Source organism: Quercus robur, chromosome 5 (genome assembly GCF_932294415.1).
Source record: "Quercus robur chromosome 5, dhQueRobu3.1, whole genome shotgun sequence".
NCBI classification, from domain to species: domain Eukaryota; kingdom Viridiplantae; phylum Streptophyta; class Magnoliopsida; order Fagales; family Fagaceae; genus Quercus; species Quercus robur.
The window spans coordinates 24,628,994-24,701,082 of NC_065538.1; the positions used below are offsets into that span (position 1 = coordinate 24,628,994).

At 34.9% G+C, this 72,089-nt stretch overlaps 1 protein-coding gene and 1 non-coding gene across 2 annotated transcripts; one reads left to right on the forward strand and one right to left on the reverse strand.

Annotated features, from left to right (window-relative positions):
- The first annotated feature begins 17,967 nt into the window (after positions 1 to 17,967).
- TRNAD-GUC (transfer RNA aspartic acid (anticodon GUC)) lies at positions 17,968 to 18,039 on the forward strand. The gene has a single exon. It is a non-coding gene; the product is annotated as a tRNA-Asp (tRNA).
- A 1,676-nt stretch (positions 18,040 to 19,715) lies between these two features.
- LOC126725586 (probable 2-oxoglutarate-dependent dioxygenase AOP1) lies at positions 19,716 to 22,610 on the reverse strand. Its single transcript, XM_050430388.1, has 3 exons — positions 22,180 to 22,610; positions 21,152 to 21,473; positions 19,716 to 20,184 (listed from the first exon to the last, which is right to left on the reverse strand). Exons 1-3 carry the CDS (start codon positions 22,551 to 22,553, stop codon positions 19,936 to 19,938), a joined length of 945 nt encoding a protein of 314 aa, XP_050286345.1. The 5' UTR covers positions 22,554 to 22,610; the 3' UTR covers positions 19,716 to 19,935.
- Positions 22,611 to 72,089: the final 49,479 nt, after the last annotated feature.

The window sequence follows — 72,089 nt, forward strand, 5'->3', positions numbered from 1 at the left end:
CACACACACACACACACACACACACACACACTTAGAACATATTATTAGGAACACACACTCACACAGCACACACACACACGACGGGAACACTTAGAACATATTATTAGGAACATACTCACACAGCACACACACACACGACAGGAACACTTAGAACATATTATTAGGAACACACACTCACACAGCACACACTCACACAGCACACACACACACGACGGGAACACTTAGAACATATTATTAGGAACACACTCACACAGCACACACACACACGACAGGAACACTTAGAACATATTATTAGGAACACACACTCACACAGTACACACACTATGTTTATAGGGAACCAACCCAAACCTTTATTACTCAATTTCAAGTACAAAAGAAACCCTTACGAAGCCTTGAGAAATACACAAAATTCTCTTTGTAAGGCAAATACACACTCTGTTGCTAACACCCCCAACAACATAAGGGTTAAATATACAAAAATAACTGCCATGAACCTTGGACAATCTACCACTTAAGTCTGACTTAGGACACCATCAACTGTTGTTGTCTTGGCTCATTTTCCATGTTTTCAGTCCCTATACAGCATGCCAGAACATCAAGAACTACTTGTAATTGCCACTGCACATCAGCACATGTCACAGCCTATGTCTTAGCATATTATGGGGCTTCTACCCATCACCCAACAGCCCATATAACATGTCCATCAACGTTTTGGGAGGCTTGGCTCATGCTTAAGCCATCCCTCATCAGTCACACAACCCACACAGCCTGCCCACATGCAGCACACACATAAGGTAACTACCCATCAGCCCACTAGCATATATCCATAAACTAGGCTAGCACCCACCAGCCCATGCCTTGCATATAGCATCTGATTGCACATTATCAACTCACACACAAGCAACTAGCCACCAAACCACCAATGCCATGCACCACCACATAGGGTCGACACCACCTGCTACCGCCCATGATGAAACCAACTTTGCCCACCATGGCCCTCCTATGCCCAGGCTTTAGGGAATCATATGGAGTAAGGTGCCTCCACATGTTGCCCCTATATACTGCTCATTGATCCAATTCGAGTTGGGGAATCGGACATGTCCCCTTTAAAGAGCACTTAAGAGCACTTAGAATCTGGCATGAGGAGACTTTGGTGTGATAAGGAGACATAAAGCCATATGACTGGCCCAATGCTACCCAAGCACCATTCTTCCTCATGCCATCATCCTCAACCACTAAAGCTCATTTTTTAATGGGTCACCTGAAATGGGTTGGGTTGTAATGGGAGGATGAGTTTTTTAATGAGTCAGATTTTGTATTTTGATTTTTTTAATATTAAATTTGATGCCACGTCACTTAGAAATTTGTCATGTCATAATTCTGTTAGCCACGTAGGCATTAGACTAATGGTTATTAACAGAAGAATCAATTGTGCTCATTTTTTAAACTTGAGGAACTAATAGCACTCACTTCAAACTTGAGGAACTAATAGCGCTCAGTGGGCAAACTTTAAAGACCAATAGTGTGGTTTCACCTATATTTTAAGTAGAATCAAGGTGGGGAATACTATGGATAAATGTTAGTCTCCCCACTTCTTTATGTGACGTTGGTTTAAACCATTAGGAGTAGTGATGGGATAGAATTAATTAGCGCCTATGTGTTAGAATATTGGTCTCTCTTTATTGTTTATGTGTATGTGTTTGTTTCTAAATATATATATATATATACACACTTATTTATTTATCATATTTCTAAATTTTGGAGAGGATACAAAATTTATCTAGTTTTCTTTGAGCATTTTAAAAGAAAATGTCCAAAGTAATAATAATATTTCTCTATTTTTAATAAAACAAAACATAATAGTTGATTCTTGTGTACTTAAAGATAATATCAATTATGATAAAAGGATAATTATATTTGAAAGATTTTTTTTTTTTTAGTTAAAAATCTTTTTTAGAGGGCTAACTACTAGGTTTTTGAGGGTCACTATTTCATATACTCATTTTAGAGGGCCATTAGATTAGGTGAGATATTTTTGGAGGGGCCAAGTCAAAATTTTGAATGGTGAAAAAAAAAACTTCACAAATAACATATATTATACAAAATATTCAAAATTTTCTAATAGTTTATAATAAGAATCTTGTTTAGTTTTTTTTATTATTTTAAATTATGCTTGCGGAAGGATAATTTACTAAGAGTCAAAGAAAGTATAAATTAAGATGAAGTATAATGGTTATCTTAATTCGTTAATAAAAAACAAATATGTGATATTTACAATTTGAGCATTTTTCTTTTCACCTCAAAATATATCTTATGTAAAGGTAAAAAGATTTAGATTTTAAACTAATTTGTAGGTAAAATGTAATAGGTTGAAAATGGTCTCAAATTCCTATTTGGACTTAATTATTTACTTGGCTTTTCTTTGTGTATTTGGGAATGCTATTGCATAGGTAGCGGTATTAGAACCCAAGGTTGATCCTTGTATGGTTTAAGAGAAAGTTTTGTACTAGTTTGCAATTGGTCGATATAGGCGTGCATGAATTTGTCTATGTAAATAATTACCATCTTACTTGAAAAAGAATGGCTTTGATTAAGGCGGAATTGTTGTGACTATGAAGGAAAATTGTTCAATGAAATTTGAGATAAGGTAGAGATTTTTTAGATATTGTCTCAAATTCATATTTGGATTTGGTTACCTCTTTGGCTTTTCTTCGTATAGGAAAGTTGTCTTGGTTTCCTTTTTGTGGTTGTATTTATCACGATCGATCAAACTGCACTTCTCGACCTATCGAGTTTTGTGCAGATTGAAAATTCAACTAATTTTCTCAATCGTTTGATCTAGGGTTTTGATGGAATTTAAGTAAATATAAATACAAACCCTAGAGCACGTTTTTGGATACACAAGAGGGTAGTATTATGTACACAGATTTGGAGTTTTTCCAAACCCTTTTAAATCTATAACTAGAGACTATGTGAAAACATTAGATCCAGTTAAAAAAAAGTTTTTGTAGTTAGTAAACCATAGTTCCTGATCAAATCTTTGAGTAGACATCTCAGAGTCACGAACAAGGGAGTTCATGTGCAACACTCCATAATAAAAGAGTTCGAGGATTAAGATCTACATGTGGTCACACTAGTAAGTATTACATGAGGTAGTAGTATATTTAGTGTTAAGTCTATTGTACAAACTTCAATTCTATTAATGGATTTGTTGCCTTGATGATTGTTTAAGTTAAATCATTCCCAGATTTTTAACAGAGAAACGAGTAGTTTCGTTGGTTTTCCTAGGTAATCATTTATGTTGTCTATGTGATCTATTCTAGGGTGATATGTTAATCGATTTCTTCAAGAGTGTAATTGATTAATTAGTTATTTGGTTAAAAGTTGATTAATTTTGTGACAATCGTGGCCTAAAACTCTAACATTGACCAAGGTTTTGCTCATATTTATAGAAGAATAGTTTGATAGTTTTTTAAAGGTTGAAAATATACCCATAAGTGAGAGTTATGCAAGAGAGGTTAAGTCTTGTAAGCCTTATTGAGTATAGTGGAATTGATCTGTGTGTGTGTGTAAAGGTAGGTTGTTTGTTGAACCACGTAAATTCTTGTCTTTTATATATTTGTATTTGTTGAATTATTTTTGTCTTTATTATTATTGATTTTAATTAAATATTGGGAGAGTTGTTGCCAACAAGTATTATTAAACCTTCCATTATTGCACAACAAATAGTAAAAGAGCTTCCGCTGTTATACATCATGTTTAACTATAATTATAAAATGAGTAATACAAATGCGGGAGACACAAAATGATCTTTATTTTATTTTGCACATCAATTGTATTTGTTAGGTTCTAAATGTTTAGTTTGTTGGCAAACCGTATATATAAACTTCTCTAGGTATAGATCATAGTGTCTATAGGTCATATTAGACATTGCTCAAAGTGCTGCAAGTCAGAATTCAAGAACATAAAACTAGTAGGTTCAAGAATTCAAAATTAGACAGGTTCGATAGATTGAGAAGAAGTTTCGACCGATCGAGACGCGATTTTGCAGATTTTAAATAAAGTCCAATAGCTCATTAAACGTTTAGGGTTTTAGTTCAGATTTACTTCATATATAAAGAAAACCCTAAAACACGTTTTTCAAGTCTTGGAGAGCTACTCTTTTGAGATTTGTGAGGTTTTGTGCCTTCTACTCTTTCAAGCATCTACTAGAGATCATTCTTATACCATAAGTACCAGTGGAACAAAGTTTTAGCCTAAGTTTCAGATATCAAGTGTACTGTAAAGCAAAACATGAACTAGAAGTTCATGTTGGAGTAGATTTATATCAAAGAAGTCTGAGGTTTTCAGAGCTAGGTTTGATAATCATAGTTAAGTTTACTACGAATTAAATATTCTTGACTGTAAACTTCTATTTGATAGTGGATTGTTCTTCTTGGGATTGGTTCCCCCAGGTTTTTTACCTTCAAACTAGTTTGTTTCATTGGTTTTTAAGAGTCATCATATCTTGTGTTATTTAGATTTTCCTCTGCATGATATGTTTGATATATGTTTAACTGAAGGCTTGCATAATTGACTTAATTAATAACTTGGCCATAATATCAGGTTAAATATTGTTTGTTTAGGGGTCTAAAAACTAATAGTATATGTATTGGTCAATTATATTTTTATTTTAGGTTCCAGTAGCTTATTAGGTCATTAGTATTTTAATTTCTTGAAGTAAAACTATTTTTGTAGTAAGATAGTTGGGGTTTCCTATACCAATTAGAATTTAATCAATATATAATATATAAAACCGAAACCTCTGAAAATCCCATAGTTTTCCATGTCAGCATTATTTTAAAAAAATAAATAAAAATTTTTATTTTCTTTCTTCTAAAACCCGATAATACAAAAGCCTCATACTCATTAAATGCATACCTCCTTTCTTTCTCCTCAGTTTTTTGTGCTTCCGGCCGGTATAAGAAATGCTCTTCAAACCCAATCGCAAGCGCCTTCAATTTCTTCTTAGTCGCTATGTTATTTTCTCCTCTCCTTTTCATCGGTGTCAACAACTCTTTGTAACGGTGTCTTCATCGTTTCTTTCTTTTAGCTTCTCTTTCTATCTTTTGCTTTCTCATTTTTACCCTACTCTTTTATTTCATTGCCTAGCTGTACCCCATGTTTCAAAAAGTAAGTGAAAGTATACGGTCTACCCACTAAAAAGTTGTGGACAAATCAGTTTATCAAGAAAGAAAAAAAGGTTGTGGACAAATCAATGAATTTATGTGGTCTGTCAACCTTTCAGGTGGCAAATATTAAGTTACTAATTATAAGTTTTGATTTAATTTTTTTTTCATTCTCAAATTAGTAGTTAATATATATTTATATTGAGTTTTAACACTTGGCTGGAGCTGAACATATTAATTTGGGATGGACTTCTCATCAAAAATAAATTCGGGATGGACTTAATTACAATTTTTAATATCTTTAATAGATTATATAAAATATTTATTAATTTAATAATAAAATAGTGGTAAATCCAAAATGGTACACCGGTATTAACCGGTACTGAAACTTACCGTTTTTTTACCAAACCGAAACAGCTTTTGGTACGAAATTGACTTTCTTGGTTTTACAACCATTGATCTTTGCATGTCCCTTTTTATTTTTTTAATCTGGGTTTTCTAATTCTTTTGCTTTATAAATATATAACAATTAACTATTGTGTTTTACAACCATTGATCTTTATACGTCTCTTTTTATTTTTTTTAATCTGGATTTTCTAATTCTTTTGCTTTATAAAAATATAACGATTAACCATAGATCTTGTACCTATGATTGTTTATGATTATTTTTTGTTCATTGTTTAAAGTTTAGACCCATTAAAAATTTTTGTTAATGGTTTTCCATGGATTTTTTTTTCCCTTTTTCTTTTGTTTTTGTAGGGTTGCTAGGAGCACAAACTAACAGGTGAGAAAAAAATTTTATTTTATTTTATACAACTATGAATCACCAAACCCTATACCTATGATTGTTTATGATTCCATTTTTTTCATTATTTAAAGTTTAGATCCATTAAAACTTATTGCTTTTTATAGGAACATGTATTTCTCTTTTGAATAGTCATATATATATATATATATATATATTTGAATTGTTTCAATAACTTCTAGGCTCTAAATCTTCTAATTCTTTAATTGTGTGTGTGTGCGTGTGGCATTTGAGAAGTTGTAGCATCTGAATTTTGCTTTAGTTTTTGCAATATTTGAACATGTTTGGTAGATTTCAACAATCAATTTTTCTTTTTATATTTCTCTATTATGTAGTCATATATATTTTATTTTATTTCAATAATCTATAAGAAGTGCATCTTATGATTCTTTGGTCTTTCAAAGGTTTTAACATCTAGATTTTTTTAGTTATTTTTTTTGTAATATCTAAAATTATTTGACAAATTTCAATAATTATAGTCATGAATTATTCTTTTGAGGATAACACATTTTTCTCTTATATTTTCCTATTGTGTAGTCACATATATACTTTTTTTTTTTTTTTGTCTATAATTTGTAAGCTTTGAATCTTTTGGTTTTTTTTTTTTTTTTTTTTTTTTTTTAATTTATACCTTTTGGAATTTTTGAAAATCTATATTTTTTTAGATTCTTTTTTTTGCAATATCTAAAACTATCCGGTGGATTTCAATAGTTATAGTCATGAATTATTCTTTTAAATTGAACCATTCTTTCTCTTATATTTCTTTATCATGTAATCATATATATTTTGTTTTGTTTAAATAATTTCTAAGATGTCATTTCAGAAGTTTTAATATTTGAAATTTTGAGTTATTTTTTGTAAGCCATTACAAGTTCAAGGAATAACTTTTTTCATCAAATTGTAACACAAATTAAAGTCAGATGAGTTTACCACACAAACAGATAGGTTCCCGTGCGTAGCACGGGTTTGCGACTAGTATTCTTATATAAGCAAACTATGTATACTCATCAGAGGGGGAGATGATTTTGATGAATGAAAGTTCCTTTTGGTTTTATGGTCTAGTACCAAGTCCAGCAAACCCTAGGTGTCAATTTCTTGTGGTTTTTTCTTGCTTGGTGCTGACCCCCAAGTAAGCTTAGGTGCCAACTCTTGGTTTCTATAAGTTCTTTTCTTGTCCTTAATTTTATTGATGAATTTTTTTGTTAAAACATCTATTCGAAATATCTAATAATTTGAATCACAAAAGAATGGCGCCACTAAACTAAAAGAGTTTGTGATTATATGGTTAGCATGAATTCAACATGTATATATGATTTATTGAGCTGACACTTGAAAGATACACATTGTCAGCATCAAAGAAAATTGGATCTCTTTCTGATCTTTGGGTTCCCTTAATGAAGCAGATAAAATTTGCTCCCTGATATATCCACTAGATTTGATAATAAGGATAGATGCTTGATTTAATTGAACTTCAATTAGCTTATCGGCCCCATTATGGATATGATTGAAGTACTTTGAAATGAATGTATATGGTTTCCAACCCTTGTTTTTTTCTTGGTAGTTTGGCCTAGAATAATCGTGTGGGCTTGACAATAATTACTAGCATGGACTGGGGAAAATATGACAGCCAAAGCCCAAGTTTCTGGCTGTTACCTGGTGACTTGTGCAAAGCTGAGACTTTCATGCTAATGTGATAAAGTTTGGTGTCGTGTTCCAATATCTGCCAAAGTTTTCAGTTCCAAATCTTGCTTGAATTGACAGATTACGTGATTATTATTACCTAATAATGCGATGATAAATGATTATTATTGGCTAATAATGCAATGATTATTATTATATGATGATGATTTTCTTCTTTAGGTAGCATTATGTTGCGTTGTGTTTGTCAAATATCAGAATCAAGCTACCTTTATTTCAGGGAATATCAGAATCAATCTCAATCAAATCATATAAAGGCCGGGTTGAAGTTTGATTTTATGAATAAGATGTTCCACACGAACTAATTTGAATACCATCAACATATCATTATGATTATAATATAAGGTTCAACTTGCACATTTCACGATCACTTTGACACCAATCTAAATTGCATTTTAAAGTATTTTAAAGATTAATGGGTTGAATTGAGAACCATCTTTTGTCTGATCCAGCTTTCGCAAGTCCATTGAGATCATCTAACTATGCTGTTGCTCTTTTCACTTAAGAGAATCAAATGGCCCATATAGTGTACTAAGCACTCAATGCCTAAAATATCAATACAGTGGACTTGGATTCCTGAGGTCAGTGTCTTTTCAAATGATTGATGCACCTTTTTCACATAAAATCAGCTACATACTCTCCCATGAGTTTGACTGATATACCACTTCACCAAAAAGGCTCATCTAAATTCCTACACATTTCAAATGAAGAAAATTTTAGTCCAAAGCATAATGTTTGCTGTTTAAGTGACATTCATTTAAGAAATAACTTTGTTTACTTACCAAAGAAAAGACATTCCTTTGGTTTTTCGGTTTTTACTCTTTTAATATTTCCTCTCACCCTTTTGAATTTAGGCTGTATTTTCACATAATCGTTTACATATGTTTAGGCTGTATTTCCTCTCACCCTTTGTTTACTTACCAAAGAAAAGACATTCCTCATGGAGGGTTAAATGTTGAAATAGCAATTGTTTACATATAAAACAATAACATAGAGGCTTAAGTGTTATACTCTCAAAATCTCAAGAAGTTTCGTGTTTTACAGGGGCACCACATGGAGGGTTTTGAGTATTTTTCCAACTATTTTTATGCCTCAATTGTTTGATTTCTTCATCTTTGAACTTTGGGTAAATTATTCTTTTGGTCCTTTAAATTTGGGATAAGTTTTATTTGGTACTTGAATTTTTAAAGTGTCAAAATTGGTACATGAAATTTTAAAAAGGGAACAATTTCGTGTCCATTCGTCTATAGGGTAACTTTGATTTTTGTCTATTAAATATGAGCTTAGTTCAGTTTGGTCCCTTAAAAATGAGACGCTTTAGCATTCCGTTCATCACATAAATACAAAAACAGATAAACTAATAAGAACCAAATTGCTCAATTTTTGAAATATCAAAACCAAATCCAAACATTTTTAAATGATCAAAAATTGAATTACATCAAATTTCAAAGAAGAAAAGTATAATCTACTCTTAAACATTCATGCAATCTATGCTTGAAACATCATTTATACTTTTTAATTAAAGAGAATGGAGCATTTCCAAATATCTATGCTTGTCTCATATTATGAAAGCATACCTTAAATTTCAATATTATTTTTATCTTGGGCATAATATCTATGCTAAATCTTTGTATTAGATGGCCTTTCACATCATCTATCTGACTAAAACCAAATTCTTGGATTTATTAAATCATTAGCGGGCCATTAATGATAACCACAAATTACTCATCCTCCATCGGATCATCGGTGTTAAACATAAAGAGAGTTAGAGGTCTAGCCTACCATATAGACATTTTGGTTTGTCCTTCATGGACATTCCCTTTTCTTTGACAGATCTCACGCACAGAAAAACTAGTGGATTGACATGATATTTGATAAGATAGGATGTGGCAAGTTGAGGATAATTAACGAAAAAGTTGGTGATACTTCCTACTGATGTAACCCTTCTTAACCAAGTAAACAGTATTCCATTTCTCATTTTATAAACTTTCACTAATAAAATCTTAATAACCAGTTTTGTATATGTATTTAAACATATATTTTTAGTTTTTAAATAATATTATATGTATTTATATATATATATATATATATTTTTTTTTTTTTACCCACATGTATTTCTAAAAAAACTAAAAACTGTTATTTAAATACACGTATCAAACGGGTCCTAGATTTCTAAAGTGACTAAAATTAAAACTTCATGTGTTTAAACATATATTTTTAGTTTTTAAATAACATTACATGTATTTTTATATATTTTTTTTTACTCACATGTATTTCTAAAAAAACTAAAAACTGTTATTTAAATACACGTATCAAATAGGTCCTAGATCTCTGAAGTGACTAAAATTAAAACTTTATCACTTGAATTCATGACTTTTCTTTAATGATTTTCTTTGGTATTAGTCTAAATATGCCCACTCTTCAAATCAATTTGCTCCTCTATCTTAAATTCCAAAGTAAAGGTTCAAAATGTTCAGCAAGTCTATGACACATCAATGTCCAGGAGTCCTAAAGCTGTCACCGACATGGACTTGGGTGAGCAAAAAAACCTAAGGTGCAAGTTTGGATAAAAAAAAAAGTATGTTTGATAAGGTGTCGATATCAAAATAAAAGATTATATAAAAAATGAAAATGAAAGGCATGATTAATGGACACGGTTGGCTTGGATACAAGTCATACAGAAAAGGAATGGAAATACTGCAGATTACATTTTTTTAAGGGAAAAATTACAATTTTTAAGCATACTAGCTATCTTTCATACGCTCTTTCTTCTCCAATGTTGATGAAATCATATGGCCTTTTTGTTAGCATATTTAGTGCATTTTGTTTTTTAATTGATGTAATAAGACATTATTATATTTTGGGGTATATACATGTGTGTGTGTGAATGGAAGTATTTTAAGAAGAAAAAGTGAAGAGATAAAGAATAATTATAACATAATTGGACCTAAAATCATAGGTTAAAGTTTTTTGGTTAAGTCATGTCCCTATATAGCATATAAAGGTCTTAATTAGAGAGCTTCTACAAAAAGTGTCAAGAGTCTTATAATTCAATTGATACTTTATGACATTTTTAATAAAAACATAATGGGTTCAAGTTTCTCTTCCTTCAATTATTGAATTATCAAGGGAAAAAGAAAGTCTCCACAAAAGTAATCTCCTAGATATTATATTAGAAACAGCCAAACATAATTTGTGTCTATAATATTTTACTAATATACAAGTTTAGAAATTTAAAAATATATAAAGAGATAATGTAATGTAATTAATAGATTTAAAAATATTATAAAAGCAACATGGATTTCAACTCCACAAACATTCTTATTTTTGAGAACTAAACACACATTATCTTAACAAAGTACATCACAAACTTCAATTGAAAGCGATGATATCTATGCGTATAATGTATTACTTATTAGCTATTTATGAAAAGGGAAATGCTAATGAATGCCCTGGGGCATTGGTTAATAATTCATTTAAAGAAAGTTTTTATGGGAAAAGAAAAAAAAAAAACAATTAATGTTTTAATAGCTTTTTTCATTTCTTATAAAAGTAGTGTCAAAACTTTCCTAAAATGGATTGTTAACCAATGCCCTAAGGGCACTCGTTAGCATGACTCGAATGAAAAAGGGGGAAAAAAAAGGAGTTGACATGACAGTTAATGAAAGAATGGAATCTCCACTAGTGATGGTATCAAAAAAGAAAAGAAAATTAAGAACGAAAAAGTAGAGTGGAAGGAGATTCATTTTGGGTTAAGTTGTGTTTCAATATAGCATATTAAGGTCTCAATTAGAGAGCCTTTACAAAAAGTGTCAAAAGTCTTATAATTCAACCGATAGTTTAAACATCATGGGCTCAAATCTCTTTTCCTTCAATTATTGAATTATTAAGGAAAAAAAAGTCTCCACAAAAAGTAATCTCCCGGATATTATATTATGAGGTGAGGAAAATCCACATGAGGTAGGTCGGGTTGAAAATGTTTTATTAATCCTAATAATATGTATTCAACTTTAATGAGATAAAGATGAAATGTATAAGGCAACTGTGGGAGTACTAAGAGAAAAATAGAGACAAGTGTTTTGAATATAATAATAAAATATTTCTGTGTGTGAATATCATAACTGGAATCTATAGAAAAAACTATATTATATGTATAAATAAGTTAAACAAATGTTAAATAAAATATCTACATATACATTCGAAGTAAGGTGGGGTAAGATAGGATGGGCCGCCTCTTCGTGGCAGAGAAAATCTGCATAAGGCAAAGTTAGGCATAGTGGTTGATGTAGGGCAGGTCGTTTTGCCATCCCTAATTGAGTTGCATAAGACGCTAATTTTTTTTACAGAAACTAGGATAGAGGGAAAGTTACGTGAGTTAAATGAAAAAGAATAGAGGAAATTGACATCGGTCAACCGTTCTTGCCATTATGGTCAAGATACACAAAGACCAAGCGGCTATGTCATTCGTGTTAACCTTAATTACTCACAACATTCGTAAACTATTATAACATTATTAGATTATGATAACAATGGTATTTCCAAAATCAAATCTAATAGTACAATAGTGGAGTGAAAGTATTAGTTTGTTCCTTTAATTTTATTTAAAAAAAAAAAAACCTTTTTGTTATCATATTAGTTTTTGAAAGCCCTGACTTCTCCATGTTTATGTCTTAATTCTCAAACCATATAGAGTATTAAATTTTTGCTTTTTTTTTTTTCTCAATAAATTCGATAGGTACAATTAATAGGGAATAAGATATTTAAATTCTGGATGTTTCTGCTAGACATAAGAGGCGTTTTTTGAGCTATAAAACTTTTGACCTAAATTGTTGCTTATTAGTTTAAACAAGAAATAACCTCTCATATTCGAACCCCACTCCCCCTCCCCATAACAAAGAAAATTGAAAACCCAATTTATCATTATTACTTTATTATGTTAAAGCAACTCAACACTAATTAGGTTTGGTATTCTCTAAGAAAATATTTTTTTAATAAATTCTAGTAATTAGATTACATTCAGTTTTGTCTACAATCTACTTATGATCTCTCTCTCTCTCTCTCTCTCTCTCTCTCCACACACACAAATATATATATATATATATATATTTAATGCAACCAAGAAAGGTTTATGACATAAAATTGTTGTTGCAAATTCATTTTTGGGACAGTATTTAACGATTTGTGATGGAGTGAAATTAATTTTGATGCTTTTGTAAGAGTCTAGGAAATGTATTGTAAAGTCCATATTTTTAGGTTGACAACTATGAACAAATTGTAACCTTTAGAACTTAGTTTTGTCTGGTTTTTTAGTCTAGAAACATTCTGAAACAAGAAAAATGAAGTTAAGCACAATTGAAGGCTCAAAGAAATCAAAAAAGCATCTGTAGATAAGTGTTACTTATCTCAACCGATCGAGATATAGGCTAGATTTCAAATGTTAGGTTCTAAAGACTTAGATTTTTATGTATTTAGAACTCTAATGTGTATTGTTGGCAAATCATGATCAAAACAATATGTTTAGTCGTGTTTAGACTTGCTCAAAGTTGGTTCATTTATGTAAAGTTGGAATAAGCTGATGCAGGAACCATTTAAGCTTCTCGACCTGGTTTGATCGATCGAAGCTTAGGCTTGATCAATCGAAAATCGGGTCAGAGGCGTTTTTTCTGTAGAATTCCAACTCATCCCTAGTTTGTTTAAAACGTATAGGGTTTTCTAATTTGTCCTAAGTATAAAAGGCAAACCCTAGCCACGTTTTAGTGTTGCTCATATTGCTGTTTGTGTAAATCTCTTGTGAGATCTAGAGGAACTTTCCTTTACATAAACTTAGGGTTTTCAAGGAGCAAATATTATCTATACCTTGATGATCAATTCAGTTGCTGTCATTGAAGTTTAAAGAAACACAAGCAGGTGTGCTTGTATTTGGTGGTGAATCCAAGAAAGAAGGAGTCCGTGGATTCGGAACTTACACGTGGTCGTATCAGTAAGTTCTACTGGTGGGTAGCAATAGGAAGTCGAGCGTGGGGGCTTGTAAGTCTTATTGTATGAACTTCAATTTTTTCAAGATAGTGGATTTAGGTTTATCTTGAGGATAGCTAGGTTAAATCCTCCCCAGGTTTTTACCGGTTTGGTTTTCTGGGTGATCATATTTTTGTGTTATTTATCTTTCCGTTGCTATGCATAATATGATTATTGTGATTGTGATAACCTAGATTTGTTAAATTGGACTAAGTAACAACTTGGCTAATTACCTAGGTTAATCCAATTGTGTTTTTAAGGGGTCTAAAAACTATCATCAAATCTTGCTTTTATCTCAGTTGTTTGATCTAGGGTTTTGATGGAACTTAAGGGTATATAAATACAAACCCTAGAGCACGATTTTATAGATTCAAAAGGAGTGTTATGTACACAAATATGGAGATTTTCTATACCCTTTTGGAGCTATAGTTGGAGACCTTGTGTAAACAATAAATCTAGTCATAAAGTAAAGCTGTTGCATTTAGTCAACCACAGTTGCTGATTTAAATTTTTGAGTGGAGATCTCAAAGTTACAAACTGGAGAGTTTGTGTTGCTGATCCAAATCTTTGAGTGGAGATCTCAGAGTCATAAACAGGTGAGTTTATATGCAACAGTTTCATATTAGAAGAGTCCGTGAATTCGGAATTATATGTGGTTACGTGAGTAAGTACTACATAAGGTAGTAGTAGATTTAGGGTTAAGTCTATTGTATATACTTTTATTCTATTAGTGAAATGTTGCCTTGAGGATTGTTTAGGTTAAATCCCCATAGGTTTTTTACTTTGAAACTATAGTTTCCAAAGTTTTCCTGGGTCATCATTCTTGGTATTAATTTGATTTGTGAATGTTTAATGTTTGTTTAATTCAAATCTACTGCATAATTGATATAATTAATTATTTGGTTAATATTTAATAAAATCTGAGACAACCGGGGGTTTAAAACACTAACATATGTAGTGTATACAACAATAGTTCTTAAGGATGATGAAGGAAACTTTGCTAGGGCTGAACCAATAAACTTTCAACTAGGTTTCCTGGGTGGGCTAAAGCCCAAGAAGCTCATATGGCCGGATCAAAATCTAAGAGATTGGGTGTAAATATGTTATCTCTTTGAAGTAGATTCTCAGGTAATTGTTGAAGCTGTTTCGAGTTTGAAAGTTTTGTGATAATTCATTAGTTATAATAAGGGTATAAGATTTGAATCTTGAAAGTTTCAATTGAAAATACCAAAACGTGTTAATTGAAATGTTGAACTACAAAGAGTTAAGACCGTGCACTTATTTTAGAAATTGGCAAACCTTTCTTAGATATCAAAGCCCCCTTGGGCTTATTTGTTTTCTGATTGTTTGTTTATATTCCTAAAACAGCTAATGCAACGGCAGAGACACATAAGCCAAGCTGCATGGTTTCCTTAGTTAGATCTCTTGTGAGTTTTCATCATGAAGAAGATGAAGAGTCACGACCCAACAGGAACAGGCTATATAATAGAATGCTGCGAAATAGTGTCACTTCAAATTGGCGATGGCAGCAATACAAGGTGACTTTTGAAAAGTTTTATATTTCGATTGACACTTGACTTATATTTATAATGGAGATGTGCATACTTCATATAGATTTTCCCTCTCCAATTATCCAAAATTATGGAAAAAAAAACCCACTTGACATGGCTCAATTTGTCCTTCATTGCCAGATACCATATTTTTATTTTGATCTAACATTAATTGTGAGATGTCCTAAAATGATTTGAAAAATATAATTTATGAGATTTAACATAAATCGGGGGCTCTTGCCACTCTCTCTCTCTCTCTCTCATATATATAAAGAAAAACAAACGAGAGAGCATGGCATATTTATAATGTTGTCTATTTTCTCAATTTCTAATTTGTCATGCATTGGAGAGGAGGAATATTCATAAATTAGCACATATAGATTATTATTATTTTTGTTTTATTTTGTTTTTTAGAATAGCACATCTAGTTTGTTGATATTGTCGTGTTTGATCTCTCATACCATGCTATACTATAATTTATATATATATATATATATATATGTAAGAATATTTCTTAATTAAGATTATATTGAGCATTTACTTATATCTTTCTCAGGCATTTGGCTAAAATTGAGTTTATTATTATTATTTAATTTGTGTTGTTTTTAGATCTAAATTAGGATAATGAAAGATCTGTTATGTACGGGCAGTGTCAGGCTGTCAGCTAACAGGGACAAAGTAAAGTTCTATACTAATATAATGTATTGGCTAGTTGTAATCAATTATGACTAGCTTTCCTTTTGGCGGTTTGCGTTGTTGTCTCATATTAATCTGATGCTATTACAAGGGAATATGCCAAATTCACGACCAGTGATGTGATTGCCCATTAGCCTCACACCCCAAGTAAAAAAAAAAAAAAAAGGGAAGGAAATTAAAAGGACAGAAAAACTTAAAAAAACACTTACTTGCTCATATGCGATTCACACGTGCGATGCAACTTTTTTTTTTTTTTTTTTTAAGTGGTTTTATTTTGTAGAAAAAAAAAATTGTGTTTTTATTATATATATATATATATATATGAAATTTTTATTTTGAGAATTTAATTTATAAATGGATAAAATAATTTGAAAATTAACAGGAGAGTGATCTTATTTTTTAGGCTATATTTTAGTGGGAGTTAGAGTTGCATTTTTATCGGATTATTTTTTAGTTTTATTTCTACTTAAACATAGAGGTGTAGGGGCATTTTTGAACCAAAAAAAATGAAAGTTTTAAATATGTGAAGCTCCTTAAATAGTAGTAGTATAGAAAATTTGTTTCAAAGTACTCCAAATTTTCTCCCTCAAAAAAAAAAAAAAAAAGTTACTTCAAATTTTTTATTTAGATTGAATTTATAAATTTTCGTCAATTTCTTTTACCTATAATGTGTAAATCCATTTAAATAGCAGAAAACTCTAAATGCTATTTTTTAGCACACCAAATAGTAAAAAACTATCTCCATCCAGTGTACCGTTTTTGAAAATATTTGCAAAAGTTTTACACTTTGCTACAATAATATGCTACCAGTAGCAAAACACAATAGACATAAAAATTAAAACAGAAAATCATTTTTTAAATAAATCCACAATCTTGCTTCTAAATAAAATAATCATTTTCCCTCCTCTCACTAATAAAGAAATAATCAAAAAAGAATATTTAAATAATTTTTTTGAATAAACGGGTAATATAATAAGTTATAGGATGTATGGTATATTATTAAATGATATTGTAAAATAGATAAAGTAATCTTCTGGTGTGTTAAAGTAACATTTTTTTTAGCACACCCAAATACTATCTGTGGGGCTAGAGAATTTGTGGTCCCGGCCCACTTTCCATTAGGGCCCAAGGCCCGCGTCGAGGAGAATAGTTGCCGAGAACAAGTAGCGAAAGTCTAAATGGCCTAGAGATGCAACCGAGGATGACCCTGTCCTCGGCATCCCGAGGACTAAAAGGGAATGACGACACGTCATCAAAGGCAGCCTCCAAAGCGCTCCGGGAAGAAAAGGCGAGTGGAATGGGACTCGCACGGGGGTACAGTGTAGGAATGGTTCAAGGAAAAGACATCATTTCCGGATTGAATGCGTCAACAAACGTCCTAGCCACATTGATAGGAAAAGACTCCTGAATAGTGTGGCTTCGATTATTGCAACTAACAGAAAGTGGGGGGAGGCAGCTGATGGGACAGGTACTCGAGTAGTTACTTGCCTAATCAACAGATGGAAGGTCAGAATCAACTGAGAAGGGCTATATAATGTAAGGGCTTATGCGCCAAAAGAGGAGGCTGAAACCATGGTACCCAAAAAAGTGAAAGGAATAATAAGAATATTAAGCTCAATGGACAAGGTCCATGGACAAACTTAGTTCACCTTTGTGCGACCACCATGAATACCACGACTAACCACTGTCCGATGACCAAGGCCTAGCTTTTCAGCTCACTCTCTACAAATTTTATTGTTTGGGCTTTTAACGTACGAACCCAATACTAGTTTGAGATCGTTACTAATTGAGTCCTTACACTATCACTATTCACTAAGCCATTTGATTTTTTTTTTAAAAATAATTTTGTTGGATGTTCGGAGCTAATCTTTTAGTTTTTACTGAATAATCAACGACATTGTTCTTAGGAAAAAAAAAAAAAAAAAAAACCCAATGACATTGAAAACCAAGCTTCAAGAAGTAGACTTGTAAGATATTACAGCCGTGGCAAACGTTGAACTTACAAAGATTATAAATTGCAAGCGTTTATCAACAAGTCGTTGTAGTATAGTGGTGAGTATTCCCGCCTGTCACGCGGGTGACCCGGGTTCGATCCCCGGCAACGGCGTTATTCATTTTTCTTTTTTCTTTTTTGTCTTGACTTCGAATTCGCCCAAATTACTGATAACACCCTATCCATTTCAAAAGTTTAATTATTTATAACCATAAATACAGAACTCAAAAGTCAAAAATTGCAATACGATTTGTAAACCAACAAGTATGGGGGCTATGATTAACAAATTAATATACAAATCCAAGAAGTCCATCGGGGGCTATTATTAACAAATACTAGTGTATAATTCATGCATATGCACAGTATAATTAAAAACAACACAATTATATATATATGAATTCAAATTATATATTGTTTAAGTAATAGATATATACATTAGTTTTTTACTCTTCTTTTCTTCTTTATTTTATTTTATTTTTTGGATATACATATGGGTTTTTTATTATTATTTATTTATATTAGTCTCTTTGTTTTTTACATAACATTAACTCACCTAGAAATTAAAAAAATATATAGATAGGACATGCGGCGTAAAATTAGACTACAATTACAATCCAATTTGAAATCTAATTGGATTTTCTCTCATTTTTATCTATTAATATATGAGAAATGCAAACGAATACTCTTAGAACATTGACTAATAATCCATTTAAAGAAAGTTTTTATAGGAAAAGAAAAAAAAAGTAATTAATGTTTTGACAGTTTTTTTTTTTTTTTTCATTTTTCATAAAAGTGGTGTCAAAATTTTCCTAAAATGGATTGTTAACCAATGCTCTAAGAACATTCCTTAGCATGACCCTTAAAATATATATATATATATATATAGATAGATAGATATATAAATTGCTGAGCCATGCTGGTTTTGACATTACAACAGCAGCAAATTAAGCTCTAAATTGATCAAGGTGAAGTCATTGAAAGCCTATGCTGGTTTTGAAGAGCCAAGTGACCCCTTGTGGGGGAGGACCTACAGTACTGTTGCTTAAAGTCAATATGGCCGTCCAAGCTGATCAGTTAGACTTTTATCATTTTTGTAGGTGATGTACGTAGCCTTTGCTATCCTTGCCAATCCTATTACTATACCTTGGCTGATGCACAGAAAAAGTTGAGCATTCCAGTGTTTCCATAATTCTTTCTATGCATGACTGACTAGAAGTTGTTAGGTCTATATGTATTAGTGTTGACAAATCATGTTAAATTATGAGTTTTCTTGTGTTTTAGAGTTGTAATTCAAAAATAAAGACAAAGACCCAAAATCAGCTCAAGAAAAAGAAGTTTCTGTTAGCTCAATATCAATCTTGATAGCAACCTTGATTTATCAAGCTACTTCAATCAAGAATTGCACGACCAAATTTGGAAAGGTCCATTAAGTCATCAATTTTAGCCTTAATTTGTGCGTTACTTGAAAGATTATTAAGGATACATTAGCTCTTTTCTAAGGATCCAAACCCTAATTCTCTTAATTTTACCCTATCGAATTTATCAAAGTAAATTTAAAGATCAATTGGTGAAATTTCTTGGTCTAGCCATATCAAATTTGACAAAATCTTTCATTCACTCAAATTCAAGGTACCTGAGATTAATAGGCTGTCTGTAATCTTTATTAATGAGCCCCAACTAATTTTTTTTTTCTTTCGTTTTGCACTATATTTATGTCTCCTATTATGACCAAATTACAAAATAAGAAATTCTGCAGGGAGCAAAAAATACAAAATAAGACTTTTGTTCAATGATAACAAACCCAAGCTTTGCTTAAATATATATTCTTTTATTCGGACCATTAAAAGTTAAAAAGAAAAACTTTATTTATTACAATTTACTAAGAAAAAGCTGTAGTACTCATTACCACACTCACACAGAAAGCGATTTATTTAAAATTAAAAGGCAAAAGGTTCAGATTTTAAACAATAAAAGTTGCTACTAGTGCACAATACACACAAGGCATATTTCTCATATTCCACAATAATTCCTCAAAGCAGACTTGGCTTTCTGACCAGCCTCAGTGTAGTAGTAGCCGAGGAACTGAACATGATCAAAGGGCTTAAAGAGCAAAGGGTGTTCCTCATCAACTAGCTCCTTCGGGGCTTCAATGATGTAACCTGCTTTGGGGATTGAGAACAATCCAGTTGAATACCTTGCCTCATCTCCGGTCATCATGACTCGATGATTTGGAGAGTGCAGCCTGCCGTTTGTCCATGCCTGCAAAATCAGCCACAATTTATTTATTTACATATATTATTAATTGCTTTGTTTATTGTTTTGTTCTTTTTGATAATTTGATGGTTGAGGTGGAGAGATTTGAACATTAAATATTTCTATTGAAAATACTAATTGGTGTTAATTCAGTTATAAGACTTTTGGTTACATAATTAATTGATAATTTAATTGTTCTCAATGATTTTAATTTCATTCTTGGTTGCATGCATTTTATGTTAGAAGAAAAAGAGTATTAGAGAAAGGCAAGGTCCATAACATTTCAACTTCACTTATCAAAAAAAAAAAATTTCAATTTACAAAATAGATTCTTAAAAAAAAAAAAAAGAGATAAAACAAAAACTTTGAATTAAAAATAGATTTATGAATCCCATAAAAAAAAGATTTATTAAATCAAATTTGGTGAAAGTACCATATTTTTAGATACAAAATTAGAATATTCTATTCTATACTCCAGCACTTATGATATTTTATATCATGGGAGAGTTTGGATACACGTTTCCGTTTAAAGTTTGCTTTTTTTTTTTTTTTTTTTTTTTTTTTTTTTTTTTTTATAGTGTGTGAACAGTAACATCATATGGGTTCATTGTGTAGGAGACAAAATGTACTGTTCACGCACTGTTTACGGGTCCCACAGCACTATTCACATATTAAAAAATTATTTTGCTACAATATTTTCAGTTTTCAGTTTCAGCAAAAATAAGTTGTATCCAAACGGACTCCATATATCTAGGTTTTTATTTATTTATTTTTAAAATATTGTGATAGTTGGCGCGCACCACCGAGGCTCAGACTTGCAATTTCCCAAAAAGCTAGGAAAGGTAATTATCTGTGCCTGATCAAAATGGCATACAAAAAAATATTGGACTGTAAAATGCATCCTTTGTAATATAACATTTTCATAGGACTTTATTTTTTATATATTCTACTAATGAAGAAATAGCAACTTTACCAGTAGAGAATCACCGATCATGACAGTGAAAGAGTCTGGAGAGGGTTTGACGTTGATCCATTCACCATCTTTGGTCTCTACCTCCAACCCCTCAACTTGATTTTGATACAATATGGTCACGATGTTTTTATCTGTGTGAGCGGTCAGTCCAATCTTGGTCTCACTGGTTTGAGGCCCTTTATATTTCATGACCCGAAGAAGGTAATTGGTTGACCACATGTGTTCCTCTAGGTATTTCTCAAGGTCCAAGCCTTCCAAAATCATCCTCCTGACTATTTGATCTAATTTTGATAGTCTCTCAGAGAATGATTGTATGGTATTGCTGCCCAAAAAGGAAAAAAAGACAGATAAATGAAATAGTTATTTAGTGTGGGTTTGGATCTGGCTGAAAGTTGCATTTTACGTTTACCTTCTTTTTTTTTTTTTTTTTTTTTTTGCACCGTTTCTGCTTTAGGGGACAAGAGTACTGTTCACACACTGTTAAACACTGTTCATACACTGTTTAGCACTATTTAGTACTGTTTACAGATTAAAAAATATTAAAAATGGGTCTCACGATACTATTCACACATTTAAATATAATTTTACTACAGTGTTTTCAGTTTTCAGTTTTCAGTTTCAGTAAAAATAAGTTGAATCCAAACGAATCCAAACGAATCCTTAGTCATAGGTGCAAGTTTCAACTAAGTGTGGGTTTGGATTACTTATTTATTAATTTTCAAAAATGAATTAAAAGTATAGTTGTATCTAAATAAACAATAAACTAAATCAAACAAACATAAACTAATATTCTCTAGCATTTAATATTTTATGAAGAAACTAATGGAAAATATGATTATATATTAGTCTGTTAATAATTAATAGTCGACTTCAAAATTTTGGGACAAAGAGTGGTTGTTGTTATTATTATTATTATTATTTTGTTATAATAAATAAATTAAGGTTATAATTGATTATATTCCATGGCAGCTAAAATATAATACATATTTCCACAATTTTATTTATCACTAGAGGAAAGGAAGTTATACCTAAAACTTGGGTTTCCTTCAGGCCAGAAGATATTTGACAAGCTCTCAACTTTCTCAGAGATGTTTGAATCATCAATGCCCATGCTCTCATATAGTGGCACCATAGGGTATTGCCCAACATAGCCATGATAGGGTTTTTTAGAAATGTTACGCAGCTTTGTTTGTAAAGGGAGGTCAAACAGCTCTTCTGTTGCACACAAAAGAGCCTTTCGAAGGTCTAGGGGGACTTTACTGAAGAAAGCCTCGAAGCAACCATACTCTTGGAGTGCTTCCAGGACTTGGGTTCTCACCAAGTCCCACTCGGGAGTGTGTACTTTTTGATCAAGGTTGGAGAAATCTATGACAGGAAGTCTGAGAGTGGATTCGGACCCCATTTTCTTCTACTCTTTGGTGGATATAGAAGATGCTACTATGTGTTGTAGTTTGCTTGAGCTTTTGGGTGCATTTTGGCCTATTTATACAGTTCGACGGATGACAGTAAATTGTAAAATAAGACAGGAGGTGAAGGAAGAAAAAATGCTATACAGTTTGCATTTGGGGTCAAACATATTCCGTAGGTTGGTGGGTGGGATTAGATTCCTCCTGAATGAGTGGACCAAAAATTATCACTTATTAGAAAAAAAAAAATTTAATGGAAAGAAAATGATTTATTTATTTATATATAAGGAAGTAATGTCTTAATTTGTGGGAAACTTTGTGTGAAGATAGTTTTTCATGTTTTTCAATATTTTGGTAGTAACAGAATAAATGAGTCAAAGGAAAACAATTTTGGGTTAACAGAAAAAGTTTGACTTATTTTTAGAAATTGTACTCTGCTATTTTTTTTTTAGAAAAACAATTCTATCTCACAGCAAGTTAAATAAAAAAAGTTAGGATATTAATTTTCAACTCATTTTAAGTTATTACAAAAAATGGTAAAATTAAATAATTTTATGAAAAATACTCTTAGAAAGTGACTCATTTTTTAGAAAATATTTTTGCTAAAACAAACAGAGTGTTAAGTTTCTAGACCATTTCACTTGCAAACTATGAGATATTCGAAAAATCCCATGTATTGATAATGTGCTGAATTGAATTAATTAATAATTGCAATTTATAAAAAAAAATTAGAAAATGATTTAATTTCCATATAGTTTTCTAATATATAGATATCTAGCATAAAATATTTTTATATCCTAAAGAAAAGAAATCAAGATTATATATTCATGTAATACCCATGAAATATACATTTGAATATGTATATACGGTAAAAAATAACAGAACCTAAAAGTTAAAATAGGTTAAAGTTCTGGTTTTGAAATTGACTAGGTAGTAATAAGAGTAGTTACACCTTATTTTTGAGAAACTGTTCATAGCTAAGTATAAAGAATGGTTGAAAATTTTATTTTTTATTATAAAAGAAAAACACCAAGCATTAAGCAATAGTAATCTCAATAAAAAAAAAAAAAATTCAAGATTAAATTTCCATAAACCTAAAAATGCTATAAAGATAAATAGCTAATTAGTAAAGTTTGAAAAAAAAAATAAGGTTTAGTTGTTGTGTAATTTTTTTTCAGAAGAGTTGTTTTGTAATTGTATGGTTTTGAAACTCAGACCATGCAAAGAACCATAATAAGAAGATGTTCAAGATTTTTTAGGTTAGATTAGGGTTAAATCGAGGTTGAAGCGTAATGAAATTTAATTAATTTAATAATCATTTAAAATGTAAATAAATATATTAAATTAGTAAAAATAGAAACAATTGACTAAAAAATATATCCAAACTCAATTACATAACTTTGAAATGAATTTTCATAAAGTCAATAAAAAATAATAAAGTATAAACAAGAATTAAAAAAAAAATTGTGTTTGGTAATTTTTCAAATAAAAGCATTTTAATTTGAAATAAAATTATAAATTCCACGTTTACATGTAAAGATGTAAAAGCATAATTCTTGAACACAAATAAATTTAGCAAATAATAATTTATTGAGGGAAAAGTGATGCAATAAAATGGAAAACCGTGTGAAAGTTACTTAAGGCTCTGTTTGGATATCGCTTATTGCTGAAAACTAAATATATTACAACAAAATAATTTTTAAATACGTGAATAGTGCCATGGGACCCATTTTTAATGTTTATTTTGCTGAAAAAGGAGGTTTATGGGTTTCGTGAATAGTGCACGGGACCCACTAAAGAAAAAAATGTGCCGCTAGGAAGCACAAAACGAGCTTTCCAAACGCATATTAAGAGTCTGTCTGGATACCGTTTATTATTGAAAATTGGAAACTGAAACACTGTAACAAAATAATTTTTAAATGTGTGAATAGTGTCGTGAAACCCAGTTTTAAAATTGTTTTTGTTAAAAAAAATACTTGCTGGTCCTGTGAATAGTATACGGGACCCACTAAAAACAAAAACGCTGAATCTGAGAAAGGCAAGACATGCTTCCCAAACCTAACCAAAAAACGCAACTTAGGAAAACACAAACGCAATAAGCCTTACACAAACGCACCTTAAGTATAATACATCTTCAACTAAAGACACTTCAGCTGGTGTAGTGAGTGTAGTGCATTCAGCCGTGTCATCCATCAAGGTATCCAAAAGCCGACCATGTGCAGCTTGAGTAGTTACTAGTTATGAGGGACTGCAACATGTCTCCTTGAGTTGCTTGAATATAAGTGAAATGTCGGCCGGGGGTACAATGCTACTTGCCAGGTCAACTCGCTCTGTTCTTTGCTGGTTTTGTGGCCTACGCAGGAAGGTGAAGCTGTAAGAGATAAGTACAGATAGGAAAGGTGTTGAATATTTAAACAAACAAATTATAAAGTGGTGTATGTTAATTGTGGAGGCAGTCACGTAATTAAATTTTAAAACATTAATGAGATGGCAAGGAGTGTCTTTCTCACCTTAAGATCTTTTTTTTTTTTTTTTTTTTTTGAGAAAAATCCCCTTAAGGGTAGAGATCTTATTATTGCATCCTCAATAAATCAAGTTGGTACACTTTAAAAATGTCGGGTGGAATGGAACAGACTCCATCCAGACCAGAAAAGGATAACTAGCAGCTCGCCTAGCAAGCTTATGTGCCACACAGTTTCCTTCTCTATTAATATGCTTAACTAAAATGTGAGAAAAATAAGAAAATAAACGTTTGATATCCAACAATACATGACCCAAAGTTGAGTGATCCATGTGACCTCCATTAATAGAGGTAATAGTGTTTGTAGAATCTCCTTCCACAATCACCCTGTCAAAACCGAGTTCCTTAGCAAAAACCAAAGCCCAACGAGCCGCTAACACTTCCACCTTATTTTTAAGTGAAATTAGTGGTTAACTTGTGTACGATAATTTGACAAAAATGATATATGTTAGAGATATATTAGCCCATTAGCATAGGCCCAAGTCTAATTCTACTTTGTGTGCAAGTCAAGTCTCTTATTTGTACTAGAAGTCTATTAGTCTAGGGTTTAGTTTACTATATATACACATGTTATGATTTATTGTAATACAGGATTTGTACTACACTATAATATATTATATATTATTGATGTAGCCCTTTAGGGTTTCCTCCATGGATGTAGACCGTTAGGTTGAACCACGTAACCCTGGTGTGTTATTGTAATCTATACTTTATACTTTCGCTTCTGCAAGCTTATGTGCCACACAATTTCCTTCTCTATTAATATGCTTAACTGAAATGTGAGAAAAACAAGAAAATAAACGTTTGATATCCAACAATACATGACCCAAAGCCGAGTGATCCATGTGACCTCCATTAATAGAGGTTGTTTGCAGAATCTCCTTCCACAATCACCCTGTCAAAACCAAGTTCCTTAGCAAAAACCAAAGCCCGGCGAGCCGCTAACACTTCCACCTTATTTTTAAGTGAAAAGCACGTGGATGAGATCACATTATGGTTTCTTGTAATGTATTTTATTTTTATTAGAAAGAATGCGGAAAATGAATTGGTTAATTTATTATTATTATTTTTAGAATCTTAATTTATTTCATTATGATTTGAAAGCAAATTGAAAAACGTCCAAAGATGCTACATATGGTTTTTTTTTTTTTCCTTTTTGAAACTCTAGCATATGGTATTTCGAATACTTTGGTATAATAATATACTCCAATTCCCTTAAAAATTTAAAAAGAAATTTGTATAGGGTGTGTATGGCTTGGTTGGATTAGAGGGTTTTTTCAAGCCAACTTTTCTTGTTGGGTAGAGAAAGTTCCAATCTAACCCATCACATGTGTAGAAACTAACTCACCCCCCATCCATATGGGTCTTTGGACTAATTAATCAAGCATTTTTTTTTTATAAAAATAAATTATTATAATTCACATAAAATAGCTATCCAAAATTTCAAATTCGTCTAAAATAATTCTCAAATACCCAAATTATTCAAACTAAAAATGAAAAAAAAAGGTTAATAAAATAAAATTATATATATGGTAGGTCAAGTTAGGTTAGATGGGCTAAAAAAACTTTAACTTGAACTTTACCCAACTTGAGACTTAAAATAAAATTTCAATAGAAATCAACACATCAGCCCACAAAAACCGATCCAAGGCATTTGGTTGAGTTGAATCAGTACGTCAAGTTGGTAGGTTGGGTGTGCAAATGCATACTTTTATTTTCTTATGGCCTTCTTTTGTATGGAGTAATTCACTTGCACAAAAAGAAAAATGTTTATGAAAAACTAATATAAAAGAGAAATGTCAATTATTCAACTTTTTTCACAATATATTTTTACAATTTATTAAGGTAACAAGTTATAATTAGAAGTTTAGAATTGCATAGCTTTGATTCCACATTTATCATGCACAAACCACCAAAAAAAAAAAAAAAACTATCTTGAAAATCTATTAACAATTATGAAAAATGCCATGTTATAAACTTTTTGAATATAAAAATTGTCCTTCCAAGATTTCCCGGATACTGCTTAGGCCAAAAGAGGTTGCAAATTTAGATGGCTAGCTCTTTCATAAAAATCATCTAAATTTATTCTCATGTAATTCTTTCTGAGAGTTAAATAAAAAAAAAAAATTGTAATTATTTCTGAACTGACAAACTAGTCCCTCTCTTGTTTCCATCTAATTAGTAAGAACCAAAGTCAAGATTGTTCTTAACTACAAATCCATTTGTTTAATGCAAATTGGCACGGAAACAAGAAAGGAAAGAGTAATAGGGAAATAGATAATCTTCTCTGATCGATTGATTGGCCTGGTTTTAGATTTATGCGTGCGTAGAACAGGACCACCAAGTCCCCGTAATCACATGATAACGAAATAATATGTAACCTTTTATCAGAAAGAAAAAAAAAAAAATGATTACCTAGCATAGATAGGTACCAAAAACCTTATTTTAAAAGCCGTACTAATTATAACTAATTTTTATAGGGATAACTTTTTTTTTAAAACTATTTTATAATTATAATTGTCACTATGAAAGTACGAATGATATTGCTATTTCAAGTGTCGTGCAATAATTACAATAAAATTATTTGGTTTCCTCTCTCTCTCTCAAAATGATATAAAGGACCACAGAGTTTATTAATGCAAAAAATGAGTTACATCATTCTGTAGGCCCTTTGTTAGAAAGTTGGGGCTTTCCTCAATCCATTCACTGACAGTATCGAATTTCAATCATCCTGACTTTCTAACCAACAAATTGTTCATTTGATTGAACTCTGATATATGACTATTTATCCACCATTAAAAACAAGCCGACTGTAGACATCCATTTAGAAACCTTTAAAAAAGTCATTTTTGAGCAAATATGACCACCATAAAAATTAAGACAATTGTAGACATCCATTAAGCAACCTTGAAAAAAATAATTTTTGGAGCAAATATGATTAGAGGATAAAATAGTAATTTCATATGGCTATGAAGTTTTATTTTTTACTTAGAATAGGAATTCACATTATAATGAGTCATTATCAAATTTAAAGATAAAGTGGTCCTTCTATTAAGTAAAAATAATTTTAAAATAATCATAAATGTCTGTTAAAATTTGATTGTAAAACAAATTTTATTTTTTAAAATTTAAAAATCACATTTATTAGGATTTTAGAGGATGGATTACTTAAGGCACATTTGATACTCTAAATGACGAGTACATTAGGAATAGTAATTATTTGAGCATCCGTAGCAGATGTTGCAAAAATTATGCCATTTTACCACATCAAAGACCTACTTTATTATTTTACCACATCATTTTACAACATCCCATTTATCAGATGTTTTATCATTCAATTCTATACATTAAAATAATATTTACTACACATTAAAATAATATATTATCACATTCTTATTATCATCCACAACAGCCACATCATCAAAGTCCAATAAAATAATAATTTTTGGTTTACCACATCTGTCCATACCATTGCAAATTTGCAATGGTACAAACACAAATGGTATAATTTTACAACATTTGCAATATCTGATGGGGAGCTGATTTTCCTGTTTGGTGTGGGATATGTGCCAAATATTTAGCATTTGACACATATTCCACATCTACTGTGGGTGCTCTTAAGGAATGATAGATGTTATAATGGAATAATTATTCAAATTCAAAGGTTGGTTGTTACATATAGAATGTTTGTAAAAAATGATACATATGGAAGTATATTTTGGAAATATATTAATTGAAATATTGTCATATGTATTAATAAATAATTATTACAGTAATTTTAGAAGAGAATAGCTGCTAATCAATTTAAGGAATAGTTCTTTCCAGGGAATAATTTGTTCTTGTAATAAAGATGCTAGCAAGAATAACCGAATAGTTATTACACAAGAATAAATAACTATCTAATTACAAAATCTATTATAGTCTACCAAAACTTGCTCTTAGTGAATGGGCTAAGTTGATGATTCAATTAAATTATGCTAATATTAATTTTCATGTAAACAATAAAAGCATTTAATGGCAAATTAAATAATATGTCACTAATTGCACAAAGCCAAACATAATGGAGATAGTGATATGGTAACACAGGAAAAACTGATGGAAAAATTATTTTAAAAGAAAAACCACATTGGGGAAACCTTCTTCAATTAAACAAATTAACTATGATAAGAGAAAAATTAAAATCTCAGGAATTTTTTTTTCTAGACTTTACCAGCTAATAGGCAAATTACAAAGAAACCCTTTTACTGTACCAAAATATCTAGGGGGTGTTTGGATCCTTTTTTTCATCACTCAATTTCCGTCACTCATTACTCATCACTCAAAATACCCTACCCGTTTGGCACCATCACTCACTTGTCATCACTCAATATTTTTCACACTGTTTGTGGGCCCCATATTTGTCACTCGGTGCAGCTGTTTTTTTTTTTTTTTTTTTTTCCCAGTATCATTGAACCTAGTGAAAGAAGAAGAAGAAAAAAAAGAAAAAAAGAAACCCAGATCAGATCACAGAACCCAGTGAAAGAAGAAGAAAAAAAAAAAAAAACCCAGATCAGAAGGAAGAAGAAGAAGCCACCTAGTGTGAAAGGAAAAAGAAAAAAAAGAAGATGAAGGCATGCACTGAACCCAATGAAGAAAGAAAGAAAAAAGATGGTCAAAGGTTGCGACTAAAGTCTAACAGTGGGTCTTTCCATGTAGTGTTATTTATGGAAATGCCATTGGGTTATGAGTTATGAAAATTGAAAACAACTAAAATGTGTTTTTAGTTTTCATAACTCATAACTCAAAAATTAGAGAATTGAGTGATGGAGACAGAGTTATGGAAACAGAGTTATGGTGGTGCCAAACGGACTTCTAGCTATGGGTCCCACCATTTTTGAGTTATGAGTTATGGAAATAGAGATACGAGTTATGGAAATTGATAAACCAAACACCCCCCTAGACTCTTCAGGCACATGAATTGCTTCCACACACCCATGATCTAGACCAAAACCTCCCATCAATTGTAAGAACCTCTTGAATTTTTTTTTTCACAAGTAGTCTGTGGTTGGTGTTATGGCTTTAGATTCTTCACCAGATGATCTTCAGATTTACTTCAATATCTTTGGTATGGTGAAATTGAGAGAATATTGGTTACAAAACTCTATCCACACAAACAATAATTTCTCTCTTGTAAAAGAAACATTTTTAATTAGGGTCACCTTATAATGTCTTCTTCTTTTTTTATTTATTTTATTTTATTTTTATTTTTTTTAATCCTAACAAGTAGGGCTCAAATTGGGGTTGAAATAGACAAGTTGTTGAGCCTTTTGGATTGCTAATTTGCGCAAGCTCAATATATCGAGAGGAATTGAGGTTGCTATTGAGGTAGCTTGGTCGATCGTGGATGAAATTGAGCTTGGAGTCAAGGTTATAGAAACTTCACTTTTAGCTGGTCAAGGCTAGATCGATTGAAAGGAATCGAGATTGAAGTCTAGGTTACATAAATTTCATCTTGAGTAGTCTTTTGATTCTTCAACTTGATCTCTAATTACAACTCTAAGATATAGCAAAACTCTGACCACTGTTTGTCAACACTAAAAGATATAGACTAACAGCATTATATTAATTTTATAGGAAATTAATGAATGTAAATGAAGACAATTGAAGGAAATCACATAAGATTGGAACTCGCATTAATTTATTCATTGTAAATTAACGAATGTCCTTTTTTTCAAGTAAAGATAATTTTAAAAGAATTCACTTTATAATCATGTGAAAGAATGGTTTCTTTCTATTGGTTGAAGATTGATTTTAAAGTAATCGTGAGTGTCAATTGAAAATTGAGTTGTAGTTGATCAACAGTTCATTCCGGCCCACGAACACCTGTGAAAAAGGATAAACAAGGTAGAGATCCGACGGAGTTATGGGGTTATACAGAGTGTTTGTTTGTTTGTTTGTTTTTTTTTTTTTTTTTTTTTTTTTTTTTTTTAAATTTTTTTTTAATTTTTTATACTTTAATGGTCAACTTATATATATTATTGTTTATTTTTTTGAGGAAAAATATCTTTTATTGTTGTTGTTAAGACTTCAATAATGCTCCAAGCACATGACTGTTGTAAACTAATTACTCAGCAAGTCCAAGGTTGAATCCGTAGGAAATGGTGTGGAATAGTAATCCAAAAGATAAAATTAAATTGAAACAATAAAATTTAACTAAAGAGAAATTGTGATTTGGTTGGTAAAGAAAAATTAAATAGAGGAAAAGACAGTATACAGTCTTAAAATACTAAGATTTAGGGATCCACATACAACACATTTAAATATAGTTTTAAAAATTTTATTTTATAACTATTAAAAGTCATATGAAGAATAATCATAGTTAAATGATTTAGCAATAAGATCACATAAATTAATTTTTAAAACTAAAATTTATGAATTTAATTGATTTTAGGTAAGATAAAATTAGTAAACTAATTCATAGGGAATTAATTCTAAGTGTTTAATATGATCGAAGTCTACGTTAAATAAAAGAATTATATAAAAAATTTGTAGAAAGATAAATAAATGAAAAACATAATAAATTATGCATTAAAAGTATGAACAAAAATATTAAGAACTAAGCAATAGAAGCTTTGGACTTCACCTCTTACCTTAGCACGCCTTTTAGCAAACCATTACACAGAAAAAAAAAAAAAAAAGTCAAAATTGAAAAATAATTCAGTCAAACCTTTTTTTTTTTTTTCTGAGGTTTCTGCCCCCTTGATGCTGACATAAATCATAATGAACCCCTAAATGAACTAAGAAACCCCAATACTCATAAAATTTTATAGTGGAAAAAATATCTAATTTTAGAGCTCTGTTTTACCTCATTTCCAGTCCTTTAAACATCGGAATTGGAAGATCATTTTGAAATTCCAATTTGTTTCCCTTTGAATCATATTTTCAACGCAATAATTATAATGAATTTATTTGTTGGGTGATGATCAATTTAACCTCAGAGGATTTTTCTTGTCAGGGTTTTTCCTATATAACCATATTGTTTGTGCTTTCTATTTTTTCCGCTGCTCACTCTTTGCGATATGGTTGTATGCACACTTTATTGAATTGGAACTCAAGCTTACAATTCGTTAATTAATCAAGTTAGTTATTTAAGTAAAATCGACTTGAGTTTAAACATTTGTTCTTCAGGTTTCATGTACCTACAAGACAGGCTTGAGGCAAGATTGAAGGGTAGGGGAAACTTCTTTCATGGGCTGGTAGATGTACATTCATCAAGTCTATGGCCCTAATTATTCCAACCTAGCCCATGGCTAGCCTTGACATTCCATCTATAACCTATGATACTTTTTATGTTTTGTCTATAAGATTTTGGTGGAATCCAAAACACTCAAGTGTTAAATATATAGTAAGGAAGGCATGGGACAACAAGTGTCAATCTAAATGTAAACGAGGGATTGAATTCAAAAAATTCAAAGAGATCAATGTTGTGATTAAAATAATGTAAATTCAAGTACAAATTATTGAAAAAACTTTAAAGGAATAGCTTATGATGTCTTTTAAATTGCACAACAAACGGATCATGAATCGGGCTTGAAACAAGCAAGTTATTGACTTTTTCACGTTTTAGATTTTTGCTGATATTGTAATCTCGATCAGTCGATCTAGGTGTTGAGCTTGCAATCAAAAATCTCGGTCAGTCGAGCCAGTGTCGAACTGACAGAAACTTGTTTTCTTGCTCTAAACTTTATTATTTCTTGATCTGAACTTGGGTATTTGTCTTGGACCATAAAATACACATTTAACACACTCAGTACTCATCAAAAACACTATAAATGGATTACATTTGGTCACGGTTTGCCAACCTAAAATTATGGACTCTACAATACTGATATATTTTACCAATCAACACTAATCATCCCAATAAATTGTGAAAAGAGTTGTGCTCCTAGTACGGCTTAAAATTTTATTTTTTCATATAAAATTTGTAAAAGGTAGATACAAATTACCAGAAATAGTTATTTCCGGTAGGCCACATTAGATTTGTGAAACTTTGAATTAGAGTTGCGAGATTTTGAGGTCCTTCCAGAGTTGATGTATTGTCAATGCCCACGCTTTGAAAGAGAGGTCTATCAGGTTGTTCCCCTATATAACCAAGTAAAATTGATCGGAACTGGTTTTAGCTTTGACATCGACAGGCAGATCCAACAACTCTTTTGCAGCACTGAACACTGCATCGTGAAGTTCAAGTGTGTTAAGTTCTAAATATTTAGTCATAAATGTTTAGGAACTAAATTTGTTGTATGTTGGCAAACTGAAAATAAAAACATGTCTAGTATGGGATCTTAGTGTCTTTGAAGTGTTTTAGACATTGCTGAAGTTAATACAAGTTAAGATTCAAGAACATTCAAGTTGCTGAAAGAAGAATTGAAAATCTATCAAGCTCAACCGATCGAAGAGAAGCCTCGACCTATCGAATTGTGGTTTGTAGAATTTTACCAAGTCTTTACCCACATTATATATTCCCTAATTATCCACATATTGTAAGGAGTGCTTTTTAGAGAGAAAATCCTAGAATACACACTTGAAAGTTAGAGATTGTTATACCCACAATCATAAACACATTTCCTTGAGGTTTTCCTCTACTCCTACCTCTCCATCTCTAAATTCTTGAGATGTTGATAGCCCAAACACTTACCACACCTAATCTGAGTGTCAAGTGAGGTTTTGGTGCTGTTAGGAAGCATTGGAAGAAGCCAATCATTGGCGGATGCAATTGGGCGTATTACGGGATCCGGGAAAGCTAAAGAAGACAAGGTTCCGAGAAGCCAATTGGTAGTAGGAGCTTGGAGAGCTTAAGTACATTGGGTAGACTAGGCTTGGAGGGTCTTTTGTTATTCATGTACTCCAACTTTGTTCTCTAGTGGATCGATTACTACTTAGAGGGCGGCGGAGAGGTTTTTTGTCGAGTTCTTCGGTTTCTTCTTCGATAACACATCTCAGTGTTATCTTGTGTTTGCATCTCTCTTCCCTACTCTTAAACTTTACTTTATATCGTTAATAATGGATGCTGTAAAGTTGTGATTTACAACTATTTTGTGTTGGCTTTAATTCCGTACCAAATTTGATTGTAATTATGTTCAATCTTTTGTACCTTATATTTTATGTGGGATTTTATTGTAAGAGTTGTGTGTGAGAGAGAGTGTGAAGACTCAAGGAAATTGAAGACCAAAGAAATTTTCACGGGTAGCTCGTGAGAAGCCTTCCTGCAAAGTGAAGTATGTGCTCAGCACATGACTAGAATGCGAAGAGTCATGACAGATGGTGACAGCTAGTTTTCGCAAGTGTCTCACAGGTAAGGCCTTCTCGCGAGATACCCACGAAACATTCTGTTTTGCCAATTTATCATATCTGATACACCCTGTCTCTACCCAAACTATATATACTCACATTACCCACATATGTTGAAGAGTGTTTTCAGAGAGAAAACCCTAACCATAACCTTTGAGAATTAGAGATTGTTATACCCATAATCCTTTAGACAATCCATTGTGGTTTTCCTCAACTTCTACCACTCCATTTCCAAATCCTTGAGAGGTTGATAGTTCAAACACTTACCACACCCATCTTGAGTGTAAAGTGAGATTTTGGTGCTGCTGCGAAGCATTGGAAGAAGCTATTTGTTTGGTGGATGCAATCGGGCTGAATTGCGCGATCCGGAGAGCTAGAGAAGACAAGGTTCGGCGAAGTCTAGGGACGGAACCAGGATTCATACCTGGAGGGGGCCAAAGCTTAAAACCAAAAAAAAATTTATGAAAATAAAAACTAACTTCTATTTCATATTCAACAAAATACTACATACAAAATAAGTATTTCTTAAACATTTCATATTATAAAACACATCAACAAAGTATAACATACAAAATAAGTGTTTCTTATTTTGTGTGCGATTTTTGTTTAGTCCATATTTATTTTTTTTTATTTTGTTTTTGTAGTTAAAGGGGCATGGATTTTATTTATTTATTTATTTTCTTGTAGGTCAATATCTAAATATTTTACAGGAGGAGAGACAAATATATATATATAAAAGGGCAAATCTTAATTTTTTTATACTAGGCTTTTTTTTTTTTTTTTTTTTTTTTTTTTTTTTTTTTTTTAATGTGAGGAGAAGGGGGGGGGGGGGGGGGGGGAGGGGGCAATGGCCCCCCTCTGCCCTAGTGTAGATCCGTCCTTGGCGAAGTCAGTTGGTAGCAAGAGCTTGGAGGGCTCGAGTACATGGGGTAAACTAGGTTTGAAGGGTCTTTTGTTATTCGTGTACTCCAACTTATTCTCTAGTGGATCGATTTACCGCTTGGAGGGCGACGGAAAGGTTTTTCACCGAGTTCTTTAGTTTCCTCTTTGATAACACATCGGCTTGTTATCTTGTGTTTGCATTCTTCTTCCCTACTCTTTTAGCTTTCATTTTATTGCTGTGATTTGTTAAATATGGCTTAGAGTAGTTATATTGTTTATCCACTCGCATTTACTCTATTCCGCACTTAGTTTAAGTTAGAGTAAAATCAATCGAGTCGTAATTTTAACTTGGGGGTCTAAACAACTCTTTTGTTTTCAAAAAATTTGAGCTTTCAGATGCATATGGCTTAGGGTAGTGTTATCGGTTGTTTGCACTCATTTACTCTTATTCTGCACTTAGTCTAAGTTAGAGTAAAAGCAATCTAACCGTAATTTTAATTTGGGGATCTAAATAAGCTCTTGTATTTTAATACATATTTGAGCTTTCAATTGGTATCAGAGTGGGTACACTTATCAGATTTCATTATCCTAGTGTGATCCGAGGCCCCTTTTCTTGCTATGGATATAGCTATGGCAAAGGCTAACATGAAGTGTAGTTCATGTGTCTATGATAATGACTCTATGAGCATCTTTGGAGATTGCCCTAGCAATGAGCTTCTAGAGTTATTCAAGTCTAAGAAACATGCTAGAATTTTTGTACACATGCTGAAATGTTTAGAGCATAGGAATAATGAGCTTCATAATAGCTTGTGTGAGTCTAACTCCTTAATTGCAAAATATAAGAGAAGGAATAGACATTTGTGTGATAAAATTGATGGTTTGAAAAGAAAGCTTTACTCATATCCATACATGATGTAAATGAAGATGAGTCTAGCTTTATTGGTCAAGAATGTTTGTCTCGTGCTTGCCTTTTTGTACAAACCACATTGAAAGAGTTTAATTCATGTTATGAAAGTTCAAATATGTGTATAAACACCCTTGAACGTTTAGACCCCCAATTTACAACGTAACCAATTCAAGCATTATGTCAAACAACTAGTGTGCGGAAAATGAACATAAACTATAATATAGAATTGGAAAAACTATCTAAGCCAAATTAAAATCACAACTCACAGCAGATAATAAAAGGCAAAGATAAAAGGGAAGGAAGATGCAAACACAAAGACAACACGCGATGTGTTATCGAAGAGGAAACCGAAGCCCTCGGCATAAAATCTCTCCACCGCCCTCCAAGCGGTAAACAATCCACTAGAAAATGTAGTTGGGATACATGGACAGCAATAGACCCTCCAAGCCTAATCTACCCAGTGCACCTAAGCCCTCCAAGCTTCTTGCTCCAACGAGGTTGTGCCGAACCTTTTTCTTTTCTAGCTTCCCGGATTCCGCTACTAGACCGTAGCATCAACCAATGTAGATTGGTTCCTTCCTCACTGCTTCCTAGAACACCAAACAGCCCTCTCACAGTGATGAATATGGTGAGAACAAGGTTTTGGTAAAATGCCTCTCAAGGGTTTGACAATGGAGAGGAAGAGAGTTGAGGAATTTGAAGAGACTCTAATGTATAGATTGTAAGTGAATCAATCTTGTTTTTCTTTAGGGTTTCTCTCTCAAAATTCTCTCTGGAAGCTCTCTTTCATTTGTGGGTATAAGGGGTATTTATACTGGAGTGAGAGAGGAATGTGAAACGTCAGGTTTTACAAAACAGGGGTGGCTCGTGGCTTGGCCTCGCGACTTGACTAAGTCGTGAGACCCAGTCGCGAGATAACCGTATGGCCAGTTGTCCTGTTTTGTCATGTAGTGCTCCAGCTAGCATGACTGTTCACCTTCTGGCACGCTTGGCACGTGTACTGCATCTGGCGGCTTGCAGCCGCGAGCCACCCGCGAGAGCAAGCCGCGTGTCTCTGTTTTCTTGCACACTCTTGAGCAATCAACACTCCATCTCACTCACTACCCTTACAGCAAACCCACCTAAATACAGGGTTACTAAATGTTGAAATACAAGCAAATTTGGCACGGAGTAAAACCAATAAAATGGTTGATTAAATTCAACCTTACATTTGTGGTATCTTGACAGTGGGTGTTCAAGGCACATGATCGGAGATAAATCACTCTTCAAAAGTCTTAAGGAGAAGGGGGACGGTTATGTGACGTTTGGAGATGGTAGTCACTCACAAGTCCTAGGAAAGGGAATTGTTGATATTTTGAGACTTCCTTTGTTGACCGATGTGTTGTATATCAAAGGGCTAAAAGTGAACTTGCTATGTATCACCTAAATATGTGACTGAGATTTTTGAAAGCTCGAAATACAAGAGCTGTTTAGACCTTCAAATTAAAATTACGGCTCGATTGATTTTACTTTAACTTAAACTAAGTGCGGAATAGAGTAAATGTGAGCGAACAAATAATGTAACTACTTTAAGCCATATTCATCAAATATAAACAATAAAATGAAAGTTAAAAGAGTAGGGAAGAAGAATGCAAACACAAGATAACATGCCGATGTGTTACTGAAGAGGAAACCGAAGAACTTGGCAAAAAACCTTTTTGCCACCCTCCAAGCGGTAAATCGATCCACTAGAGAATGAGTTGGAGTACACGACTAACAAAAGGCCTCCAAGCTTAGTCTACCCCATGTACTTGAGCCCTCCAAGCTCTTGCTATCAACTGACTTGACGAAGCCTTGTCTTCTCTAGCTCTCCAGATTATGCAATTTAGCCAAATTATATCCACCAAAAAAATGGCTTCTTCCAATGCTTCTAGTGGCACCAAAACCTCACTTTACACTTAGGATGGGTGTGATAAGTTTTTGGGCTATCAACCTCTCAAGGATTTGGATATGGAGAGGTAGGAGTTGAGGAAAACCACAATGTATTGTGTAGAGGATTGTAGGTATGACAATCTCTCACTTTTGAGGGTAATGGCTAGGGTTTTCTCTCTGAAACTCTTCTCAATATGTGGGTAATGTGGGTATACATAGTGTGGGTAGAGACCTAGTGTATTAGATATGACAAAACGGTAAAACATAATGTTTTGCGGGTATCTCATGGGAGCCCTCCAAGCTCCTGCTACCAACTAACTTGATGAAGCCTTGTCTTCTCTAGCTCTCCAGATTACGCAATTTAGCCTGATTGCATCCACCAAACAAATGGCTTTTTCCAATGCTTCCTAGCGGCACCAAAACCTCACTTTACACTTAGGATGGGTGTGGTAAGTGTTTAGGCTATCAACCTCTCAAGGATTTGAATATGGAGAGGTAGGAGTTGAGGAAAACTAAAATGGATTGTGTAAAGGATTGTGGGTATAACAATCTCTCACTTTTAAGGGTAATGGCTAGGGTTTTCTCTCTGAAAAGCACTCTTCTCAATATGTGGGTAATGTGGGTATATATAGTGTGGGTAGAGACCTAGTGTATCATATATGACAAAATGGTAAAACAGATTCGCGAGTATCTCATGGGAAGGCGTTACCCGTGAAACAGTTGCAAAAACCAGCAATCACCATCTGTCTTGACTTTTCACATTCCAGTCATGTGCACATGGCTTCACTTTGTGGAAAGTCTTCTCGTGAGCTACCTGCGAAAACTCCTTTGATCTTTAATTTGTCTTGAGTCTTCGCACTCTCTCTCACACACAACCCATACAAAGAAATCCCATATATAATACAGGGTACATAAGATTAAACAGAATTACAATCAAATTTGGCACGGAATTAAAGCCAACACAAATTAGTTGTAAATCACAACTTTACAATCTCTCCCTTTGACTATTCCATGACAAAACCCCTAAAATAAACTCTAGACTTAAACGTAAGTTTGGGAACACTGGTAAAAGTCACTCACACCTAATCTAGAAGCTATGAAGCACTTGCACGTATACACTTGTAACCTGAAACACTCACACACAAACAAAACTTTCATTAAGCTTATGACAAGTTGAATACATGGTACATATATGAGCAATTAAAGTGCGATCAAGGTAATAAACAATATATAAACAAATAAGCATATCTTGATCAAACAAGAGTAGTCATAAATGAATGACTACAAGGAACATTTAGCTAGTAAATGATCATCCAAACACACAATGCAATTAAAAGCAACATAAAAATAAATTGCATGTCCAACACACAACTAATGCGAAATACAAGAGAAGTATTTGCATTAAGGACTTAAGATCCAATAAGGGCACAAGTGTTTAGTACTAAAGATAATGCAACAAAATCTAAAAGTACTTAAAGACACTACAAAGCAAGGATACAAAAACAAAGTACTGAATATAAACTGAAAGATTTACTAGAGTACTTTAAAAGCTTTAAAAGAAAGCAATGTAAATATCCAAGATTTATAAAAACTATAAAGGTAAAATAACAAATTGTAAACTTGACTAGCCAGAAAAATAATAAGCTATAGACTAGACTAGCCAAACAATGGTTAGACTATCCAAAAGTATGTGTTAGCTTTCTCCTTTTGAGCTCACAAAAACTCCCCCTTTCAATATGCACACTTCATTTCTAGTGATGCTTCCCCCCTTACTATATGCTATCGTTCAAACTATACAGTGAGTTGCTCTCCCCCTTTTTGGCATGAATAGCTAAAGGCTCTCTTCTAGCTTGTGTTGAGTCTCATCTAACTGTGTCTTAATGGTTGTTAGACGCATTTGAACCTGGTTGTTGGTGGAGTAGATAACATTAGCAAGTCCTGAAATATGCTTATGCAAACCCTCAACCAAGATAGTCAACCTGTCGGCATGAGAGCTAGATTGTCCTGGCTGAGTGCTAGTAGACTACGGCTCAGGAGTGTGAGGAGATGTAGTCTCGGTATGCCCAGGGGTAGTGTGAGCAGCTAAGCAATGACCGGAAGGAGTGGCATGTGGGAAAGATTCACTCTTTGGTGTTTTGGACGGATTTCGCTTTTCCCATTCAGTAGAAGAGTGACCTTTGCTCATTTGAAGAGACACCAAGGATATTGGGCGTTGAGGAATTAGGATAGTTCCATCTTTTGGCGAATGAACACCATTAAGAACCATGATTTTTGAATGTTCAAATAGTATATAAAACACCTATGAATGTTTAGACCCTCAATTTACAAATTACTTACACAAGCATATAATCAAACAATGTATGTGCAGAATATGATAATAAGCTAAAACATAATTGGTAAAATAATCTAAATCATAATTAATCACAACCACAACAGTAATTAAAAGACAAAGATTAAGGGAAAAGAGACGCAAACACAAAGACAACACAACGATGTGTTATTGAAGAGGAAATCGAAGTCCTCGGCGTAAAACCTCTCTGCCGCCTTCCAAGCAGTCAATAATCCATTAGAGAATAAAGTTGGGATACATGAATAGCAGAAGACCCTCCAAGCCTAATCTACTTAGTGCACCTAAGCCCTCTAAGCTTCTTGCTCTAACAGGGTTATGCCGAACCTTGTCTTCTCTAGCTTACCGAATCCTGCAATAGCCCATTGCATCAACCAAAATGAATTGGTCCCTTTTGAACTGCTTCCCAAGCACCAATATACTTTCTCACAGATATGAGTATGGTGAGATAAGGATTTGGCTAATGTACCTCTCAAGAATGTATTAATGGAGAGGGTGAGAGTAGAGGAATTTGGAGAATCAAAGGATGAAGATTGTGGATGAGTCAATTTTGTTTTTCTTCGGGGTTTCTCTCTCAAAATTCTCTTTAGAAGCTCTATACATTTTGTGGGTATAAGGGTATTTATAGTAGGGTGTGTATGGAATGTGAAAAGTTAGTTACAACTAAATAGGATGTTCTGGTGACTCGAGCTCCCGACTAGAATGAGTCGCGAGTTTGAATCATGATCTAACTGCCTTGCCAGATTGGAGGTTTTGTCCTGTCGTCCAACAGCTGGCGTGACCCTTTAGCTCCCCTTGCATGCTTCACACTTGTGCCATTCTAGCGATTTGCCAGTCGTGAGCCAATCAGGAGGCTCTTCTTGATTGCACATTCTTGAGCTTTTCTTCACACTCTCTCACACACTATCCTTACATGATTCCCACCTAAATACAAGGCTTAATGCTGAATTGCAAGCAAATTTGGCACGAAATAAAGCCAACAAAATGATTGAATAAATTCAACCTTACAATCTCCTCCTTTGGCTATTCTGTGACAAAACTCTAAAACAAACTCTAGACTTAACATGTGAGTTGGGAATAGTTGAACAAAACTCACTCATACCTAATTCTAGAATCTGTGAAGCTCTTGAACTATAGCACAAGTATTTCCTGAAAACAACAACTCAATACGATCATTGTAAGCAGAAACCTTGAAATGCATAAGGAGCAAGCACAATGCGATCAAGTAAAAAGGAATGAAGCAATAAAACATGGCTTAACCAAAAATGAACAATCATTATAAATAGTGACCACAATGATCATTCACACAAGGAATGAACATCCGGACATGCAAGCTAATAAGTTTAATGCAAAGTATTATTTGCATATTCAACACTCAACTGATACAACAACACAAGGTGATTGCATCAAGGATATAAAATCCAACAAGGGCACAAGAGTGATGTACTTAAAGAAATGCATAACATTAACAACAAAAACTAAGCTACAAAGCATGGGAACAAAATACAAAGTACTTTATATTAATTGAAAAAAAATTAACAAAAACACTAAACACATCCATGATTTTAAACCAAAGTATTTAACACAGTGCAGTGCAAACCCATATTAAACTTATCCAAACATAGCAACAAAAACCATAGACAACATAAAGTAAAATGCTTAAGGTTTTGCTCCCCCTTAAAATGGTGCTTAGTGCTCCCCCTCAAGAGCTACTTCTCCCCCTTTTTGACTGGAATGGCCAAAGGGCTACTGCTGGGTAGTAAAGCTATCAAATTTTGCTGAAAGAAGATTCATCTACTCTTGGATAGCAGCCAGCCTGTCAGATTGCTCATTCTGGATGTCTCGAAGTCCGTCAGTCCTCTCAAGGATGGTTTGAAATGCATCAGGAGGTATTGCAGAAGATAGTGAAGCTCTGCTCCTTTTGCCACGGCCTCTTGAGCTTGAGGGTTATCCTTTAGCTTCTATCTCAGTGTCCATTGGTTCTCCTTGTTCTTGATTACCCTCCTCTTCATCACTTGGAAGACGAACTTTGATTAGTGCAATAGTTAGAGCATTGATAGCTAGAGGGGTAGTCATGAGGCTGATGTCTTGAGTAATTTCCACACCTTTTGCTCGAAAGAGCCTCATGAGTAGACTGGGAAGAACCAGCTTTGGCCTTGAAGATGTTCTTGTTTCATCAGCAATAATGCATAAAGCATGAGCACTAATATCAATGTAAGTGTTCTCTCGAAGCTCCATTAGAAAAATGGCTCTTGCATTATTGATGGTGGTCATCTTCTTTGAAAGTTCAAAAACGTGTACAAAACACCTTTGAACGTTTAGACCCCCAAATTACAACTTAACCAATACAAGCAATATGTCAAACAACTAGTGTGCGGAAACTTAACACATGCTATAATACGAAATTGGTTAAAGACTATCTAAGCCATAACAAAATAAAACCACAGCAGATAATAAAAAGGCAAAGATAGAGAGGAAGGAAGATGCAAACACAAAGACAACACGCGATGTGTTATCGAAGAGGAAACCGAAGTCCTCGGCGAAAAACCTCTCCGCCGCCCTCCAAGCGATAAACAATCCACTAGAAAATACAGTTGGGATACAAGGACAACAATAGACCCTCCAAGCCTAATCTACCCAGTGCACCTAAGCCCTCCAAGCTTCTTGCTCCAACGAGGTTGCGCCGAACCTTTTTCTTTTCTAGCTTCCCGGATTCCGCTACTAGACCGTAGCATCAACCAATGAAGATTGGTTCCTTCCTAACTGCTTCCCAGAAATCCAAACAACTGTCTCATAGTGATGATGATGGTGAGAACCAGGTTTGGTATAATGCCTCTCAAGGATTTGACAATGGAGAGGAAGAGAGTAGAGGAATTTGAAGAGACTCTAAGGTATAGATTGTGGGTGAAACAATCTTGTTTTTCTTTAGGGTTTCTCTCTCAAAATTCCCTCTGGAAGCCCTCTTTCAATCGTGGGTAAAATGGGTATTTATACTGGAGTGGGAGAGGAATGTGAAACGTCAGGTTTTACAAAACAGGGGTGGCTCGCGGCTTGACCTCGCGGCTTGACTAAGTCGCGAGATCCAGTCGCGAGTTAACCGTATGACCAGTTGTCCTGTTTTGTCCTGTAGTGCTCCAGCTAGCATGACTGTTCATCTTCCAGCATGCTTGGCACGTGTGCTGCTTCTGGCGGCTTGCAGCCGCGAGTCACCCGCGAGTCTCTGTTTTCTTGCAGACTCTTGAGCAATCTTCACTCTATCTCACTCACTACCCTTACAACAAACCCACCTAAATACAGGGTTACTAAATGCTGAATTACAAGCAAATTTGGCACGGAATAAAGCCAATTAGATGGTTGAATAAATTCAACCTTACATTCTTTACTAGGTACAAGTTAAACATCATGATCAAGGTAATGCATCTCAGATCAGGGGGAAAAGCAGTTGTGTTGAGGCATCTTCCCTCTCTAACTCCACCAATATGAGATTGGACTATCTCTATGGAGAGCATTCGGTCCTTGTAGTGAGTGAAATCATGGTCTAACTCCTCAAAACCAAGAACTTCATTAATGTCCTCTAAGTCAATGTTGAATTCATGGCCTCGTATCTAACAGTTGATTTCATCCTCTCTTAAGACTGCATTGGCATAGAATTCTCTGATCAATGGATCACATACCCTAGGCAGATCAGGAAGGAGATTGTCCCAACCTCTGTCTAGAAAACAATTGGGAATGAAGGTGTCCTTCAAATAAACCAAATCCACAAATCTCTTATGGATGATAGGAGCTTTCTCATAAAATTGATTGTATCACTCAAAATGTTTGGTAGACCTAAATTAGGTATTATCCATTTTCTTCCTTTTGTTAGCCTTTTTTGTAGTAGTCTTCTTCTTTGGAGTCATCTGTAAAGACATAGCAGCAAAGACCACAAAGCAGAGCACAACATATGGTAACCCCACAAATTAGTAGCACTAAGAAGGACAAAAAGTTAGACTAGAGATTTTGTCTATAGCCCAGTTCAGAAACAACTGGACATGAGAGAACACACAGTAACAAACCACAATAAAGTTTTGTCATAAAAATCTATTCCCAAGTATTAGTGAACAACCTAGGGCAACATGCAAAACACATAACCAGTGATGCAAATAACACTCAGTGTATTCCAAATACACCCCACAAACTATGTATTCCACAAAAACCCTAAAAAACACAAGGAAATGTCTACGAGACATTTTACCATGGGTATGATACGCACAACACAACTTAGATCAAGTATCATACTAAAAAATGAGAAGCAATCATGAAAGCATGTATATCAAGCATCATATTATCAATATCAACCAAACCCATTCAATAAACTCAACAATATACACCCAACCCATATTTGAACATCTCATTTTTCAAATCTCCACAAAAACTCAAAAATCAAGAAACCAAGGCTATAAACATGAAATATTTTGAGAAAAATGGAAAACCCATACCTTTTCTTGAAGTTTGTAGAAGAAATGATGAAGAAAAATGGTGGATTTTTTAGAGAAACACAGTGAGTTTGTGAGAGAGATGAACGTACAAAATAATGAATAGTCAAAATGTACGAGGGAAAATTGAAAAGTTTTTAAAATTGTCCTTAAAGCACAAAACACGCGATTTTCGCGACTGAAATAAGTTGCGAACAAGTTGCCAGACCAAGTCACCAGACTCCCCTTGAGACAAAATTTGAAAAATTTGTCTAAGTGTTTTTCGCGATTGGAAGGTTCGCCTGCGAGGAAGTCGCGAAGGGAGCCGCGAAACTTTCTAAGTACACCTCACAATTGGAGCTTCCACTTGTGAACAAGTCGCCAAACTAAGTTGCGAGAAATCAAAAAGCCTAGATTTTTGAAAAATTTTCTAAGTCTTTTTCATGACTGGGACATTGACTCGCTAGAGAGTCGCAAAAACCTTTTGTGTAAGCTCACGACTGGGGACTCGTGATTGGCAGGGTTGCATAGTTTTTGAAATTTTTGAAATTTTTTGTTAGGTTCTAAAGAATTACTTAGGACTTTATGTATTTAGAACTCTATTGTGTATTGTTGGCAAACCATGATCAAAACAAGATGTTTAGTTGTGTTTAGACTTGCTCAAAGTTGGTTCATTTATGTAAAATTGGAATAAGTTGATGTAGGAACCATTTAAGCTTCTCGGCCTGGTTCGATCGATCGAAGCTTAGGCTCGATCAATCGAAAATTGGGTCAGAGGCGTTTTTCTGCAGAATTCCAATTCAGCCCTAGTTTTGTTTAAAAACGTTTAGGGTTTTCTAATTTGCCCTAGGTATAAAAGGTAAACCCTAGCCACGTTTTAGCGTTGCTCATATTGCTGTTTGTGTAAATCTCTTGTAAGATCTATAAGGAGCTTTTCTTTACACAAGTTTAGGATTATCAAGAAGGAGATTTCTTCAAGAACTTGATGATTGTTCAGTTGCTGCCATAAGAACTTAAAGAAACACAAGCAGGTGTGCTTGTACTTGCTGGAGAATCCAAGAAAGAAGGAGTTTGTGGTTTCGGAGCTTGCACGTGGTCGTGTCAGTAAGTTTCTACTAGTAGGTAGCAATAGGATGTTAGTGGTCTAAGTCCTGTTGAACAACTTCGATTCTTTCATAGTGGATTCAGGTTTACCTTGAGGATAGATAGGTTAAATCCTCCCCAGGTTGTTACCGGTTTGGTTTCTTGGGTGATCATATCATTGTATTATTTATCTTTCCGTTGCTTTGCATGATATGATTGTATTGATTGTGACAACCTAGATTTGTTAATTTGGACTAAGTAACAACTTGGCTAATTACCTAGGTTAATCCAATTATGTTTTTAAGGGATCTAAAAACTATCATTTTTCAAAACAAAAATACTTTTCAAAAACAATTAAAACACTCAAAAATCATTTTGTGTTTGATCAACATATAATTGAGCATGTGCAACATATTTAATCAAGTATAATCACACAAATAAATAAGGCATTCATTGAACATAGACATGTGTGATGTGTGTGGGTATCAAAAATGAGATAGTCTTTAGTCTAATGTGAAACTTCAATGATCAATTCAACTAAGACATACACAATTAGCACGAGAAAAAGTGACCAATTTCAATTATAGAAATATGCATATATGACCTCCCACATAAACTTGATAACATAACTTTGAAGCTTTTCATTTGGCTCCATATACATCATATCATTTGATCTTTTCGAATCAATACATCTCTTTTTAAGATCGATGCTTGAAATTTTTGATATTTCAATTTGATGAGCAAGCCTATGGCTTTTTGGGCATCATACATTTTCATAAAGGTCACTTTCCCTTTTTCCTAGTTAAATACTAGTATGTGCGATGGCTTTTGCAGCTCATTATCTCTTTTCATTTTGAGATTTACATTTGTTGAGCTCTTTAAGCAAAAAATAAAAGAATGGGAAGATATATAGGCATGAGTCTATGCAAGTTTCAAGATCAACAAAACCATTGACTAATCATTCATGACAAGTTTGAAGATCTATTTACAACAGTCACATAGATGTCAAGGGTTTTCCCACGATGGTATGAGTGCATAAAGAACAAGCTATGCTCTTAAATGCACAAAACCATTAGTACAAAGGTACAAGGCAAAAAATGCTTGTGACAATACACTATAATGCCGATCAAACTTTTTAGATTTTATACTTTTTATGTGTTTTTGGATTTTTGACATAAAAGCAAGAAAATATTGATTAAAAAAAAATGTAAAAACATTCAAAGCAAATAGCACAAAAAAAATTTCAACACTTGTTGGAGAGATAACACAAGTCACACAAACAATAAATGTCATAAAACATAGGAAGTATTGATGTATGGACATGTTGTAATGCTTATGCATGTGTACCCTTCTTCACGCACATGACACTTGCGTTTGGGGTGATATCCCTAGAGGATTGGGTACGATTGTTGTGACTTTCAAACCTTCTGGTGAAGCTTGCCAAACAGGTGGTGAATGCATCAATCATCCGCATCACATCCCTCACTTCGGGATCACCTTCTTGACCTTTTGATTACTCAGCAGTCCAATTCCCTTTGCCATGTTTTGGTCCTCTCGACCTTTGAGCACTTGAATTCTTCAATGCTTTAAGCTTATGACAATTTGGTCTTGTGTGACCTTGAATTCCACAGTGATGGCAGAAGTGTTGGGTTCTCAGACCTCTTTGTGACATTGGGAGTGAGTTTCCTTTACCCTTAGGTTTGACCACTGATTAGTTAGGAGGTTTAGTCATAAACCATTGGTCAGTCACATTCCTCTTCTTCTTCACCTTCACATTCTCAACAATAGTGGTGACTACCATCGGTTCCTTGGCTTTCACAAACTTCATTTCCTTGGATGTATTTGTAGCCGAACTGCTCTCTCTAGTGTATCCCAATCTGCTTCTGTCGGTGAATGGTTTTTGACGAGCAAGTACATCATCAAGCTTCTTGGAGGAAACCCGCTCTACTTTAGCATTGGCTTGAATCACCTCAAGTTCAAGGAATTTGATTTTTGAATAAACTTTAGTTAACTCTCCATTCAGCGTCTCCATTTCACATTTGGTCTCCTTGTATCACACTGAAAGACTTCTATAATCTTCCTCTACTCTGTTCATCTTTTTAATGGTTGCGTTAGCCACTTTCGCATATTCACCAGTCTTCTCAAGGAGGGAATTATAGGTCACTTGCAGTTCCACTGTTCCTTCATCTTCCTCATCATCATATTCCTCTACTATCCCTATTGACTTCAATTCAGTGTGCTCACCAAGCTCTTCCACTAGCGCACCCAAATCATCTAAAGATTCCACAGGAGCAATGGTCATGAAAATAGAGAAGTTTCCCTCTCCATCACAACTTTTATCTTAATCTGAATTAGAGGAGTCTGAATCACTAAGAGTAGTGGCATACACTTTGCCCTTCGTTCTCAAATAATTGGGACACTCTTTCTTGAGATGTCCATGTTCGTTGCATTTGAAGCATGTGATTCCTTAAGAGGATTGAAAGTTCTTCCCATCTTTCCTCTTGAAATCCTTTTTCTCTTTTCCAAAATTTGGGAATTTTCCCTTCTCAACAAACTTTCCATTCTTCTTAAACTTCAAGAACTTTCGGAAATTCTTCACAAGATATGCCACATCTTTATCGACCTCATCGTCATCCGATGAGTCTTGACCCTCCACCTTCTCATTAATTGTCTTAAGTGCAAGGGATTTGCTCTTCCTTTGTGATGGCAACGATAGCTCATATATTTGAAGTGAGCCAATTAGTTCTTGAACCTTGATATCATCAAGATCCTTTCTCTCTTCAATTGCTGTAACCTTTGTACGGAAGCTCTCCAACAATGATTGAAGGATTTTCCTCATTATCTTTGAGTCCTCCATTTTCTCACCCAAATTGAACTTGCCAATGACCACCTCATTTAGCTTGCCATAAAATGAGTCGAATGACTTGTCTTCACTTATTTTCAGCTATACAAATTGAGTGGTTAGCATCTGCAACTTCGTATCCTTCACTTTCTTTGTTCCTTCATTGGTGGTCTCCAATATCTGCCACGCCTCCTTGGCAATTGTTACGTGTGAAATCTTGTGAAACTCATCTAGAGAAACACCACAGAAAATAGCATTTAGTGCTTTGCTATTTGCATTTGTTGCTGCAAGAGCCGCCTTATCCCATGTGGATTTAGCGGCCTCCGGCCTAGTCCATCCTACATCTACTACATCCTAAACACTTTCATCAATTGAACACAAGAATGCCCTCATCCGAACTTTCCAAAAGGCATAGTTGCTACCATCAAAATATGGTGGAGCATTTAGAGATTGAGATTGATCCATCTCAAATGGGGTCAAGGATCGCACTTAGGTAATTAAATCACAGCAAGTGCACTCACTCTGATACCAATTGAATGTTCAAATAGTGTATAAAACACCTATGAATGTTTAGACCCTCAATTTACAAATTATCAACACAAGCTTATAATCAAATAATGTATGTGCGGAATATGATAATAAGCTAAAACATAATTGGTAAAACAGTCTAAACCATAATTAATCACAAACATAGTAGTAATTAAAAGGCAAAGATTAGGGGATGAGAGATGAAAACACAGAGACAACACAGCGATGTGTTATCGAAGAGGAAACCAAAATCCTCGATGTAAAACCTCTTTGCCGCCCTCCAAGCGGTCAATAATTCACTATAGAATAAAGTTGGGATACATGAATAGCAGAAGACCCTCCAAGCCTAATCTACCCAGAGCACCTAAGCCCTCCAAGCTTCTTGCTCCAACAGGTTTACGTCGAACCTTGTCTTCTCTAGCTTACTGGATCCCGCGATAGCCCATTGCATCAACCAAAATGAATTGGTCTCTTCTGAACTGCTTTCTAAGCACCAAAATACTTTCTCACAGATATGGGTATGGTGAGATAAGGATTTGGCTAATATATCTCTCAAGGATGTATCAATGGAGAGGGTGAGAGTAGAGGAATTTCGAGAATCAAAGGATGAAGATTGTGGAGGAATCAATCTTGTTTTTCTCTAGGATTTCTCTCTCAAAATTCTCTCTAGAAGCTCTATACATTTCCTGGGTATAAGGGTATTTATAGTAGGGTGTGTATAGAATGTGAAGAGTCAGTTACAACCGAACAGGGTGTTCTGGCGACGTGAGCTCACGATTGGAACGAGTTACGAGTTTGAGTCACAAGCTAACTGCCTTACCAGACTGGAGGTTTTGTCTTGTAGTGCAATAGTTGGCGTGACCCTTTAGCTTCCTTTGCATGCTTCACACATGTGCCATTCTGGCGACTTGCCAGTCGTGAGCCAGTCGTGAGATCTAGTCGCAAGGCTCTTCTTGATTGCACACTCTTGAGCTTTTCTTCACACTCTCTCACGCACTACGCTTACATAATTTCCACCTAAATACAGGGTTTCTAAATGTTGAATTACAAACAAATTTGGCACTGAATAAAACCAACAAAATGATTGAATAAATTCAACCTTACAATTTTCATGATAAGACTGCAGAAAGGAAGACACATCCGTGCTGTTGTTCGTCCTGTTGTTTTCCTCATAGTCTGGAAGATGTGAGCGCAAATACCAATCGGAGCTCCTGTGATGAGATCAGATAAGAACTGTGCTCTTCCAAGATTGATGAATCCAGTGTTGGTCAATGGATAAAGATTGGAGAACATGATCAATGTGAGAGTTTTTAGTTCAGGTTCAAACTTCCCAGTTCCAGTGGACGTGCCTTTGGCTAAGACCTCATGATTAGCTCCAAGAATTTGAAGAATATCTGTCACTAGAGGAAGTCCGTCATCATATGGAGAGATGTCCACATTTACCGGTTGATTGATGCAAATGATCTTTACAAGATAGTCCGGAGTGATGATAAAATCCTTTCCTCGAACCCAACACTTCAGTTCAACTCCGGTGAATCTAGCGTTCGAGTAGAAATCTTTAACCAATTCATCAACCGGATCCTCGAAGTTTCAAATAGATTTGCCCAATCTTTACCCACAAAAATCCTTGGGATAAAAGTGGATCCCAAGGTGTCAAACCGTACAATCCGTTCCACTACAGTAGATGCATTCTTAAAAATGCTAGAGAAAGTCTGAGAATCCAAGGGAGTCTTGAATCTCTTGTTGTCAGAGTCATCGGACAAATGTTGGGTCCTTTTTGATATAGGGGATGATGTAAGGTCAATCACATAGTCTTTACCGCGAGAGGAACGATGATACATCTACAAAAAAATAGTCACACAGCAAAGAAACAATTGCAACAACACAAAGATAGGAACACAAACTTGATTAGTACCAGGTTAGTCCATAAAATAAACACAAAGTCCTAAAAAGAATATAAACCATGTCACAAAATCATGTTATGTGTGCTAAACATGTAATAACATAAATCTAGCATGATTGAAATGCAAAAACATGACAAGTGAGCAAGTGTGTGCATCAAGTGTGCATGTGGTGTGCATATGTGATGCATGTGCAAGGCATGTCAAAGCACATTGGGGTCAAAGTGTGTATAGCACACACCCAATGATAAAAACATGATAAACAAGTCCAATTATGGTAATCCCCAAAGTTTGGTACTCATTGGAGTCCAAAACAACACCAAAATGCCATTGAGGCATTTTATCAAACATTTGGTGTGCCCTAACACAGCTAGCATATAAACAATGCATGAACATGAGGGAAATTTTGCCTAAATACATGTTAAAATGCCACAATTGGCCAACACAAACAGATCAAATGGGACAGCCCAATCAAGAAATTGAAAAAAATTTCACAGAATTTAAAATTTCCCAACCCTTTTTCAAAATAACCCAATTCAAGTAAAACCTAGAATTTTCTTCATACTCTAAGGAAAGAAAGAGAAAATATTGTATAAACATACCTTAGAAAATATTTTGAAATGATTTCACTTGAAATTTTGTTGGTTTTTGAGTGAAATTAAGTTTTAGGTTGTTTGAGACTTGAGGGAGGCAGAGTGAGGGAAAACAAATGAGTTTGAAAAACTATCTACATTAGCTCTTTAAAACTGAAAACACATGTTTTTCGCGGGTTAGTTTCTCACGAAGTTACTCGCAAAAAATGCTTGTGAAGCACAAAACTTTTCACGGGAAGACTTTACTCGCGAAACTGTAGTGAGACAGTCGCGAAAGTTTTTGTCTGATTTTGTGTTTTCATATTTTGCCTTAATCCATTTTCATAGGAAGAACTTAGTCGCGAGCTTCTCGCGAAAATACCTTTGAAGGAGTTTTTGATGTAAAACATGAAAAATGAAATTTGAACAAAAACTCAAAACACGAAAGTATAAATACTTTCAAAAAGATATAAAATACTCAAAAATCTTTTTGGGTTTGACCAACAAGCAAATGAGTATACACATCACATTTGAACATGTACAATTATACAAATGAAATAGGCACTCATTGAACAAAAGTCTTGTGTGTTATGTATGTGTATCAAATGTGGAATAGTCCTTAATCCAGAGTGAAGCTTCAATAATCAATTCAATCAAGTCATACACAACTGGAACTAAGTCAAGTGGTTTATCTCAATTATAGAAATGAACATATATGACCTCCCACAAGAAAATGATTACATATCTTTGAAGCTTTTTATTTGGCTTCTTTACAATTCATAACATTTGATCATTTTTTATCTTTACATCTCTTTTTGAGATCGATGCTTGGAATTTTTGATATTTCATTTTTGTGAGTAAACCTTTGGCTTTTTGGGCACCATATATTTCAATACAAGTTGCTTTCCCTTTTTCCTAGTCAAATACTAGTATGTGCGACAACTTTTGTAGCTCATTATATCTTTTCAAGATTTGACATTTGTTGAGCTATAAAGAAAAAATATAAAAAGTGTGGGAAGATATATAGTCACAAGTCTATGCATGTATCAAAACCATCAAGACTATTGACTAATCATTCATGACAAGCGTGAAGATCGATTTACAACAGTTAAACATAGATGTCAAGATTTTTCCCACAAAGATAGATGTGTATACATAACAAGCTAAGCTCGTTGAAAACTCGAAAATGTGTGAAAACACAAGCTGTTTAGACCCCCAAATTAAAAATTATGGCTAGGTTGATTTTACTCTTACTTAAACTAAGTGCGGAATAAAGTAAATATGAGTGGCATAAACAACATAACTACTCTAAGCCATATTCATCAAATCACAGTAGTAAAATGAAAGCTAAAAGAGTAGGGAAGAATAATACAAACACAAGATAACACGCCAATGTGTTATCGAAGAGGAAACCAAAGAACTCAGCGAAAAACCTCTTTGCCGCCCTCTAAGTGGTAAATCGATCCACTAGAGAATAAGTTGGAGTACAAGAATAACAAAAGACCCTTGAAGCCTAGTCTACCCTATGTACTCAAGCCTTCCTAGCCTTGTCTTGTCTAGCTCTCCGGATTACACAATTCAGCTCGATTGCATCCACCAAACAAATGGCTTCTTCCAATGCTTCCTAGCAGCACCAAAACCTCACTTTACACTCAAGATGGGTGTGGTAAGTGTTTGGGTTATCAACCTCTCAAGTATTTGGAAATGGAGAGATAGGAGTTGTGGAAAACCATAATGGGTTGTGTAGAGAATTGTGGATATAACGATCTCTCACTCTCAAGGGTAGTGGTTAGAGTTTTCTCTCTGAAAAGCACTCTTCAACATATGTGGGTAATGTAAGTATATATAGCGTGGGTAAGGACAGGGTGTATCAGATATGACACATTGGTAAAATAGAATGTTTTGCGGGTATCTCGCGGGAAGGCCTTACTCGCGAGACACTTGCGAAAACCAACTGTCACCATCTGTCATGACTCTTCACATTCCAATCATGTGTTGAGCACATGCTTCACTTCGCAGGAAGGCTACTCGCGAGCTACTCGTGAAAATTTCTTTGGTCTTCAATTGCATTGAGTCTTCACAGTCTCTCTCACATACAACCCTTACAATAAAATCCCACATAAAATACAGGGTATAAAAGATTGAACATAATTACAATCAAATTTGGCACAGAATTAAAGCCAACACAAAATAGTTGTAAATCATAAGTTTACACTCGTAAATGCACTACGCCATTAGTATGAAGGTACTAGGCCAAACTCACATATGATATACACAGCATAAGCGATCAAACTTTTTGCAGATTTTTCAATTTTTATGGGTTTTTGAATTTTTCAACTCACTAAAAAACAGAACATGTAAAGTAAGATCAACAGAAACAACAAGTACAAACCAAACTTGAAAAGAAACATGTGAAAATGTGAAACATAAGCAAACAACCAATCAAAGTCACAACATATAGGAAGAATTGATGCATGTGTATGGTCTAATGCTTATGCATATGTACCCTTCTTCACCCACACGGCACGTGCGTTTGAGGTGATATCCCTAGAGGATTGGGTACTAGAGTTGTGATTCTCAAACCTTTGGCTAAAGCTTGCCAAACAAGAAGTGATGGTATCTATTATCTTTATCACATCACCAAAATCAGAATCAACTTCTCGCCCTTTTGACTGCTTGATGTTCCAATTCCCCTTTCCTTGTCCTCTTAGCATTTGAGAGTCCATTTTCTTTAATGCGTGAAGTTTATAGTAGTTAGGTCTTGTGTGTCCTTGAACTCCACAATGGTGGCAGAAGTGTTGAACTTGAGGACCTCTTTGAGGCTTTGGGAGAGACTTCCCTTTAGCCTTGGGTTTGCCACAAATGGATTTTGAGGTTTTGTTAAAACCTTTTGAGCAGTTCCATTTGGCTTCTTCACCACTTTTACATTCTCAACACTTGGATTTGCTACCATTGGTTCCTTAGCTTTAACAAATTTCATCTCCTTGGACACATTGGCACTTGAACTACTCTCTCCGGAATATCCTAATCCACTTTTGTAAAAAAAAGGCTTTTGATGTGCAAGCACTTCGTCAAGTTTCTTGGAGGCAACGTGCTCCACTTTGGCATTAGATTGAATCACTTCAAGCTCAAGAAACTTGATCTTGGAGTAGACCTCGGTTAGTTCTCCATTCAGCACCTCAACTTCACACTTCATTTCCTTGTACCTTACGAGTATGCTCTTGTAATCTTGTTTAGCTTTCTTCATTTTTCTGATGGTTGCCTTAGCCACTCTAGCATACTCTCCGATTTTCTCAAGAAGAGAATTATAAGATTCTTACAATTCCTTGGTTCCTTCATCTTCATCATCGGATTCTTCCCCAATTCCCATAGACTTTACTTCGGTATGCTCATCGATTTCTTCAACTAGAAGGCTCAAATCTTTTGATGAGTCCATAGGTGCAATGGCCATAAATGCGGAGTAATTTCCTTCTTCGTCACAACTTTCTTTTGAGTTAGAATTTGAACCATCTGAGTCACTAAGGGTAGTTGCAAAGACTTTACCTTTTGCTTTCAAATACGTGGGGCATTATTTCTTCACATGCCCATGTCCTTTGCACTCAAAGCATGTGTCCATTTGGGACGGTGAGGAATCTCTTGAATCCTTCTTGAAGTCTTTCTTGTCCTGCTTGAAATTTTAGAATTTTCCTTTCTCAAAGGACTTTCCATCTCTCTTGAACTTTAGGAACTTACAAAAGTTCTTAGCAAGGTACACCACATCCTTTTCAACCTCATCCTCATCCGAGGAGTCTTGAGTTTCCAATCTCTCATTGACTGTCTTGAGAGCAAGAGATTTGCTCTTCCTTTGAGATGGTAGAGATAGCTCATAGGTTTGAAGAGAACCGATGAGTTCTTGAATTTTAATCTCATCAAGGTCTTTGTTCTCTTCTATGGCAGTGACCTTTGCATGAAAACTCTTCAGCAATGATCGTCGAATCTTTCTCACAATCTTGGAGTCTTCTGTCTTTTCTCCAAAATTGAATTTTCCAATTACCACTTCATTTAGCTTCCTATAAAATGAGTCGAATGACTCGTCTTCACTCATCTTCAGCTCCTCTCGAAGCGTGTGGTAAGCATTTGCAACTTGGTGTCCTTCACCTTTTTGGTGCCTTCATAGGTCGTTTCCAAGATTTGCCATGCTTCCTTGGCAATTGTAACATGAGAGATCGTGTGAAATTCATCAGGAGAAATGCCACAGAAAATAGCATTTAAAGTCTTGCTATTAGCATTAGCTGCCGCAAGAGCTGCCTTATCCCATGTGGACTTGGCGACCTCCGGCTTAGTCCATCTTATCTCGACAACATCCCAAACACTATCATCAATAGAACATAGAAATACCCTCATACGGACTTTCCAAAAAGCATAATTGCTCCCATTAAAGTATGTGTAAGGTTGAATTTAATCAACCATGTGTTGGCTTTATTCCGTGACAAATTTGTTTGTAATACAGCACTTAGAAACCCTGTATTTAGGTGGGAATAATGTAAGGGTAGTGTGTGAGAGAGTGTAAAGAAATGCTCAAGACTGTGCAGGGAAGCAGGGACTCGCGGCTGGATCTCGCAGGAGGCTCACGGCTTGCAAGCCGCCAAAAGTTGCACACGTGCAGAGCATGCAGGGGAGCTGAATAGTCATGCCAGCTGGAGCACTACAGGACAAAAAATCCAGACTGGCCACTTAGTTAGCTCGCGACTTGAACTCGCGACTCAGTCAAGTCACGAGGTCAAGTCGCCAGCCAACCCTATTTTGGAAAAACTGACTCTTTGCATTCCATTCTCACACCAGTATAAATACCCCTCATTCCCACAAAATATGTGTGGCTATTCAGAAAGAAAAACCTTAAGAGAGTTTTCTTCAAAACACCCACCCAATTAGAGAGAGCTACTCATTCTTAGAGAGAAATCTTTGTAGTCTCTTCTCATTCCCTCTCTCATTGTCATACCTATTGAGAGGAGATTTCTATCCAAACACTACACACACCCATTTAGAGTGTTGAGTGTTTTTTGGAGCTTTGGGAAGCATTGGAAGATGCCAAGGATGGCGGATGTTATGGATTATAGCGGAATCCGGTAAGCTAGAAAAGAAAAAAGTTCGGCGCAACCTCGTTGGAGCAAGAAACTTGGAGGGCTTAGGTACATCGGGTAGATTAGGCTTGGAGGGTTTATTGCTGTTCATATATCCCAACTACATTTTCTAGTGGATTATTGACCGCTTGGAGGGCGGCGGAGAGGTTTTACGCCGAGGGCTTCGGTTTCCTCTTCGATAACACATCGCGTGTTGTCTTTGTGTTTGCATCTTCCTTCCCTTTTATCTTTGCTTTTTATTATCTGCTGTGGGTTGTGATTTTAATTTGGCTTAGATAGTTTTTTCCAATTATATATTATAGCTTATGTTCATGTTCCGCACACTAGTTGTTTGACATAATGCATGAATTGGTTAAGTTGTAAATTGGGGGTCTAAACATTCAAGGGTGTTTATACACATATTTGAACTTTTAGTATGGAAGAGCATTAAGCGATTGAGATCGATCCATCTCGAAAAAGGGTCTGGGATCACACTTGGGTAATGAAACCACAGCAAGTGCACCCGCTCTGAAACCAATTGAAAGCTCGAATTTGTGTGAAAACACAAGAGCTATTTAGACCCTCAAATTAAAATTACGGCTCGGTTGATTTTACTCTAACTTAAACTAAGTGAGGAATAGAGTAAATAAGAGCGAACAAATAATGCAACTACTCTAAGCCATATTCATCAAATATCAACAATAAAATGAAAGCTAAAAGAGTAGGGAAGAAGAATGCAAACACAAGATAACACGCCAATGTGTTATTGAAGAAGAAACTGAAGAACTTGGCAAAAAAACCTCTCTGCCGCCTTCCAAGCGGTAAATCGATCCACTAGAGAATGAGTTGGAGTACACGAATAACAAAAAATCCTCCAAGCCTAGTCTACCCCATGTACTTGAGCCCTCCAAGCTCCTACTACCAACTGACTTGACGAAGCCTTGTCTTCTCTAGCTCTTCGGATCACATAATTCAACTTGATTGCATCCACCAAACAAATGACTTCTTTCAATGCTTCCTAGCAGTACCCAAACCTTACTTTACACTTAGGATGAGTGTGGTAAGTGTTTGGCTTATCAAATTATAAGGTACATAAGATTGAACATAATTACAATAAAATTGGCATAGAATTAAAACCAACACAAATTAGTTGTAACTCACAACTTTACAAAGACTTTCTAGTTCAATTTTCAAAGAAAGGGTATCTAATTCTCAGTGAAGAAGGTGTGCAAGTCTTGAAGGGATTTAGGACCACTGAAAATTGCTATGGCATGGTTCCCAAGCCAAATGTATCATGCCAGAGTGCGGGAGTAAATCTGTTGGAGTTATGGCACCAAATTTTTGGGCATGCAAATTACAAGCAAGTGGCAAAAGTTTCAAAGCTTGAAGCCGTGATTGGTTTGTCAAAATTTGGAAAGATCGAGAAAAATGTTTGTTGTCCATGTCAATTGGGAAAAAAACTAAATCAACCCATCCCAAAGTAATTGTAGTTGCTACATCTCATCTTTTGGAGTTGCTTCATGTGGATCTAATGGGTCCAACGAGAACGGAAAGCATGGATGGGAAAAGATACATTATGGTTGTGGTTGATGATTTCTTAAGGCACTCTTGGGTGGAATTCCTTAGAGAAAAGTCGGAGGCATGCGACAAGATGGAAAGGTTATGCAAAAAGCTCTAAAATGAAAAGGAAGTTCCTATAGTCAAAATCAGGAGTGATTATGGGAAGGAGTTTGAGAATGCCAAATTTGAAGAATTTTGATATGAGCACAGTATTAAGAAGGAATTCTCAGCCCCAAAGACTCCACAACAAAATGGGGTTGTTGAAAGGAAGAACCAGGTGATCCAAGAGATTGCAATAGTGATGCTACTTAACAAAGACATCCCACAGAAGTTTTGGGCTGAAGCGGTGAACACATCATGCCACATTAGGAATAGGATTTTCTTTTGAGTTGGAACAAAGAAAACATCATATGAGTTTTGGAAGGAAAAAAAGCCTAGGGTGAAATATTTCTGAGTATTTGGAAGTAAATGCTATATTCTCAATGATAGGGAGAATCTTGGGAAATTTGATACCAAGAGTGATGAAGGGATCTTTCTAGGATACTTCGTAAATAGCTCGACATATAGGGTGTATAACAAGTAGACAAAGACAATGATGAAATCGATAAATGTAGTCACCGATGACACCATTCTAGAAAAGGATGTTGGTGAGGATGGCGAAGTTCCAAGTTTTAAGAAAAATGAGGGTGATGATAACATGTCTCAAAGGGATGATGGTGAGAGACAATCACTAGAAAAGGAGTCTACTCCTACTACATCAAGAAGGGAGACTAGATCGACTCAAGGATCTTTAAGTCCACTTACACCTCTGGAAGTTCAACTCCCAATCTCTCGTGATGAAGAACCCTCCACTTCCAAGAAACCATCATCAAGAGTAACTCTCATTCATCCCAAAAGCAACATAATGGGTGATTTGGATGAAGGACTCCATCTGAGAAGAGAACCGAGCTATAGTGTGAATCATGTGACGTATCATTGCTACCTTGTGCAATTCGAACCCAAGAAAGTGGAAGAAGCTTTAAAAGATGAAAATTGGGTAGAATCCATACACCAAGAATTACATCAATTTATTAGAAATGATGTATGGGAGTTGGTACCGAGGCCCAAGAATACACATGTAATCGACACCAAGTGGATCTTTAAGAACAAGACCGATGAAGATGGTGAAGTTATCTGAAACAAGTCTACATTGTTGGCTCAAGGATACACTCAAGTTGAAGGCGTAGACTTTGATGAGTCATTTGGTCCTGTAGCAAGACTAGAGTCAATCCGAATTCTTCTCTCTATAGTGTGTATTATGAATTTCAAGCTATACCAAATGGATGTGAAGTGCCTTTTTGAACGAAGAAGTATTTGTTGAGCAACCAAAGGGGTTCCAAGATCCTCATTTTTCAAACCATGTGTTAAGATTGAAGAAAGCATTATATGGGCTAAAGTAGGCATTGAGAGCATGGTATGATCGTCTCACCTCATATCTTTTAGATCATGATTTCAAGAGAGGTCAAGCCAATCAAACAATTTTTGTCAAACGAGATGAGAAATCTCTCCTTGTTGCTCAAATATATATGGATGACATTGTATTCGGATCGACAATTGATCACCTTACTCAAGAATTTTCGGAGGAAATGAAGAAGGAATTTGAGATGAGATATTCATATCTCAAGAGAAGTATGCCAAAAATCTCGTAAAGAGATTTAGTTTAGACTCTAAAAAGCATGCATCCACTCCAATGAGTTCCTTGGTAAAATCGAGCTCCGATCTAGCTGGTGTGGAAGTAGATCCAACACTCTATAGGAGCATGATTAGCAGTCTCCTTTATCTTACTGCGAGTAGGTTGGACATAGCCTTTAGTGTCGGGAAATGTGCATGTTTTTAGGCAACTCCCAAAGAGTCCCATTTGACAGCGGTCAAAAGAATCATCCGCTATGTCAATGGTACATCCAACTATGAGATTTGGTACTCAAGAGATTCAAATGACTACCTAGCCAGATACTCAAATGCTGATTGGGTCGGGTGTGTCGATGATAGGAAGAGCACCTTGGGAGGTTGCTTCTATCTCGAAAATAATTTGGTTTCTTGATGAGCAAGAAACAAAATTCATCATCTCTATCAACGGCTGAAGCAAAATACATTGCAGCATGGAGCTGTTGTGCTCAACTATTATGGTTGAAGAAACTCCTTCATGACTATGGAATCTCTCAAGATAGCATGTGCATCTTTTGTGACATTAGTGCCATCAATCTATCCAAAAACCCAGTTCAACATTCAAAGTCTAAACATATCAAAATTCGATATCATTTCATTCGAGACTTGGTGGAGGAGAAAATTGTGTGGTAGGAGTTTATCAACACCGAAAATCAAAAGGTAGAACTCTTTACTAAACCCCTTGATGGTCCACGGTTTGAATCTCTCCGTAAGATCATTGGTGTCGGTATCATCCCTTAACTCATATCCTTTGTGTGACCTACTGTTGATTATTGGTGCATCATTGCTATACAGGTCTCACATGAGTATGTTTCTTTTTCAAGTTTTTTATTTTTATTTTTATTTTTATTTTTATTATTTTTTTTATCTTACTTTGCTTGTTTTATTTTTGAGTGTGTTGAAAATTTCAAAAACCCATAAAAAGTAAAAATTCTCAATAAGTTTGATTGCTTGTGTTGTGTATATCACATGTGAGTTTGGCCTAGTACCTCCGTGCTAATGTCATAGTGCATTTACGAGCTTAGCTTGTTATGTATGCACATTTTCTAAGTGTGAGCAACATCTAGAAATCTACGTTTTGATTGTTGTAAATAGATCTTCAAGCTTGTCATGAATGATTGGTCAATAGTCTTGCTTGATCTTGATACGTGAATAGACTTGTGCCTATATATCTCCTCACACATTTTTTTTCTTTTTCAAAGAGCTCTACAAATGTCTATCTCGCAAAAAGATATTGAGCTAAAAAAGCCATCGCACAAACTAGTATTTGACTAGGAAAAAGGGAAAGCGATTTGTATTAAAATGTACGGTGCCAAAGCCAAAGGCTCATGTTTGTCAAAGTTATATCAAAATGTTTATAGCATCGCTTCTCAAAATCTGAGTTGTTTTTGATCAAAAGTGTGAAAAATGGAAGCCAAATGAAAAGCTTTCAATCTATTGTAATCACATTGGTGAGGGGTCATATATGTTCATTTCTACAAGTGAAATAGGTCACTTGAGTTCGTATTAGTCGTGTATGACTTGATTGAATTGATTATTGAAGCTTCATACTAGACTATAGACTAGTTCATACTTGAACCACACACACAACACACAAGTCTAATGTTCAATGAATGCTTATTCTATTTGTGTGATTGTACGTGTTCAAATGTGATGTGTATACTCAATTTCTTGTTGATCAAACCTAAAAATATTTTGAGTATTTTATATGTTTTTGAAAGTGTTTTTATGCTTTTGTGTGTTTAGAGTTTTCGTCAAAATTGTCTATTTCTTACTTTTAACAAAAATCTATTTCAGAGGCATTTTTGCGAGTAACTCACGAGTTAGCTCGTCCTGCGAAAATGAGGATGGCAAAAATAAGAAAACACTGAAATTCATACAAAGACTTTCGCGACTATCTCGTGAGAAACAGCTACCCGCTAAATAGTTTATATGCTTTAGTGGCATTTTCACGAGAAGCTTGAAAGTTCAAATAGTGTGTAAAACACCTATAAACGTTTAGACCCCTAATTTACAAATTACCAACACAAGCTTATAAACAAACAGTGTACGTGCAGAATATGAAAATAAGCTAAAACATAATTGGTAAAACAATCTAAACCAAAATTAATCACAACCATGCAGTAATTAAAAGGCAAAGATAAAGGGAAGAGAGATGTAAACCCAAAGACAACACAGTGATGTGTTTCAAAAAAGAAACCGAAGTCCTCGGCGAAAAACCTCTCTGCCGCCTTCCAAGTGGTCAATAATCCACTAAAGAATAAAATTGGGATACATGAATAGTAGAAGAACCTCCAAGCCTAATTTACCCAGTGCACCTAAGCCCTCCAAGCTTTTTGCTCCAATAGGGTTACGCCGAACCTTTTCTTCTCTAACTTACCGGATCCCGCAATAGCCCATTGCATTAACCAAAATGAATTGGTCCCTTTTGAACTGATTCCCAAGTACCAAAATGCCTCCTCACAGATATGAGTACGGTGAGATAAGGATTTAGCTAATGTACCTCTCAAGGATGTATCAATGGAGAGGGTGAGAGTAGAGGAATTTGGAGAATTAAAGGATAAAGATTGTGGATGAGTTAATTTTGTTTTCCTTTAAGATTTCTCTCTCAAAATTCTCTTTGGAAGCACTCTACATTTCGTGGGTATAAGGATATTTATAGTAGGGTGACTCGAGTTCACGACTGGAACGAGTCGCGAGCTAACTGCTTGGCCAGTCTAGAAGTTTTGTCCTGTAGTGCTCCAGCTGGCGTGACCCTTCAACTTCCTTGCATGCATCACACGTATGCCATCTTTGGCGACTCGCCAGTCGCGAGATCCAGTCGCGAGGCTCTTCTTGAGTGCACACTCTCTCGAGCTTTTTTGCACACTCTTTCATATACTACCATTACATGATTCCCACCTAAATACAGGGTTTCTAACTGCTGAATTACAAGCAAATTTGGCACCGAATAAAGCCAACAAAATGATTGAATAAATTCAACCTTACAATCTCCCCCTTTGGATATTTCGTAACAAAACCCTAAAACATACTCTAGACTTAACATATGAGTTAGGAAAAGTTGAAAAAAACTCACTCACACCTAACTCTAGAATTTGTGCAGCTCTTGAACTATACAGACAAGTATTTCTTGAAAACCACAACACAATACGATCATTGTAAGTAGAAAACTTGAAATACATATGGAGCAAGCACAATGCGATCAAGTAAAAAGGAATGAATCAATAAAGCATGGCTTGACCAAAAACGAACAATCACTATAAATAGTGACCACAACGAACAATCCAGACATGCAAGCTAATAAGCTTAATGCAAAGTATCATTTGCATGTCCAACGCTCAACCGATACAACAACACAAGGTAATTGCATCAAGGATATAAAATCCAACAAGGGCACAAGAGTGATGTACTTAAAGAAATGCATAACATTAACAACAAGTACTAAGCTACAAAGCATGGGTACAATAACAATATACTGAATATAAACTTAAATATATAAACCAAAGTACCAAAAGCTTCAACAAAAGCAAAGAAACCATCCAAGAGTTTATAAAAACTATAAATAGGTAACTGTAAACTAGACTAGTCAATCATAGGTTAGGCTATCCAAAAGCATGTGTGTGTATATGTATCGGCTTCCTTTTCTTGAGCACACTAATCCCCCTGTCACTATGCACACTTCCCTTATTGTGTTGCTCTCCCCCTTTTTGGCACGAATAGCTGAAGGCTCTCCTCTAGTTTACGCTGAATAGCATCTAGCTATCTCAATGGTCGTGAGGCGCATTTGGACTTGATTGTTGGTGGAGTAGAGAACCTTTTCAAATTTGGCAATATGCAGATGCAAACCTTCAAACAAAATACCCAACTTGTCAGCTTGATGGCTAGATTGTTCATGCTGAGTTCTAGTCGTCTGTAGCTCAGCAGTAATGGGAGAAGCAATCTCGGTATGTACAAGTGTAGCTAAGCCATGATTGGATGGAGTGGCATGAGGGAAAGATTCACACTTAGGTGCTTTAGAAGAGTGACTCTTACTTGCTTGAAGAGATATCATGGATAATGGTCAAAGACGTGCCAGTATTTTTGCAACTATTGGTGGACGAACACCTTCAAGAACCATGATCTTCGTGAGAAGTTTACAAAAAGGAAGACATGTTCGTGCTATCGTTTGAGCTGCTATTTTCCCAATGGTCTGAAAAATGTGGGCACAAATGTCAATCGGAACTCCAGTGATGAGATCACATAGGAATTGTGCTCGTCCAAGGTTGATGAAGCCGGTGTTAGACAGTGGGTAGAGGTTGAAGAACATGATCAAAGTGAGAGACTTTAGTTCAGGTGCAAACTTTATAGTGCCTATGGATGTGCCTTTGCTTGAAATCTCATGATTAGGCCCAAGAATTTGAAGAATGTCTTGTACTTGAGGAAGTCAATCATCATATGGAGTGAGGTCTACATTGGCCGGTCTATTGATTCGAAGAACCTTTGCAATGTAGTTTGGATTGATGCTGAACTCCTTTCCTTGTACCCAACACTTTAACTCAACTCTAGTGTCTCTAGCATTTAAATAGAACTTCTTAACCAATTCATCAATTGAGTCCTTGAAGTTCCTAAACAGATTAGCCCAATCTTTTACTTCAAAGATCCTAGGAATTAATGTTGTTCCCAAGGTATCAAATTTTACTACCTTTTCCACCACAGTAGGAGTATCTTCAAAAATGCTTGAGAAAGTCTGTGAATCGAGGGGAGTCCTGAATCTCTCACTGTTTGAATCTTGACACGAACGTCAAGTCCATTTTGAAACAGGGGATGATGGAACATCAATCACATTCTCTTTTCCTCAAGAGGAATGACGAGACATCGGCAAAAGAACATACACACAGTAGAGAAGTAAGTGCAAAACCACAAGACACAAACATAAACTTGATTAGATCCAAGTTAGTCCATGAAATAAGCACACATTGTTATTTAGAAAGACATATCACTCAATCATGTTAAACGAACCAAGTATGCAATATTTAAGCATGAGCAACACTGGTGCATGTGGTGTGCAAATGTGATGAATGTGTAGGCACAGCTAAGTAACTGTCTTTGAGACATTTTACTATGAGCATGATAAGCACAACACATCACATTCATGATATACTACTTAAAAATGAGAAGAAAACATGAAAACATGTAAAACAAGCATCATATTATCAAAAACAACAGATCCCATTCAACACACTCAACAAAATAAACCCAACCCATATTCAAACATCATGTTTTTCAAATCTCAACAACAATTCAAAAACCAAGGAATAAAAGGCTATAAACATGAAATACTTTGAGAAAAATAGAAAGCCCATACCTTTTCTTGAAGTTTGAAGAAGAGATGATGATGAAAATGATGGATTTTTGAGAGAAACACGGTGAGTTTGTGAGAGAGATGAACGGACAAGACAATGAACAGTAAAAGTGAGCGAGGAAAAAACTGAAAAGTTTTTAAAAACTGTCCTTAAAGCACAAAGCACGCGATTTTCGCGACTGAAATGAGTTGCGAACAAGTCGCCAAAAACCCCTGAGACAAAATTTGAAAAATTTGTCTAAGTGTTTTTCACGACTAGACGGTCAACCCGCGAGGAAGTCGCGAAGGGAGCCACGAAACTTTTTGAGCAAACCTTGTGATTAGAGCTTCCACTCGCGAACAAGTTGCCAAACTAAGTCATGAGAAATCTAAAGACCTAGATTTTTGAAAAATTTTCTATTTCTTTTTTGCGACTGGACTTTGACTTGCCAGTGAGTCGCGAAAACATTCTGTGTAAGCTCGCGATTGGGGCATGCGACTGGCTTGACCCGCGAGGCAAGTCACCAGAACAGGGTTGCATAGTTTTTGAAATTTTTGAAAATTTTCAAAATAAAAACACTTTCCAAAAACAACTAAAACACTCAAAAATCTTTTTTTGTTTGATCAACATATAATTGAGCATGTGTAACATATTTAATCAAGTATAATCACATAAATGAATAAGACATTTATTGAACATAAACATGTGTGATGTGTGTGGGTACCAGTGATGAGATAGTCCTTAGTCTAATGTGAAGCTTCAATGATCAATTCAACCAAGTCAAACACAATTAGCACAAGGAAAAGTGACCAATCTCAATTATAGAAATATGCATATATGACCTCCCACATAACTTGATTACATAATTTTGAAACTTTTCATTTGGCTTCATACACAACATATCATTTGACCTTTTTGAATCAATACATCTCATTTTGAGATCAATGCCTGAAATTTTTTATATTTCAATTTGATGAGCTAGCCTTTGGCTTTTTGGGCATCATACATTTTCATAAAGGTCGCTTTCCCTTTTTCCTAGTCAAATACTAGTATGTACGACGGCTTTTGCAGCTCATTATCTCTTTTCATTTTGAGATTACATTTGTTAAGCTCTTTAAGCAAATAAATAAATAAATAAATAAAAGAGTGGGAAGATATATAGGCACAAGTCTATGCAAGTTTCAAGATCAACAAAACCATTGACTAATCATTCATGACAAGTTTGAAGATCTATTTATAACAGTCACGTAGATGTTAAGATTTTTCCCACAATGATATGAGTGCATAAAGAACAAGCTATGCTTGTAAATGCACAAAACCATTAGTACAAAGGTACAAGGCAAAACATGCTTGTAACAATATACAATAATGCCGATCAAACTTTTTGGATTTTCTACTTTTTATGTGTTTTTGGATTTTTGACAAAGAAAACAAGTAAAGATTGATAAAAAAAAAATGTAAAAACATTTAAAGCAAATAGCAAACAAACAAACAAAAATATTCAACACTTGCTAAAGAGATAACACAAATCACACAACCAATCAATGTCACAAAACATAGGAAATATTAATGTATGGACATGTTGTAATGCTTATGCATGTGTACCCTTCTTCACCCACACAACACTTGTGTTTAGGGTGATATCCCTAGGGGATTGGGTACGATCGTTGTGACTTTCAAACCTTCTGGTGTAACTTGCCAAACAAGTGGTGAATGCATCAATCATCCTCATCACATCCCTCACTCCGGGATCACCTTCTTGACCTTTTGATTGCTCAATAGTCCAATTCCCTTTGCCATGTTTTGGTCCTCTCAACCTTTGAGCACTTGAATTCTTCAATGCTTGAAGCTTATGACAATTGGGTCTGGCATGTCCTTGAATTCCACAATGATGGCAGAAATGTTGAGTTCTTAAACATCTTTGTGACTTTGGGAAAGATTTCCCTTTACCCTTAGATTTGACCACTGATTGGTTAGGAGGCTTAGTCAGTAACCTTTGGTCAGTCACATTCTGCTTTTTCTCTGCCTTCACTTTCTCAGTAGTAGTGGTAGCTACCATCGGTTCCTTGGCTTAAAAACTTCATTTCCTTGGATATATTAGCAGCTGAATTACTCTATCTGGTGTATCCCAATCCGCTTCTGTCGGAGAATGGTTTTTGATGAGCAAGTACATCATTAAGCTTCTTGGAGGAAGCCCGCTCTACTTTAGTATTCACTTGAATCACCTCAAGCATAAGGAATTTGATTTTTGAATAACCTTCGGTTAACTCTCTGTTCAGCATCTCCATTTCACATTTAGTCTCCTTGTATCGCACTAAAAGACTTCTATAATCTTCCTCTGCCCTCTTCATCTTTTTAATGGCTGTCTTAGCTACTCTTGCATATTCTCTTGACTTCTCAAGGAGGGAATTTTATGTTTCTTGCAGTCCCACTGTTCTTTCATCATCCTCAACATCGGATTCTTCTACTACTCCCATTGATTCCACTTTAGTGTGCTCCCCAAGCTCTTCCACTAGCAAACTCAAGTAATCTGAAGATTCAACGAAAGCAATGGTCATAAAGGCGGAATAGTTCCCTTCTTCGTCACAACTTTCTTCCGAATCTAAATTGGAAGAGTCTGAATCACTAAGAGTAGTGGCATACACCTTGCCTTTCCCTCTGAAATAATTGGGACACTCTTTCTTGAGATGTCCATGTCCGTTGCATTCGAAGCACGTGATTCCTTGAGAGGATTAAGACTCCTTCCCATCTTTCCTCTTGAATTCCTTTTTCTCCTTTCCGAAACTTGGGAATTTTCCCTTCTCAGCAAATTTTCCATTCTTCTTGAACTTCAAGAACTTCCGGAAATTCTTCACCAGATATACTACATCTTTCTCGACCTCATCCTCATCCGATGAGTCATGAGCTTCCACCCTCTCATTAATCATCTTAAGAGCAAGGGATTTGCTCTTCCTTTGTGATGACAATGACAGCTCATAAGTTTGAAGTGAGCCAATTAGTTCTTGAACTTTGATATCATCAAGGTCCTTGCTCTCTTCAATTGCTGTAACCTTTGCACGAAAGCTCTCCGACAATGATTGAAGGATTTTCCTCACTATCTTTGAGTCCTTCGTCTTTTCACCCAAGTTGAACTTGCCAATAACCACCTCATTCAGCTTGCCATAGAATGAGTCGAATGACTCGTCTTCACTCATTTTCAGCTCTTCAAATCGAGTGGTTAGCATTTGTAACTTAGTATCCTTCACCTTATTGGTGCCTTCATATGTGGTCTCCAATATTTGCCACGCCTCCTTGGCAATTGTAACGTGAGATATCTTGTGAAACTCATCTGGAGATACACCACAAAAAATAGCATTTAGTGCCTTGCTATTTGCAGTTGTTGTCACACGGGCCGCCTTATCCTAAGAGGATTTAGCAGCCTTTGGCCTAGTCCGTCCTACATCTACCGCATCCCAAACACTTTCATCAATTTAACATAAAAATGCCCTCATCCGGACTTTCCAAAAAGCATAATTGCTTCCATCAAAATATGGTGGAGCATTGAGTGATTGAGATCGATCCATCTCAAACGAGGTCAAGGATTGCATTTAGGTTATTAAACCACAGCAAGTGCACCCGCTCTAATACCAATTGAAAGTTCAAATAGTGTGTAAAACACCTATGAACGTTTAGACCCCCAATTTACAAACACCTAAACCAAAATTAATCACAACCATGGCAATAATTAAAATGCAAAGATAAAGGGAAGAGAGATGCAAACACAAAGACAACACAGCGATGTGTTATCGAAGAGGAAATTGAAGTCCTCGGCGAAAAAACTCTTTGCCGCCCTCTAAGCGGTCAATAATCCACTAGAGAGTAAAGTTGAGATACATGAATAGTAGAAGACTCTCCAAGCCTAATCTACCCAATGCACCTAAGCCTTCCAAGCTTCTTGCTCAAACAGGGTTACGCCAAACCTTGTCTTCTCTAGCTTATCAGATCCCGCAATAGCCCATTGCATCAACCAAAATGAATTGGTCCTTTCCGAACTACTTCCCAAGTACCAAAATGCCTCCTCACAGAGATGGGTATGGTAAGATAAGGATTTAACTAATGTACCTTTTAAGGATGTATCAATGGAAAGGGTGAGAGTAGAGAAATTTGGAGAATCAAAGGATGGAGATTATAGATGAGTCAATCTTGTTTTTCTTTAGGATTTCTCTCTCAAAATTCTCTTTGGAAGCACTTTACATTTCGTGGGTATAAGGGTATTTATAGTAGAGTGAGTGAGAAATGCGAATAGTCAATTTTCATCAAACAGGGCAGTTTGGCGACTTGAGCTCGCGATTGGAATGTGTCGTGAGTTTGAGTCGCAAGCTAACTGCGTAGCCAGTCTGGAAGTTTTGTCCTGTAGTGCTCCAGCTGGCGTGGCCCTTCAGCTCCCCTGCATACTTCATACGTGTGCCACCTTTGGCGATTCGCCAGTTGTGAGATCCAGTCGCGAGGCTCTTCTTGAGTACACACTCTTGAGCTTTTCTTCACACTCTCTCACACATTACCCTTACATGATTTCCACTTAAATACAGGGTTTCTAAATGCGAATTACAAGCAAATTTGGCATTGAATAAAGCCAAAAAAATGATTGAATAAATTCAACCTTCCAAAGCTTACCCACGAAAAACGCGTGTTTTCAGTTTTTAAAAGCATACAGTGACAGTTTTTCAAAAATTTTGTGTTTTGCCTCTTTTGAGCCTTTCTCAACCCAATACTCATTTTCTCTTAAAAAACCCAGCAAAATCTCAAGATCAATCACTTTTAAGACTCATCTGAGGTATGTTTCAACATCTTTTTACTTTTGATTCCTTAGATTAAGCCGTAAATTCTAGGATTTCTAGGGTTGGGTATTTTTTTGAAAGGGTTGGGAAAAACTTAAATTCTTGAATTTTTATTTTATTTTATTTTTTTTATTTTCTTGATTGGGCTGTGTCCCATTTTGTTTGTTTGTGTTTCTGTTGGCCTCAAGTGGCATTTTAACATGTATTTATGCAAGCTTTTCACATGTTCATACATTGTTTTACATGTTAATGTTTTGTATGCATACTATGTGTTTGATGAAATGCCCAAATGGCATTTTGGAGTTGTTTTGGACTTCGATGAGTATCAAACTTTAGGGAATACCACGATTATGCATGTTTATCATATTTTGATCATTACTTGTGTGTTTTACACACTTTGAGCCATGCATGCTCTATCATGCCTTGATCATGCATCACATATTCACACCACATGCACACTTGATGCACACACTTGATCATTTGACATGTTTTGCATTTTACTCATGCTAGATAAGTAATGTTACATGTTTAGCACTTAAAACATGATCCAGTGACATTAGGTTTTATGTTTTTATGTTCTTTTTAGGACTAGTTGTTTGGTTTTTGGACTAATTGGGAACTAATCAAGCTTGTTTCCTTGTTCTGTTTTTGTCCTTGTTCCTTTGTTGTGTGTCTGTTCTTTTTGCAGATGTATCGTCGTTCCTCTCGTGGTAAAGAACAAGTGATTGACCTCACGTCATCCCCTATGTCAAAGAGGACCCAACATTCATCCGATGACTTAGACAAAAAGAGATTCAAGACTCTCTTGGACTCTTAGACATTCATTAGCATCTTGAAGAATGTGAGGTTTGACACCTTGGGATCCACTTTTATCCCTAAGATTTTTGCGGATAAAGATTGGGCAAACTTGTTTGGAAACTTTGAGGATCCTATTGATGAGTTGGTCAAGGAGTTCTACTAAAATGCTAGGTTCATAGGAGCTAAACTGAAGTGTTGGGTTCGAGGAAAGGATTTTATCATCACTGTAGACTATCTTGCAAAGATCCTTCGCATCAATCGTTTAGAAAATATGAACATCTCTCCATATGATGATAGACTTGCCCCAGTGAAACATATTCTTGACACTCTAGGAGTTGATCATGAGATTTCTACCAAAAGGCACGTCCATTGGAATTACAAAGTTTCGTCTAGAATTGAAGACTCTCACATTGATCATGTTCTTCAACCTTTATCCATTGACCAACACTGGATTCATCAATCTTGGAAGAGCACAGTTTTTGTGTGATCTCATTACAAGTGCTCCAATTGACATTTGTGCTCACATTTTCCAGACTATGGGGAAAACAGCAGGATGATCAGCGGCACAGATGTGGCTTCCATTCTGTAGTCTCATCATGAAAATCATGGTACTTAAAGGTGTTTGTCCACCAAAAGATGGAACTACCTTACTTCGTCAACGCCCAATATCCCTGGTGTCTCTCCAAATGAGTAAAAGTCACTATTCTATTGAACTAGGAAAGCAAATTCCCTCCAAAACACCAAAGAGCGACTCTTCCCCACATGACACTCCTTTTGGTCATCGTTCAGCTGCTCCCACTACACCCGGGCATCCAAAGACTGCATTTCCACACACTCCTAAGTCGCAGCCTACTAGCACTCAGCTGGGACCATCTAGTTCTCATTATGATAGGTTGACTACTTTGGTTGAGGGTTTGCATGAGCGTATTTCAGGTCTTGCTAATGTTATCTACTCCAC

What these genes read in the sequence shown, in the direction of transcription:
- LOC126725586 (XM_050430388.1), bottom strand. Translation starts at nt 22,553, where the DNA reads ATGGGGTCCGAATCCACTCTCAGACTTCCTGTCATAGATTTCTCCAAC. An exon ending in GAAGGAAACCCAAGTTTTAG is followed by an intron (nt 21,474 to 22,179) that starts GTATAACTTCCT and finishes CTTTTTGGGCAG; the next exon opens with CAATACCATACAATCATTCT. An exon ending in TGATCGGTGATTCTCTACTG is followed by an intron (nt 20,185 to 21,151) that starts GTAAAGTTGCTA and finishes CTGATTTTGCAG; the next exon opens with GCATGGACAAACGGCAGGCT.